At 42.7% G+C, this 72,089-nt stretch overlaps 3 long non-coding RNA genes across 12 annotated transcripts; 2 read left to right on the top strand and 1 right to left on the bottom strand.

Annotated features, from left to right (window-relative positions):
* The first annotated feature begins 16,320 nt into the window (after positions 1-16,320).
* LOC126989101 (uncharacterized) lies at positions 16,321-31,642 on the top strand. Of its 3 annotated transcripts, XR_007742873.1 has the most exons (9): positions 16,321-16,337; positions 21,203-21,453; positions 21,957-22,462; positions 23,398-23,497; positions 24,398-24,498; positions 24,550-24,751; positions 24,825-25,508; positions 27,024-27,123; positions 31,459-31,642. It is a non-coding gene; the product is annotated as an uncharacterized LOC126989101 (long non-coding RNA). The 3 variants fall into 3 exon arrangements; XR_007742875.1 differs by lacking the exons at positions 16,321-16,337; positions 21,203-21,453 and adding an exon at positions 19,156-19,182; XR_007742874.1 differs by lacking the exons at positions 16,321-16,337; positions 21,203-21,453 and adding an exon at positions 21,633-21,650 and having other exon boundaries at positions 21,952-22,462.
* A 13,468-nt stretch (positions 31,643-45,110) lies between these two features.
* On the top strand, positions 45,111-47,081 carry LOC126989102 (uncharacterized). Of its 8 annotated transcripts, none has more exons than XR_007742877.1 (4): positions 45,111-45,980; positions 46,025-46,339; positions 46,383-46,690; positions 46,735-47,081. It is a non-coding gene; the product is annotated as an uncharacterized LOC126989102 (long non-coding RNA). The 8 variants fall into 8 exon arrangements; XR_007742879.1 differs by having other exon boundaries at positions 46,383-46,558; positions 46,603-47,081; XR_007742881.1 differs by having other exon boundaries at positions 46,383-46,514; positions 46,559-47,081.
* Positions 47,082-53,302: 6,221 nt separating this feature from the next.
* On the bottom strand, positions 53,303-63,174 carry LOC126989103 (uncharacterized). The gene is made up of 4 exons (XR_007742884.1): positions 62,707-63,174; positions 62,388-62,473; positions 53,986-54,077; positions 53,303-53,585 (listed from the first exon to the last, which is right to left on the bottom strand). It is a non-coding gene; the product is annotated as an uncharacterized LOC126989103 (long non-coding RNA).
* Positions 63,175-72,089: the final 8,915 nt, after the last annotated feature.

Raw genomic sequence — 72,089 nt, forward strand, 5'->3', positions numbered from 1 at the left:
CACAAACAACATCCAATCCATATTGATGCATATTGATGTAAGGTCTTCACAGATGTAACACCAATCTCTCACATCCCTAATCTTGTGTCCAGCAGCCATCACCAGCACTGCCAATCACGCACGGAGCCCAATCAGCACACACCTTGTCACTGTCACGGCCCGCCTCTGCTGACAAGGGCGTAGGGGATTGTTTACGAGAGTGTAGCCTACTAACTTGGAGATGCTAACTGCTTATTCATGGACAAAATATGATGCTGTTTAATATGGACATGGTATTTTTTTATGGAAATCACTAAATGAATGACTTTTCAATGCCTGTCATGCACTTGCCACTGGGGCGCCCCGTTACCACCGGCCCGCGTAGTGACCCACCCCGCCCCGTCCCGCACTGCATGTTAATGCCAGCAGCCTTGCCAAGTGTGCTGTGCAGCTATACAGACAAAGTGCACACACCATATACAATAAATAAAACTATATTCCTACATTTTTTAGGTTCACAGCTATTATAAGTATTTTTAAATTTCTGCCGCCTGTAATGGACTTTCAAAATCAACGGACTAAGTTACCCACCTTGATTCCTTTATGTCCATGGTTTACTGTACTTGATACAGAATAATATATAGTTAAATTTCAGTATAATTATTATTTAAATATAATTTCATTATATGTTATTTACATGTGGTGATGAATAATTTTTGTTGAGAACCACAAGTGTGACAACAACACATATACAACACCCAGGTGTAAACTAACCCACTGGTGCTGGGGAGACTGTGGCCAAACATGTGCATTTGCTGGTCCACTAATGCTATTTTTTTTTTTTTTTTTTTTTTGCTTGTTAATCAAGTCCCCAAGAGTCTGCTAACTTTTTTTTTTGTTAAATCTGCAAAAACATAATTTCCAATGAATAGTAAAACTAACTTATATACAAAGTTTTAAGTTTTATTTTCATAGAATAAATCAATAGACTAATTATAATGTGTGTGTGTGTGTGTGTGTGTGTGTGTGTGTGTGTGTGAAATATACAGTTGAAAGTACTGAAAGTAGAGGAGAGGAAATGGAAATCATCGATTAGCGGACTTACAATTTTGGCACCCGCTAACACTAATCCGCTAAATTTTTTAATCCGCTAACATTTTTTTTAGCTCACTAATTAGTGGATTAGCGGACCTTCTTAGCGGAATGCCCACCTCTGGTTGTGTTGCCTGTAACATTTAATTAACAATAATTTCAAGGCTTGAAATATAATTGTTGGCATGTCCAGAACCTTGGCCTCCTCCTAGCAGCTGGCCTGTCTGCTGACCCAGCAGCTGGTACAAGGGCGCCAATCAAGGAGTCGCTGTGGTCCATGTGGTCCAGGCTTTGGTTGTCAATAAGAGCCATGACGGAGCCAAGCTCTCCGGCTGCCATTTCTGTCAAGCCATTTTGCCGTCATTAACATTTACGGCCACCATCAAAACGGGATAGTGGGAACCCGGCCTTAGTCAAGTCAGGTTGGGTTGGGATAGATTGTTTGGTTAGATTAAATTGTTGACAGGTTGGGATAGGCTGGATAGCAATATGATAGGCTTCAGGAATAGCTAGGTTAGTTAGTTACATCAAATCAGGATTTTTGTTCTCCTCCCCCCTCTCTAATCAGCCGGTTAATCATTGGGGGGCATACGCTGGGGGTGCGTCGCCTCGCCCACCCCAGGGCTTCCTCCCCCTGCAAGCCTCCTTCCTCCCCACCCCAAGCACCTCACGGCATGGACTCTGTGGGCACCCCCTTCCTTTCCCCTTCTGAAAATAAGTGATTTCTGCGAAACAAATATTACAGATTTGTATGTCTATTATATTCTATTTCATTGACATGTTGTAGTCTACTTGCTTTGTGAGGCTCAAGGGCTTCATTTTCATCTCTGTGTTGTGAGTTTTGGACAAATCAAAACCACCATAAGTTTGAACCTCACAACATACATGGTGACAAGTAATCCCTTGACCCTCACATAACAAACAGAACAGGATGTATGCATAAAATATTATGAAGAGATGGAGAACTAATGAAAGCTCTGACCTCACACTACACAGAAAAGTAAACCCTTGACAAGCCTCACAGAATATATACAGACTAAAATAAGTCAATAAGATGGAGTATATATAACAGAAATATCAAAGTCTGACCTCACACTATGATGCAGACAAGATGAAGAATAAGCTGTTCAACATTGCACAATAAATCAAATGGAATAATCTGAACGGAAATAAAATACAACGGCTCAAAAAACAATGGAAATGAACCATTCTAACCTGACCTAGCATCACCTGACCTGGTCTGACCTCCCCAACTGTCAAAATGGATTCCAGTTTAGTTTTTTTTCCTTCAACTTCAATAACGAGAGTGATGGAAGGATTGGACTTTATTTTGTAATGTTTCTTTTCCTTGTTTTATTGTGTCTTTTCTTCTTCTTTTGTGATGATGTTGTTGATGGTGTGCAGTCACTCACCTCTTGCTATTTTTCCATTTCCTCAACTTGTAACATGTGCACAAAGGGAAGCTGTTTATATTTTTCTACCTCTTCTTCTCTCTCCATGGTTGTGCTAAGTTAACTTCGCTATACAAATGACAATCATAACACGAGATAAATAAACCTTATAATATTTGTCAAACTCCAGCATATCACTTCAGTAGGGTAAGGTGAAGAAATACTATGATATACTCTAGCACTTAATAACCTCTCACTGTATTAATTAAACCTTGCTATATAAATGTCAAACTCTAATCATACACCACAGGATAAAGAAACCTTATAATACTTAGCAAACCCAACACTAGGGTAAGGTGATGTACTCTCCGATGCTAAATCTCCCACAGATATACTAATTGGACTTTGCCACACAGATGCTGGACTTTGTGGACCCTGGCGGCCATGGGGAGGTGTCCGTGGGCACTGGGCAAGGCCGAGGGCGAGGAGTACAGCACACTGGATGAGGGGGACCATGGTAAGGGGTGGAGTGCTTGCCTCAATTCTTTTCCTTAGGCCAAAAGTTCAGGGTACCAAAAAGGATAATATTAGTCAAAATTTGTCCTAAAAAAAGAAATAATTGCTGGAGTGCTATGCTTTTTCTGACGAACATGAATTAGCACACACACACACACACACACACACACACACACACACACATGCAGACTCACCATTCTGATAGCCCAGTGGGAAAAGCTCTGCTGCGTGGATCTTAACCCGGTGGTAGCAGCGGGGATCATGTTTGTTAATGGTCCCTCCAGGCGAGAAAAATGAGAAAAAAATCATCACTCACACAAACCATTTCATAATATATATCAACGCATTTGTGATCAGTTTATGCATCATCTAATTTTTGGGGTTTATATTATGGCAAAAATTTGGCCCGTTGCTGCTACACACGGTAAAGCCACACATTTGGCCCGTCGCTGCTACCGGGCTAAGAAACTACCCTTGGAAATAATCACAACTCCTATGAAAGCCTTGTCATTGTGTGTGTGTGTGTGTGTGTGTGTGTGTGTGTGTGTGTGTGTGTGCACCAAAATGTTTAAGAATCTGGTTCTCCTTCTGTCTCCTCCTTCACCATTACTTATACCCTAATAATTCTCTCCATCAGTCAGTTACCATCTCTTTTACCCCTTCCAGGATGGTGCTGGGCTCTCAGGAGATGGACAAGCAGAAACAGGGGACCAGAACTCACAGGTGTTCTTCATCGAGTGTGCGAGTGCTGTTGTCGCCACCATGAACACCTGCTCGGAGGCACCAAGTGAGTAGATGACGCTACACGAACAAGAGTGGACCCAAAACTGATCCCTGAGGCACGCCACTTATAACTTCTTTCATTTCTGACCTCTCCCCATTCACAATGACCCGTTGTTTCCTACCACACAAAAATGATTTCATCCAGTCAAGTAGTTCTCCAGTAATATTATAACTCCTGAGTTTTTCAAGCAACCGTCTATGGGGGACTGTATCGAAGGCTTTCCTTAAATCACAATAAGCCACATCCACTGCACATCCTTTATCAACAGACTCGGTCCACATATCCAACACTTGAATCAGCTGTAGTACGGTAGACCTCCCTGGTAAGAAGCCATACTGTCTTTTGCTAAATAATTTATTACTCTCCATGTGTTTCATAATGTTTTCCCTCACGATGGTTTCCATAACCTTACTTAATACACTAGTAAGACTCACAGGTCTGTAATTGCTTGGATCACTCTTATCCCCTTTCTTAAATATTGCTGTAATATTAGCAGTTTTCCACTCCCAGGGAACTTGACGCATTTTCATGGAATTTGTGAAGATAATCCATAATGGTTCCACAAGCACGTCAGCAACCTCCAATATAACCCTAGGGTGTAGTCCATCTGGTCCGGGGGATTTATTTCTCTTTAACTTTTTCAATGTTTTTAGTACATCATTCCTTGATATCTCCATAGTTGACAACTGTGGGGTTTGTCTCACTTCCAATTCTGGCACTGCTCCTGGTGGTTCAATTGTAAATACTGATGAAAAAAATTCTCCCAACTCATCGGCTTTCTCCTTGTCACTTTCTGTCTTTTTATTTTGGTCACCTCCCTTATATAATTCTGTAATCCCAGATACTGTCTTTGTCTTGGAGTTAACATACTTCCAGAAAATTTTTGGATTGTGTTTTACATTTTGTGCTATTGTTTGTTCCTTCAATTTAACTCCTTTCCTTGTTTCTTTCCTAACCTGATTATTTAAATGTCTGTACTCACTTAAAACTCTCTGATATTCCTCATTTCCACTGTTATTTCTTTCTGACAATTTCTTCAATCTTTCCCATAGCCTTTGCTTTTTCTTAATCTTCGCCCTAAGTTTTCTGTTCATGGGTAAGTCACTGTTTACGTTTTTCCTTGTTTCCCTTTCTTTAAACACTCTGCATGGTATGCATTCTCTGATAACTTCTTGCATTTTAATTGTAAATCTATTCCACATGTCATCTATACTTCCAGTATTCAAGTATACTTTCCAGTCTATACTTAGCTTCTCCTTCATTCTTAAGTAATTTCCCCTTTCATATAAGTACACATTCTTCTTTGTCTTCCTTATCTGTGGTTCTATATCACAATGAAAAATTATACTACTATGGTCAATTTTGCCGAGTGGGCTGGTTACCTCAATCTCCTCTACTCTGAGGTCATCATCAGTAAACACAAGGTCAAGCACATTCCCTTTGTCGTTTCCTCTACATCTTGTTATGTCTTTTACATGTTGCACCAAGAAACAATCTCTTATTCTTTCTATAAAACTGTGACTATACTGATCTCCATTTGATACTGTGCAAGTTGTCCAGTTTATATTAGGCAAGTTAAAATCCCCTATAACTATTTTATGATTCGTTCGTTGGTCAGCAATTTCGTGTAACAGATCCAATAATCTATTATCGTTCACACTGGTGCTGTTTGGACTCCTGTATACAGCCGTGAGCAATATGTCCTCTTTACCTTTTATATTAATTTTTATATATTCACAAAAATCACCCCCTTCTCAATACTGTAGCACACCCCATGCCTCACATATAACAGCAAACCTCTCCCACAGCTTTCTTCGGATATATTTTCCCCTGACACCTCATATCCCTCAATGTTGAACTCCACAATACTCCTTTCATATCTATAGTTCTTTGGCTTCACCTCAAGTATTACTATCACATGGGGTTTCACTTCCATATCTTCTATTCTTTCCTCAAGTTCATTCACTTTGTCTCTTGTAAATGTATCAACATTACTAAACATCACACATATTTTATTTTGACACTTCATCTTTTCCCCATTCTGCCTCAAGTTTGCTGGATATTTCCTTCTTACTTTCTCCTCACACACAACAGGTACCTTTTCCATGGCTTTCCTCTCACCACATAAAAATTTCCAGTGTCCTTCTCCTCATCACTCTTTTCTTTGGCCTGTTTCCTTAGTTCTTTCTCTCTCTCACGTTCCTCCCTTGTCATATCATGGTACACTACCACATTCCTGAATAAAGGTTCCTTAGCATTTCTTAGTTTATACAAGTTCCTCATGATCCTCATTTTCATTCCTTCCTTTAATGTCACAATCATTGGTCTTGACTTTCTTTCTGGTGCACTGTTCTCACCTCCTTCATTACTTGCGGGCTGAGGCACCATACCTATCCTCCGTAATTCCACAACGTCACTATCAAAACAATTTAGGTCCAACTCTCCACAAAACTCTTTAAACATTAGCTTATCATGTCTCATCTTGTCTTCTCTATCCTCCATATTAAACCCACTTATCATGACTTCCGGCATTCTGTGAAGAATTATATTATTCTCTCTACGGAGAATGTCCTTAACTTGTTCCACTGCCTCCTCTGCAATCCCACTTTTACCTGCTTTTGTAGTACTTTGTGAGTTGTAAGTATTCTGAGTTTCCATCACATAATCCTTGCAAGATTTTACTAAATCATCCTTTACCTCATTGTAAATTTTCTCCTTAGCTTCTTCAATTAGATTACCTTTTATGACATTCATATCCTTATGCACCTCTACAAGCTTATCTGTCTTTCCCATTTCCAACACTCTAAGTTCTTCGATTTTCTCTTTCACTCCATCCATTTCTATACTAAGTCGGCTCTTAACTTCGGCTACTTCACTTTCAACAGCACCAAGCTTAACATATGTCTCCTTCTCAAAATTCTTCATCCTTGTTTCCATTACATCTTGTCTCTTTTCTAACTTTGTAATGTGGTTCAGAACCTTACCAGCAACAATATCACATTTGTTGCAGTACCAGTGGAGTTTGCTAGCATCAGCCCTCCCTAAAAATTTATATACCTCTCTTGATACTCCTTCACACTTAATATGGTGCCAAAATTCACAAAGACCGCACAGTAATGCATCATCATATTCCTGTACCTTCACTTTGCAGTCTGGACAAACCTCCCCCTCTTGAGCCACCACCTTCTCTGTTTGTTTACGTGTGTCACCTTCCGCCATGGCTGATCGGCTGATCCTGGGATGGTAATTTCTTCCTATGTATTTGTCCACTTCTTGCTGGAAACACTTCTCCAGATCCAGTCAATATACTCCTTGGCTTCTTATATTTGATTTAAACAGCTTGCCACTATTCAACTATAATTCAAACTCATAAACAATCGAGCAAATGCAGAGCCAGCCAGAAACACGTCCAACACCAACGACCAATTTATATCAGATGAGAAGTACTGCTGTGAGATGGGGAACAATCCGAAATAATACCAAAATCTATGTATCCTAGAGGATATAAGGTTCCCTATATCTATTTCTATGGAGACTGCAGTGCCAGTTGGCTCACCAGATAATAGCACCAGAATCACATCCATATAATGACGGGCTACTTATTACTTATTGACGTAAGAACATTTAATTCTTTATTTTTCCAAGGCATGAGTGATCCCCAAACCCTCCCTTCCACAGAACCCGTTAAGCCAGTCCGCCCTGCAAGACTGCCTGGTCAAGATGGGGTCCAGCCTTGCACAGAACTGCTTGGCTGGCCAGTGCCACAAGTTGGTGGTGACAAAGTAAAGCCCTCCATGACTGCTACAGCCTGATGGATGGATCTCATGGTAGGGTATGATGGGCTGAGAGAGAAGGATGATGTAGCAAGGTAAGGTTCAGTTTATTTTACCCTGCTGCCAACGAGTGAACTTTTGATATGCAGTTTGGAATGTCTGTCAACTTAAGGTGTCTGGTGCAGTTTAGGGAAGGGTTAACTTTCTTTTTTTCAGCCTATGTTAAGAGCAGGGAAAGTGTAGAGTGACAGGACTTAGAGGAAGAGAAGGAAAAGGAATGTCAGTTAGAGAAGGGAGGGAAGGAGAATATGGATAAGGATGGAGTGAGAGAGAAAGGAAGAGAAGGGAAGGAAAGAAATATAAAGAAAAAACTGGAAATGAAAGGAAAATAAAGAGGAAGGAGAATATGCAAATACCAAGATGGAGACAGAGAGAGAAAGGAAAGAAGGAAGGAAAGAGATATATATAAAGAAAAGATTAGGAACAAGAGGAAAATAAATAAAGGAGGAGGAGGAGGAGGTAGAAAATACAAATAAAGATGGAGACAGAGAGAGAGAAAGGAAGGAAGGAGAATATTCAAATAAAGATTGAGAGGAAGAGAATGGTCATCTGTTTTGTCCCCTGCTAGTTGGGCACTCCTGGTCGCATGTTCCTGAAGTCTCTGCGGGTATGTGGTCCCTGAGTGAAGACGCTCGGCTGTAACTTGGCAGCTAACCACGGGCTGTTCTGGAAAATACTCTCATTGTGATTCCCCCCTCCCAAAATTACCTAAGTAACTCCAACCAAACCTTACCTAACTTTCCCTAACCTAACCTCACCTATCCTGCCCTGCTCAAGAGTACAGACTTGGGGAATATGCCTCCTGGTAACCCCTGTCATGGCCTGCAGGTGTGTGGTGACCCAGGCTGTGGAGGGTGGCTGCCACACTCACTGCTCCAGCCACTCACAGCTGTACCTCAGGAGCCAGACACCATCTGCTTCACTCCTGCCCAGACTTTGCCACTCACACCCAACAGCTGCTTCATCTTAAGGTAGGACTGCTTGATTATTATTACTGTTATTATTATCATTATTATTATTATTATTATTATTATTATTATTATTATTATTATTATTATTATTATTATTAAGTCAAGAAACAGGCCCTGCTGGAAAGAGTCAAAGGCTATAAACCAGAGGGTGAGTGAGATTGTTATGAATATTAAGAACATTTTCTTCAGTAATCTTTGACAGAGTTGCAGTGTTATGATAAATGAAATTATGAAACTTAGGTTGCAAAGCAGCCTGAATCTACGACCTGTTGTTCGTTGTTTTGAGGTCTACAAAAACTTCTTTGCTCTCAATTTTAGGCACTTGATACACTAAAGCAATTAATAAATCACGAACACAGACTTTACTTGTTCATTATGTATTTATACCTTGGAGGAAGATTTATACCACTTGGCATTCCAAACCAAAACAAACCTTCTTCATCTTTTGACCTGTATCGCTTTTCATCGGCTCATCACGGCCATCACTTCTTCTGGTACTAACTCTCCTCTCTGCCTCTCGTAGTTGCTACATTCTACAATTAGGTGTTCCACTGTTTCTTTCTCCCCAGTGTCCTAGACAGCTACAGCCCTTTGTGTTGCTAAGTCTCATACCTGTCAAGCTACTGTGGTGTGTGGTGTGGTGGTGTTGAAAAAACATAAGACTTGACAGGTATGGAACTTCCGACGGACTCAAGCAGGGTGCACGAGGTACCTCCCCCCCACACACCCACACACACACACACACACACACACACACTAACCGTAACAGTAGCCGTTACTCAGCACACTCACATGAATTTAAATATGGCACGTACGATATATTTCAAATTGTTTAAAACAAACATGTTAAAAAAAACATCGCCAGCGGAGAAAAAACTTAAGATTTTCAACTTACATTGTAAGACTTGAAAATCACCGAAATTACGTAAGACTTATGCAAAAAACGTAAGACTTGACAGGTATGAAGTCTTGGTGAGAGTGAGTTCGGCCCCTCAGCGGCTCCTTTCGGTACTGTGCGGGTTTCAGCCTTTTGAATATCTCATTACCACGAGTTCTACTGACTAGATTCTGTTTGGTACTTTCCAGATTGAACATAAGTAAGTCTTCGTGGAATCTATTGGAAAAATGTTTCAAGCTATACATGTGGCAGGAGAATGGTGTAAGCTTGGGTGCGAGTATTTAGCTTGTAATAACTGAATGGTAGAGTGTTTCTCACCACCTCACCTGAAAAATGTTAGCATAAACACTTGGGATCAATGTCTTGTAGACTATAGGCACAGTGCATCATGACTCATCACGTGAGAGATTTTAAAGTGTGCGAGTCTTCATAGCATCAACAGGCCTTGACTCTGTTTTAGTTAAAGTAGCTGGCGATCACTGACAATTTTGGGGGGACAGAACTCCTCTAATTGTCGCTGACTGTATGGCTTGTCCCACTGCCTCATGCAGTGTGTGCGTGTGTGTGTGTGTGTGTGTGTATTCACCTAGTTGTGACATACGGGAAAAGAGTTACGCTCGCGCTGTCCCGTCTCCATATCCTCTCTTATCCAACTTTTTCTTAAAATCATGAATGTTTCTTGCACAAACCACCTCCTCCTTCAGTCCATTCCACAACTCAATGCTTCTGTTTGGGAAGCTAAACTTTTTAACATCTTGCCTACACATGGTTGGCCTCAACTTCTTTCCATGTCCTCTCATTTCCCTCTCGCTCCACACACACTCCAGATTCTCCACCCTGCTCGCCACCCTGTACACCGCTATCAGGTCTCCTCTTTCTCTTCTTCTCTCCAGGGTTGTGAGCCCCATGCTTTTGAGTCTCTCCTCGTAAGTCCGATCCCTAAGTTCCGGTACCATCTTAGTTGCCATTCTCTGTACTCTTTCCAGCTTTTTTATATTCTTCTTTTCGTGAGGAGACCAGACCACTGCTGCATACTCCAACCTTGGCCTTATCATTGTAACTATTAATTTCTTCATCATCTCCTCATCCAAATACACAAATGCCGTCCTTATGTTCCTCAGCAAATTCATAGTTTGTCCCGTTATCCTGTTGATCTGTTTGTCCGGTGACATGTTCTCTGAGACAGTCACTCCCAAATCTTTTTCTTCCACTCCTCTGCATATTATCTCACTTCCCGTCTTATAATCATATTCACATCTACTGCTCCTCCCAAACTATTTTTTTTACATTTCCCAAGGTTGAACTCCATCTGCCATGTACCACTCCACTCCCATATTTTGTCCAGGTCCCTCTGCAATGCCTCACAGTCCTTCACATCATTGACTCGTCTCAATAGCTTTGCATCATCTGCAAACAAACTCACATAGCTGGTCACTCCCTCCACCATATCATTTATATAAACAGCAAACATTATCGATGCCAGCGCCAAACCTTGTGGGACCCCACTCATCACAGGGCACCAGTTGGAAGCCTTGTCCCTGATTATTGTCCTCATTTCCCTGTTAGTTAGGAAGTCCTCCAGCCACTTAATCAGTCCATCACCCACTCCACCCCTATTTTTAATTTTCCAAATTAATCTTCTGTGCAGTACTTTGTCGAATGCCTTTTTCAAATTCAGGTACACTCCATCCCCCAGCCTTCTCTCTCTTGTATTAAATCTGTCACCCTTGAGTAATAACATAACGAGTTGGTGACACAAGATCTCCCTCTCCTGAATCCAAACTGGCAATCCGAGATAATTCTCTCCCTTTCTAAAAAATCCAACCACCTGTTTTTAACCAGCCTCTCACATATCTTCGCAACCACACTAGTGAGTGACACCGCTCTGTAACTTAATGGGTCCTCTCTCTTTCATCCTTTATAAATTGGTACTGTGTTTGCTCTCTTCCAATCTTGTGTGTGTGTGTGTGTGTGTGTGTGTGTGTGTATATATATATATATATATATATATATATATATATATATATATATATATATATATATATATATATATATATATGTATATATATGTATATGCTTTACAAACACAATTAATGCAGTTAACACATAGGCCAAAGACTACCCACATGCTGTCCTGAAGACCACCCATCAACCCAGGCTCTAGAAAAGCCTGTACAGCGCAAGTGAAATCATGAATGGTCTCCGGGGGGCAGCATGAGCCAGTAATAATGGCGCCATTATAAACAATTACCTGCGCCATGATGGGCTCGGGCCAACCATCAGACCCATAGGAATTATCCTACCAGCAATAGGCCACATGTAGAATATATATATATATATATATATATATATATATATATATATATATATATATATATATATATATATATATATAAATATATATATATATATATATATATATATATATATATATATATATATATATATATATATATATATATATATATATATATATATATATATATATATATATATATATATATATATATATATATATATATATATATATATATATATATATATATATATATATATATGTATATATATATATATATATATATATATATATATATATATATATATATATATATATATATATATATATATATATATATATATATATATATATTAAAACCAAAAAACATTAAAACAAAAAAAGAACATGCTTTTTTTATTTTTTTATTTTATTTATTTTTTACCGTGTTTTTTTTCCACCCTGTCTCCAACTGTATATTTCTGAACCATTATTTGCAGGATCAGCGATGTGGAGCATGCTGTACCACCACCACCACCTCCACCACCACCAGGGGAGCCACTCACTGCCACAAGAAGGAGGGAAGCAGGTACGTATTATTATTATTATTATTATTATTATTATTATTATTATTATATTATTATTATTGTTGGGCTGTTAAAGCCCAACCAACAGGTCCTGTTGGCAGTAAGGGCAGGCACCAGTACTGGTATTGGCAGTACTGTGTGACACCATCAGGGCACCAGTCTGCTCATCAGTCTGGTGCTGCCACAGTGTTGTAGAGTCGGTACTTTTAGGACCTGTCCTGTACTGGTACCCGCCCAGCCCAGCCCCACCCCCAGCTGGACCTGTGTGTTCAACCCTTTTGATGCTAAATCCTTGCAGCGAGGACCAGCGTAACTTGCCGGTGGTGCTAAACCCTCGCTGTGATCACCAGTCGCACTCAAATTTCAAGGATATGAGAGTGTTCCAACACTATTTCTCACCCCACAGCACTGCCAATTGAGTGGGTTTTCCACTAAATTTGGTGGAAAATCATATCAGCCTAGAGCGGAAAAGCGCAGAAAATCTACGGACGAGTAACTGGTGGATGTTGTTGTCCAATATTGCAGCATTTTTGCATAGCTTCACCTCACTGATTTTTTGACCATATAGTTGTAAATTTTGCATTTGGCAGTACTGCCCTGCCAGCACCCCATCAAGAGAGCTACTCAGTAATTGCCTTATGGTTGACCGACACGCACGCATAAATGTACGTCTTCACAGGCAACACTCCCTGAACGTGCCTGTACGTTCGCAGGAGAGGCTTACATAACCGAATGTTATAGATCTTGGCCTCTTCTTTCCAAAGGTGTTTTTGTTTTTTAGCTGTGGTGAATTGTTTTTGAGATACAGCGGTTGAAAGAGCGAGCACTAGCGTCACTTGCTGAACGTGCCTGTACATTTGCAGGAGAGGCTTACATAACTGAATCTTATAGATCTTGGCCTCCTCTTTCCAATGTTTTTTTTTTGTTTTTTAGCTGTGATGAATAGTTTTTGAGATGCTGAGGTCAAAAGAGACCCCCCTCCCTCAGTTGGGCTGCCCGAGTGCGCCTGGGGGATAGTCTCGCTGCGAGGGATTAGCAATGAAAGGGTTAACAGCTGCTGGCAGGTGTGATTCAGTGTTCAGAACACTGATCTCTGAATCTAAGGATTGGTTAAGTCTGTGCAAAGCCAGCTTTGGTTCCCTGGGCCCATGTAAGGTTTGGGACATCAGTGAGTGGCAGGCAGTGATGAAACTGCTGCCTTACAAATTTATTGAATATTTTAATGCCCTCACTACCATGTGTTTATGCCAAAACAACACTGGCTGCCTGTTTTGCCTGCCCAAAACAAAGGAAATGTCAGCACCTGCCTGTAACATGCTCTAAGTACTGATGGCTGTGATATTTTGAAAGTGTTACTTGATTGTGTTGGAAATGCTGCAAACCACAGTAATAAAGATGTCTGCAACATTTATTTAATGGCTGACACAACAAAATCAGACATAGCATTGTTGTCTTGCAAGTTTAGAAGCAAAACAATTGCTCTATTGGATGGTGACCAAAGAAAACTGTCACACCTGGTGACTTGTAAACTGTAACATTTGTTCTTCCTCAAGTCAGCCCAGTAATACTTAACACATGCCAGTGTGTACAGCATGATACTACAGCCAAGGAATTATTGTTTTGTGCCAAGTATGGAAACAGATAGTGTTTACTTTTACTTAATGGGATAACAAACCATTAGTTAGGGCACTCAGTACACTTGTAATGGAGTGTGTTAGCACCGACACACTCGGCCAGTGATGAGTCGTGAATGTTTCCCTCAACAGCTGAGGCCCCGGCCTTCAGGACTCCTGCCCGGCCCACTACAGAGAAAGACACCAACAGGTCACTGCTTTGTACACTCTCCACAGTTTTATCTCCTCATCTATATAGAAAGAAGCATTCACTAGTAAATGATGCCCATGGAAGGGAAACTTAAGGACCTGAACTTGAAGATGAAGGAAATGTCTGAGGCTTCATGGTGAGGACTGTTTCAGGGACGAGCTGTTTGTAAGGAATTTTTGTAACTTACAGTACAGTATGTGTGGCCAGTGAGTCATGCTGCCCATCATTCTTCCTGGCATTTCTTGCATGCACACACATCATCCTTTCCTTGGAAATGGCCAAACTGTTCCCATGAAGCTTTGGTGTTGATGAAAAAATTCTCAGGGTCAGCCTTTGTGCATCTTTGGGGAAATGCACCAATATGCCAATCCACAGCTATAAACATTAGCAGGCCTGTGACCATGCCTCCATGCTCCTGTGGTCAGCGGGCCTGGCTTTTACTCCTTGCGCTCAGATTTGAATCCCGGCCCGGGCAGTCAGCGTGAATGTCACCCAGGTGTTCATCTTCCCTTTGGGGCTGGTGGATAACTGTGTGCCTGGTTAACCCTTAAAGCGGTGGCTTGTTTTGCCCTGCAGGCTGTCCTCCCACGCGGGCATATTCGGCAAAAACATGCCTCTCTTCAACCTTTCATATCTTCACTTCTACTTACCTCACGTGACTGAATGAAGTATCATTGTAAAGTACTTACCCTTAACTGTCCTTCGACGTTAAGTTGAAGACTATATAACCATTGCTGGAGCGAGTACGGAATATTGAAGTAGGATCACTGAAAGAACGTTACGTATTATAGACAGTTTTCCATCCCTAGTGGACTTCCCTTCTATGATTTAGTAATAAAGAGCATAACTTTTCTACAGTTTATGTGAAACACACCCAAACAAGCTTAACTTCCAGGCCTTCCCTTGGTGGGTGCTGTGGCCCCCATCTTGTGGATGAAATTCCCTGTAAGGTGAGAAGAGGTGGGTGTACATCTTGTCAAAGCTAACACAAGGCAGCATGGCTGGGTAGTGTTGGAAAGAAAACACATGCTTACTTCACCACAAACAAAGGAAATCTGACGGCGCACCAAGTCAAAAAATGCTTGTTGAATGTTGTCCACACCGCGCCTTGAGCCCAGGCACCAGCTGTGACCCACTGTTGTCCACACCCGCGCTGTTAGGGTTAAACTCAATGTCAGCAGGACTTTGCATTTCAACATCATTATTGAATATTAACCCATAAAGGCCGACGATACCTCCCGCGTCTACCCCCCAAAGCCGCAGCAATCGTCTTAAAATCAACTCCTGCAGAATGACCTGGAAGCAATTTTAGCTGTAGTATTCATTTAAATACATCAGCATGTGAAATATTTTTGGTTAGCTCACCCTGGTTGCTTCAGAATAATCGCTGGTAGTTGAAGATTGTGGTGGCGTGCAACCCTCCGAGCTGGGCTAGACTGCTGAGGTGTCAGACTCGGTCCGTTGTGCGCCCAAGGCCTTTTCCCGGTCTATTATTGGCCTGTTTGTTTGTTTTGGACCCTCTGTGACAGTGGGGCAGTCACAGTGTGATATTTTTCAGGCGCAGGAGGACTGGCCGCCTGCATTGGACCCCTGCATAACTGACCCGCATGCATCATCTCCCGACATCATTGCAGCCTTTTTGGTCCCCTTGGACGTTTAGGGGCACCACGTGCAGAAGCAGCAGCCGTTGCTACAGCTGCCGCAGCACTCGTTGGCGTGGCAGAGGTGGTGGTCACTTTACTGGGGTCGGTCTATGGGACAGAGGTAGGGTGCGTGGGGGAGGTGGTGATGGTCCGGGGCGACAGTGTAGACATAAGCCTACTCCTCAAGCCAAATTAGCAGCGCTACTAATGTTAGCGCAGTTATGATACGCGCGTAAAGTAGCTGTCCCATAAGGGATCTATCGGCCTGCGGTGACGCAGTCCCATATGGGCCCTACCGGCCGGGACGGTTAAGTTGAGGGAGGGAAGTGACGGTGGAGGTTGTTTTGAAATGTATTGTTTGCTGCAGCAGCACTGGACCACGGAAGGGGAAGCTTGTTTTGAAATGTATTGTTTGCTGCAGCACTGGACCACGGAAGGGGAAGCTTGTTTTGAAATGTATTGTTTGCTGCAGCACTGGACCACGGAAGGGTAAGCTTGTTTTGAAATGTATTGTTTGCTGCAGCACTGGACCACGGAAGGGAAGGTTGTTTTGAAATGTATTGTTTGCTGCAGCACTGGACCACGGAAGGGAAGCTTGTTTTGAAATGTATTGTTTGCTGCAGCACTGGACCACGGAAGGGGAAGCTTGTTTTGAAATGTATTGTTTGCTGCAGCACTGGACCACGGAAGGGAAGCTTGTTTTGAAATGTATTGTTTGCTGCAGCACTGGACCACGGACGGGAAGCTTGTTTTGAAATGTATTGTTTGCTGCAGCACTGGACCACGGAAGGGAAGCTTGTTTTGAAATGTATTGTTTGCTGCAGCACTGGACCACGGAAGGGAAGGTTGTTTTGAAATGTATTGTTTGCTGCAGCACTGGACCACGGAAGGGAAGCTTGTTTTGAAATGTATTGTTTGCTGCAGCACTGGACCACGGAAGGGAAGCTTGTTTTGAAATGTATTGTTTGCTGCAGCACTGGACCACGGAAGGAAGCTTGATTTGACATGTATTGTGTGCTGCAGCACTGCACCACGGAAGGGAAGCTTGTTTTGAAATGTATTGTTTGCTGCAGCACTGGACCACGGAAGGGAAGCTTGTTTTGAAATGTATTGTTTGCTGCAGCACTGGACCACGGAAGGGAAGCTTGTTTTGAAATGTATTGTTTGCTGCAGCACTGGACCACGGAAGGGAAGCTTGTTTTGAAATGTATTGTTTGCTGCAGCACTGGACCACGGAAGGGAAGCTTGTTTTGAAATGTATTGTTTGCTGCAGCACTGGACCACGGAAGGGAAGCTTGTTTTGAAATGTATTGTTTGCTGCAGCACTGGACCACGGAAGGGAAGCTTGTTTTGAAATGTATTGTTTGCTGCAGAACTGGACCACGGAAGGAAGCTTGTTTTGAAATGTATTGTTTGCTGCAGCACTGGACCACGGAAGGGAAGGTTGTTTTGAAATGTATTGTTTGCTGCAGCACTGGACCACGGAAGGGAAGCTTGTTTTGAAATGTAGTGTTTGCTGCAGCACTGGACCACGGAAGGGAAGCTTGGTTTGAAATTGAATGTTTGCTGCAGCACTGGAACACGGAAGGGAAGCTAGTTTTGAAATTTATTGTTTGCTGCAGCAATGGACCACGTATGGGAAGCTTGTTTTGAAATGTATTGTTTGCTGCAGCACTGGACCACGGAAGGGAAGCTTGTTTTGAAATGTATTGTTTGCTGCAGCACTGGACCACGGAAGGGAAGCTTGTTTTGAAATGTATTGTTTGCTGCAGCACTGGACCACGGAAGGGAAGCTTGTTTTGAAATGTATTGTTTGCTGCAGCACTGGACCACGGAAGGAAGCTTGTTTTGAAATGTATTGTTTGCTGCAGCACTGGACCACGGAAGGGAAGCTTGTTTTGAAATGTATTGTTTGCTGCATCACTGGCCCACGGAAGGGAAGCTTGTTTTGAAATGTATTGTTTGCTGCAGCACTGGACCACGGAATGGAAGCTTGTTTTGAAATGTATTGTTTGCTGCAGCACTGGACCACGGAAGGGAAGCTTGTTTTGAAATGTATTGTTTGCTGCAGCACTGGACCACGGAAGGGAAGCTTGTTTTGAAATGTATTGTTTGCTGCAGCACTGGACCACGGAAGGGAAGCTTGTTTTGAAATGTATTGTTTGCTGCAGCACTGGACCACGGAAGGGAAGCTTGTTTTGAAATGTATTGTTTGCTGCAGCACTGGACCACGGAAGGGAAGCTTGTTTTGAAATGTATTGTTTGCTGCAGCACTGGACCACGGAAGGGAAGCTTGTTTTGAAATGTATTGTTTGCTGCAGCACTGGACCACGGAAGGAAGCTTGTTTTGAAATGTATTGTTTGCTGCAGCACTGGACCACGGAAGGGAAGCTTGTTTTGAAATGTATTGTTTGCTGCAGCACTGGACCACGGAAGGGAAGCTTGTTTTGAAATGTATTTTTTGATGCAGCACAGGACCACGGAAGGGAAGCTTGTTTTGAAATGTATTGTTTGCTGCAGCACTGGACCACGGAAGGGAAGCTTGTTTTGAAATGTATTGTTTGCTGCAGCACTGGACCACGGAAGGGAAGCTTGTTTTGAAATGTATTGTTTGCTGCAGCACTGGACCACGGAAGGGAAGCTTGTTTTGAAATGTATTGTTTGCTGCAGCACTGGACCACGGAAGGGAAGCTTGTTTTGAAATGTATTGTTTGCTGCAGCACTGGACCACGGAAGGGAAGCTTGTTTTGAAATGTATTGTTTGCTGCAGCACTGGACCACGGAAGGGAAGCTTGTTTTGAAATGTATTGTTTGCTGCAGCACTGGACCACGGAAGGGAAGCTTGTTTTGAAATGTATTGTTTGCTGCAGCACTGGACCACGGAAGGGAAGCTTGTTTTGAAATGTATTGTTTGCTGCAGCACTGGACCACGGAAGGAAGTTTGTTTTGAAATGTATTGTTTGCTGCAGCACTGGACCACGGAAGGGAAGCTTGTTTTGAAATGTATTGTTTGCTGCAGCACTGGACCACGGAAGGGAAGCTTGTTTTGAAATGTATTGTTTGCTGCAGCACTGGACCACGGAAGGGAAGCTTGTTTTGAAATGTATTGTTTGCTGCAGCACTGGACCACGGAAGGGAAGCTTGTTTTGAAATGTATTGTTTGCTGCAGCACTGGACCACGGAAGGGAAGCTTGTTTTGAAATGTATTGTTTGCTGCAGCACTGGACCACGGAAGGAAGCTTGTTTTGAAATGTATTGTTTGCTGCAGCACTGGACCACGGAAGGGAAGCTTGTTTTGAAATGTATTGTTTGCTGCAGCACTGGACCACGGAAGGGAAGCTTGTTTTTTAATGTATTGTTTTCTGCAGCACTGGACCACGGAAGGGAAGGTTGTTTTGAAATGTATTGTTTGCTGCAGCACTGGACCACGGAAGGGGAAGCTTGTTTTGAAATGTATTGTTTGCTGCAGCACTGGACCACGGAAGGGAAGCTTGTTTTGAAATGTATTGTTTGCTGCAGCACTGGACCACGGAAGGGAAGCTTGTTTTTAAATGTATTGTTTGCTGCAGCACTGGACCACGGAAGGGAAGCTTGTTTTGAAATGTATTGTTTGCTGCAGCACTGGACCACTTGCTGCAGCACTGGACCACGGAAGGGAAGCTTGTTTTGAAATGTATTGTTTGCTGCAGCACTGGACCACGGAAGGGAAGCTTGTTTTGAAATGTATTGTTTGCTGCAGCACTGGACCACGGAAGGAAGCTTGTTTTGAAATGTATTGTTTGCTGCAGCACTGGACCACGGAAGGGAAGCTTGTTTTGAAATGTATTGTTTGCTGCAGCACTGGACCACGGAAGGGAAGCTTGTTTTGAAATGTATTGTTTGCTGCAGCACTGGACCACGGAAGGGAAGCTTGTTTTGAAATGTATTGTTTGCTGCAGCACTGGACCACGGAAGGGAAGCTTGTTTTGAAATGTATTGTTTGCTGCAGCACTGGACCACGGAAGGGAAGCTTGTTTTGAAATGTATTGTTTGCTGCAGCACTGGACCACGGAAGGGAAGCTTGTTTTGAAATGTATTGTTTGCTGCAGCACTGGACCACGGAAGGGAAGCTTGTTTTGAAATGTATTGTTTGCTGCAGCACGGGACCACGGAAGGAAGCTTGTTTTGAAATGTATTGTTTGCTGCAGCACTGGACCACGGAAGGGAAGCTTGTTTTGAAATGTATTGTTTGCTGCAGCACTGGACCACGGAAGGAAGCTTGTTTTGAAATGTATTGTTTGCTGCAGCACTGGACCACGGAAGGGAAGCTTGTTTTGAAATGTATTGTTTGCTGCAGCACTGGACCACGGAAGGGAAGGCTTGTTTTGAAATGTATTGTTTGCTGCAGCACTGGACCACGGAAGGGAAGCTTGTTTTGAAATGTATTGTTTGCTGCAGCACTGGACCACGGAAGGAAGCTTGTTTTGAAATGTATTGTTTGCTGCAGCACTGGACCACGGAAGGGAAGCTTGTTTTGAAATGTATTGTTTGCTGCAGCACTGGACCACGGAAGGAAGCTTGTTTTGAAATGTATTGTTTGCTGCAGCACTGGACCACGGAAGGGAAGCTTGTTTTGAAATGTATTATTTGCTGCAGCACTGGACCAAGGAAGGGAAGCTTGTTTTGAAATGTATTGTTTGCTGCAGCACTGGACCACGGAAGGGAAGCTTGTTTTGAAATGTATTGTTTGCTGCAGCACTGGACCACGGAAGGAAGCTTGTTTTGAAATGTATTGTTTGCTGCAGCACTGGACCACGGAAGGGAAGCTTGTTTTGACATGTATTGTTTGCTGCTGCACTGGACCACGGAAGGGAAGCTTGTTTTGAAATGTATTGTTTGCTGCAGCACTGGACCACGGAAGGGAAGGTTGTTTTGAAATGTATTGTTTGCTGCAGCACTGGACCACGGAAGACCACGGAAGGGAAGCTTGTTTTGAAATGTATTGTTTGCTGCAGCACTGGACCACGGAAGGAAGCTTGTTTTGAAATGTATTTTTTGCTGCAGCACTGGACCACGGAAGGGAAGCTTGTTTTGAAATGTATTGTTTGCTGCAGCACTGGACCACGGAAGGAAGCTTGTTTGAAATGTATTGTTTGCTGCAGCACTGGACCACGGAAGGAAGCTTGTTTTGAAATGTATTGTTTGCTGCAGCACTGGACCACGGAAGGGAAGCTTGTTTTGAAATGTATTGTTTGCTGCAGCACTGGACCACGGAAGGAAGCTTGTTTTGAAATGTATTGTTTGCTGCAGCACTGGACCACGGAAGGGGAAGCTTGTTTTGAAATGTATTGTTTGCTGCAGCACTGGACCACGGAAGGAAGCTTGTTTTGAAATGTATTGTTTGCTGCAGCACTGGACCACGGAAGGAAGGTTGTTTTGAAATGTATTGTTTGCTGCAGCACTGGACCACGGAAGGGAAGCTTGTTTTGAAATGTATTGTTTGCTGCAGCACTGGACCACGGAAGGGAAGGTTGTTTTGAAATGTATTGTTTGCTGCAGCACTGGACCACGGAAGGGGAAGCTTGTTTTGAAATGTATTGTTTGCTGCAGCACTGGACCACGGAAGGGAAGCTTGTTTTGAAATGTATTGTTTGCTGCAGCACTGGACCACGGAAGGGAAGGTTGTTTTGAAATGTATTGTTTGCTGCAGCACTGGACCACGGAAGGGAAGCTTGTTTTGAAATGTATTGTTTGCTGCAGCACTGGACCACGGAAGGGAAGCTTGTTTTGAAATGTATTGTTTGCTGCAGCACTGGACCACGGAAGTGTAATCTTGTATTGAAATGTATTGTTTGCTGCAGCACTGGACCACGGAAGGGTAAGCTTGTTTTGAAATGTATTGTTTGCTGCAGCACTGGACCACGGAAGGGAAGCTTGTTTTGAAATGTATTGTTTGCTGCAGCACTGGACCACGGAAGGGGAAGCTTGTTTTGAAATGTATTGTTTGCTGCAGCACTGGACCACGGAAGTTGAACATTGTTTTGTAATGTATTGTTTGCTGCAGCACTGGACCACGGAAGGAAGGCTTGTTTTGAAATGTATTGTTTGCTGCAGCACTGGACCACGGAAGGAAGCTTGTTTTGAAATGTATTGTTTGCTGCCGCACCGGACCACGGAAGGTAAGCTTGTTTTGAAATGTATTGTTTGCTGCAGCACTGGACCACGGAAGGGGAAGCTTGTTTTGAAATGTATTGTTTGCTGCAGCACTGGACCACGGAAGGGGAAGCTTGTTTTGAAATGTATTGTTTGCTGCAGCACTGGACCACGGAAGGGGAAGCTTGTTTTGAAATGTATTGTTTGCTGCAGCACTGGACCACGGAAGGGAAGCTTGTTTTGAAATGTATTGTTTGCTGCAGCACTGGACCACGGAAGGGGAAGCTTGTTTTGAAATGTATTGTTTGCTGCAGCACTGGACCACGGAAGGGAAGGTTGTTTTGAAATGTATTGTTTGCTGCAGCACTGGACCACGGAAGGGGAAGCTTGTTTTGAAATGTATTGTTTGCTGCAGCACTGGACCACGGAAGGGGAAGCTTGTTTTGAAATGTATTGTTTGCTGCAGCACTGGACCACGGAAGGGAAGGTTGTTTTGAAATGTATTGTTTGCTGCAGCACTGGACCACGGAAGGGAAGGTTGTTTGTAAAGGTATTGTTTGATGCAGAACTGCACCACGGAAGGGAAGCTTGTTTTGAAATGTATTGTTTGCTGCAGCACTGGACCACGGAATTTGAAATGTATTTTTTGGTGAAGCACTGGACCAGGGATGGGAAGCTTGTTTTGAAATGTATTGTTTGCTGCAGCACTGGACCACGGAAGGGAAGCTTGTTTTGAAATGTATTGTTTGCTGCAGCACTGGACCACGGAAGGAAGGTTGTTTTGAAATGTATTGTTTGCTGCAGCACTGGACCACGGAAGGAAGCTTGTTTGAAATGTATTGTTTGCTGCAGCACTGGACCACGGAAGGGAAGCTTGTTTTGAAATGTATTGTTTGCTGCAGCACTGGACCACGGAAGGGCACGGTGGTTTGAAATGTATTGTTTTCTGCAGCACTGGACCACGGAAGGGCAGGATTTTTTGAAATGTCAAGTTTGCTGCAGCACTGGACCACGGAAGGGAAGCTTGTTTTGAAATGTATTGTTTGCTGCAGCACTGGACCACGGAAGGGGAAGCTTGTTTTGAAATGTATTGTTTGCTGCAGCACTGGACCACGGAAGGGAAGGTTGTTTTGAAATGTATTGTTTGCTGCAGCACTGGACCACGGACGGGAAGCTTGTTTGGATTGTTAGTGTTTGCAGCTGCACGGGACCACGGAAGGGAAGCTTGTTTTGAAATGTATTGTTTGCTGCAGCACTGGACCACGGAAGGGAAGCTTGTTTGAAATGTATTGTTTGCTGCAGCACTGGACGAAGTAATTGGAAGCTTGTTTTGAAATGTATTGTTTGCTGCAGCACTGGACCACGGAAGGGAAGGTTGTTTTGAAATGTATTGTTTGCTGCAGCACTGGACCACGGAAGGAAGGTTGTTGGAAATGTATTGTTTGCTGCAGCACTGGACCACGGAAGGGAAGGTTGTTTTGAAATGTATTGTTTGCTGCAGCACTGGACCACGGAAGGGAAGGTTGTTTTGAAATGTATTGTTTGCTGCAGCACTGGACCACGGAAGGGAAGGTTGTTTTGAAATGTATTGTTTGCTGCAGCACTGGACCACGGAAGGGAAGCTTGTTTTGAAATGTATTGTTTGCTGCAGCACTGGACCACGGATTGGATTTTTGTTTTGAAATGTATTGTTTGCTGCAGCACTGGACCACGGAAGGGAAGGTTGTTTTGAAATGTATTGTTTGCTGCAGCACTGGACCACGGAAGGGAAGCTTGTTTTGAAATGTATTGTTTGCTGCAGCACTGGACCACGGAAGGGGAAGCTTGTTTTGAAATGTATTGTTTGCTGCAGCACTGGACCACGGAATGGGAAGCTTGTTTTGAAATGTATTGTTTGCTGCAGCACTGGCCCACGGCAGGGGAAGCTTGTTTTGAAATGTATTGTTTGCTGCAGCACTGGACCACGGAAGGGGAAGCTTGTTTTGAAATGTATTGTTTGCTGCAGCACTGGACCACGGAAGGGGAAGCTTGTTTTGAAATGTATTGTTTGCTGCAGCACTGGACCACGGAAGGAAGCTTGTTTTGAAATGTATTGTTTGCTGCAGCACTGGACCACGGAAGGGAAGCTTGTTTGAAATGTATTGTTTGCTGCAGCACTGGACCACGGAAGGAAGCTTGTTTTGAAATGTATTGTTTGCTGCAGCACTGGACCACGGAAGGAAGCTTGTTTTGAAATGTATTGTTTGCTGCAGCACTGGACCACGGAAGGAAGCTTGTTTTGAAATGTATTGTTTGCTGCAGCACTGGACCACGGAAGGGAAGCTTGTTTTGAAAAGTATTTTTTGCTTCAGCACTGGACCACGGAAATCGAAGCATGTTATGAAATGTATTGTTTGATGAAGCACTGGACCACGGAAGGAAGCTTGTTTTGAAATGTATTGTTTGCTGCAGCACTGGACCACGGAAGGGAAGCTTGTTTTGAAATGTATTGTTTGCTGCAGCACTGGACCACGGAAGGGGAAGCTTGTTTTGAAATGTATTGTTTGCTGCAGCACTGGACCACGGAAGGGAAGGTTGTTTTGAAATGTATTGTTTGCTGCAGCACTGGACCACGGAATGGGAAGCTTGTTTTGAAATGTATTGTTTGCTGCAGCACTGGACCACGGAAGGGGAAGCTTGTTTTGAAATGTATTGTTTGCTGCAGCACTGGACCACGGAAGGGAAGGTTGTTTTGAAATGTATTGTTTGCTGCAGCACTGGACCACGGAAGGGGAAGCTTGTTTTGAAATGTATTGTTTGCTGCAGCACTGGACCACGGAAGGGAAGGTTGTTTTGAAATGTATTGTTTGCTGTTTTGAAATGTATTGTTTGCTGCAGCACTGGACCACGGAAGGGGAAGCTTGTTTTGAAATGTATTGTTTGCTGCAGCACTGGACCACGGAAGGGGAAGCTTGTTTTGAAATGTATTGTTTGCTGCAGCACTGGACCACGGAAGGGGAAGCTTGTTTTGAAATGTATTGTTTGCTGCAGCACTGGACCACGGAAGGGGAAGCTTGTTTTGAAATGTATTGTTTGCTGCAGCACTGGACCACGGAAGGGGAAGCTTGTTCAGCGCTGGGAATGTGTCTTCAATGAATCAATTTGTTTACGCTTAAGTTTGGTGCCATTCTCTCTCTCTCTCTCTCTCTCTCTCTCTCTCTCTCTCTCTCTCTCTCTCTCTCTCTCTCTCTCTCTCTCTCAAGCTTGACTCTGAATAAGAAAAAAAGTAAACAAATTGAATTAAATAAAAAAAAATCCCTCTTGTGTTGCTTGTGCTTCCCAACAAACAAACAAACAAACAAACACAAAAATACATAAATAAAATAAATAAAAATAAATCCATAAAGGTGTTCATCTGATTTTTCTTCTTTCAATATAATTTTTTCTCCTTTTTTATTTGCTATTTTTTTTCTTTTCATGAATTTATTGCTATCTCAATTGTTTACACAGGCAGAAGAAGAAGAAGAAGAAGAAAACACACAGAGAGAGAAGAGGAGGAAGAAGAAGAGGAAGGACTTGTAATATGGCAGACATCAAACCAATGGTGAGTGTTAAATATTTTGTCTTTTCTTCCCTCCTTCCTTCCTTCCTTCCTTCCTTCCTTCCTTCCTTCCCTCCTTCCATCCTTCCTTCCTTCCTTCCTTCCTTCCTTCCTGGCTCTTGTATGGATGGGTAGATGCTTACAGGTATGGGTGAGAGGGGCCTGGGGGTTAATAAGGATAAATCTGGGTGTAATTAAAGAGAGGAAGAGGAGGGGGGCTGTCTGTCTTCCCTGTCCTTTGATAGCATAGATGGATGAGCAAGTTCTGAGGTTAACCATTCCACAGCCTTCAGTCCAGGGTCTTGTAGTGCCTATAGGGAGGGTCTGGGGTCTGCTAAAACATGCTGAGTAATGCACAGTGGAGGCATTAGCAGAGGCTCTGGTGGTTAGGACAGTTTTTTTGGGAAGAAAGATCATTAACGAACAACAGAGAGAGTGGGGGATAGAACAGAGGGACACCACTGTGGACAGGTTTAGGGGCAGAGCAGTGACCGTCTTCCACAGCGGAGATAGAACAACAGGAAAGGAAACTGGAGAGAGAGAGAGAGAGAGAGAGAGAGAGAGAGAGAGAGAGAGAGAGAGAGAGAGAGAGAGGCCGAAGAACTGGGAAGGAAAAATAAATGTAAAGAAAAAAAAAGATTGAGATGAAATATGAATAAAATGTCATGAATATATGTGGAGTGTCTTGCTGGAATACACCACTCAAATATTACCCCGGTGTGCCCCAGTAATACCCCAATATTACCTGAAGGATGATGCCTCAGTGGACCCAAATATTACCCCAGTGTGCCCCAGTAATACCCCAATATTACCTGAAGGATGATGCCTCAGTGGACCCAAATATTACCCCAGTGTGCCCCAGTAATACCCCAATATTACCTGAAGGATGATGCCTCAGTGGACCCAAATATTACCCCAGTGTGCCCCAGTAATACCCCAATATTACCTCTAGGATGCCTGTTACCCCATTTTCATCCCAATATTACCTCTGATACCAAAGTGCACCCAGTATTACCCTCAAAATTACCTCAAGGTGTCCCAGTATTACCTCAGTGATGCTCTAGTGAATGCAATATTACAGCAGTGTAGCTCAGTAGTACCCCCAAGGTGACCAAATATTACTTCAATATTGCTCCAAAATTACCCTGAAATACCACAATATTACCTCACCAATATCCTAGTGGAGCAAGTATTACACCAGAGTATTCCAGTATTGCTCTGATATTACCCTAGTGTGCCCCAATATTACCTCTTATTCCCAAATTTATCCCAATATTACCCAAATACACTTCAGTATTACCTCAACAACATCTCAATGAACCCAGCATAACACCAGAGTATTCCAGTATTGCTCTGATATTACCCTAGTGTGCCCCAATATTACCTCTTATTCCCAAATTTATCCCAATATTACCCAAATACACCCCAGTATAACCTCAACAACATCTCAATGAACCACCAGAGTATTCCAGTATTGCTCTGATACCACTACCACTACTAACTTCCTCTGACTTGCAGGATGTGTGAAGAAGAAAAAGAAGAGGAAGAAGAAGAAGAAGAAGAAGACTCTGCTCACAAGTAAGAAATTCTGTGTCCCCGCTGTACCTCATTGGAGAAGGTAAGCCTGATTCATTTTTCTTTGAATTATATATTTCCTGATTCCTTCCACAGCTTTAAGGAAAGGCACGCGGGGGGCAGACACTTGTACTCACCTCACGTGACTGAAGGAAGTACATCTCTGGAGAACTGGAGAACCATCCTTGAAAACCCGATACATTTAATAATATTGGCCTCTACCGTACATACTAATTAAATGTCATCCATTCCGTACCAACTGTCATGTCAATCTCAATGCAGCCTGAACCAGTCAGGGCAGTTGTATAGATGTATAGCATAGTCTCAGTTCACCTTCCCAGTGGTGCCTCCTTGCTCCTTGGCGCCTTTCTGAGCATACTTTGGTTACATGTGCCTTTGTTCCCTCTAAATCTAGTCTCCTTACATAGCCCTGCCTTCCTAACACTGCTGTCAACACGTTGCTGCTCTATGATAAAACAACTGCCTGGCTTGATTTTCTGGTTAAGGTCTATATTCTTATACATGTCTGGCTCCCATTACAACTATTTTTCAAGGCCTTTTTTACCTCTGGATGTAGTCTCCTTACATGAACTTGCCTTGCTAAAACTGATGTTAAGACTTTAGCATTACTGCTATAAATAAAAAAAACTGCTGCGTGCGTATTTATTTTTGGATCAAGGTCCAGATTTTTATGTATCAGGCTCCCATTACGACCATTTCCCAAGGCCACAGAGAAGGTTAGCTGGGTTCCCGTGGGTGGTTTTCCAGCTCAATCACCAGGGTTACAATACCGTCGGGGGCTTCGTGGTGCAGTGGTTAGCACACTCGGCTCACAACCAAGAGAGCCACGGCTCAATTCCCAGGCAACTCCTACTACAAGAGGCTTTTTAAATAGGTGTACTTTGGTTCTAATTTGTTTAAAAATACTGGCCTAACCCCTAAAGGGCGGGGATGTACCATGAAATCACCACTTTCAAGGCTTAAAAAAATCACTTTCAGCCCTCTCTCAATTGTGCCCACACTGAAAGCTGTTTTGGGAGGAGGATGAGGCTTATGAGGAGTCGAGGTCACTGGCCGTGGACACTCGGGTGCAGAATCAGATGAGGAAGGTACAAAAACCTCTCCTCCTGCCATTGTTACAGTCACAGCATCACTGAGAGTCACGAAGGAGTTGTGTGGCAGCCCGGGAGTCACGCTGACCCTTAAATTCCCACGCAGACTGCAGAATTACGTAGGATTAGGCAGACTGCAACAACACATCACTCGCCCTTCACCTGGCAGCCAGAAAATACCATTCATCCACCCTTTAGGGAGTCCCCTGGCACACACCTTTAACAGGGCTTTCGTAGGAGTTTTTGGACATTTCCAGGGGTAGTTTAATGACTGGTGGTAGTTTAACCCTTCCCATGTATCCTGAATCTAAAAGAAACAGTCATTAGAACCTGATTAAACTTCTTTTTGGTCTTTGAAAGTAGTTGTAATGAGAGGCCGAACTGTTTGAGGGCCATAGGGTAGGCGGTGGCTGAGTGATTAGTGTGCTGGGCCAGCATTCACCACGCCATGGACAACGTTGATTTGAATCCCACGCTACTACCTGGGATTTTCAGTCACCGCTGAGTGGCCTAAGACTACCCACGTGCTGTCCTGAAGACAACCCATCAACCCTGACTCTAGAAGAAACCGTCCAAGTGAATCAAGAATGAGTTCCGGGGGGCAGCATGAGCCAAGCATAACTGCCGGCACTGTAAAAAAAAAGTTGCCTGCGCCATGACAGGCTTGGGCCAACCACCAGCTAGGCGCCTACCCTGAAGAAAGCCTACTGGCGCTAGGCTGAGATGTCAAAAAAAAAAAAAAAAAAAAATAGATAAAACCTTTAAAAAGCCGTCCCAAAGACATTAATTTAACAGGGCCCTGGTGGTAGTTTAACCCTTGCACTGTACCATGAACAGAAAAAACACTCATTAGAACCTGACTGATCTTCGTTTCGGCCTTTGCAAGTAGTTGACGTGAGGGACCAAAGTGTCCGAGGGCCATATTTTTAAACATTTTGTCGCCAAAGCACACATATTTAGCAAGGCTTTCTTAGTTGTGGGCATTCCAGGGGTAGTTTTATGACTGGTGGTAGTGTGACCCTTCTAATGTACCACAAACCCTAGGAAAACGCTCATTAGAATAGATTAATCTCCTTTACGGCCTTTGAAAGTAGTTAACGTGAGGCGGAACCGTCCGAGAACACTGACCAAATATCAGTTGTACCGTGCCTTTCTATCTGTTCTTATCCATTCATTTAAGTCTTCTCTCTTAGGAAGGAAAGCTCAAATACGTACCATGAACCAGCACTTGACACTGGTAGACTCTCCTCTATGACGTTCCTTCTTCCTCCTCCTCTCGTCTTCCTCCAGGTCTCTCCTCTCTTGATGATTGTAGATTTTTCTCCTTCCTCCTCCTCCCTCCTCGTCTTCCTCTTCTATCTCAGTGTCTGCATTTATCTCTCATTTTAATTTTTCCTCCTCCCAGATGTCCATCTCTCCACCTCATCGTCTCCTCCATATTACCTCTCTCTACCTACCTTTGTTCCTTTTGTATGTAAATCTTTAATTTTTCCTTCTCTCATAGCCTTCCTCCCTCCACACATTCTCTCTCCACCTCTTGTCTCCTCCATTTTACCTCCCTCTACCTGTCTTTCTTCCTCTCGTACGTAAATCCCTCTCGTGTAAATCCTTTTTCTCTGTATTTATATTATCCCAGTTATTTCTCTGATTTCATTTCTCCACAGCTTTTAATATATATATACGAGGCTTCCGGAAGAGAAACTGTAAGGCACAGTGACCTATTGTTACATAGATTAGTTTGTTAACATTCCCAGGACAGTTTATGGGACTTCCAGCCCTCCGTACACCCCATATAAGGGTGCTTTTCCCTTGCATTCATTCCTTGTTCTTTTTGTGGGAGGTTTTGTCTCCCTTTCCCAATGCAAACTAGAACATAATAGCTCTGTTAAGATGTAAAGTGCAAGGGAAAAGAGACTCCGTACACTATACACAAGGGTCTATGTTTCTTACGACACTTCTCTGCCGGATGCCTCAAATATTAATCTCTGTATACATATTCTTTTATTTTATCTTCCTATTATGTCTGCAAGCGCTCTCGTTTTTCCTGCTTGTAATGTTGTCTGTTCATCTTACTGTCTAAGGTGTATATATCTCATAGTAATCTTAAATATTCTTCAACATAATTGTTTTTATTTTCTCATATGTCTGCAAGCTCTCGTCTTTCCGCCCTCTCGTGCTGACCTTATTTCTCTCTCTTGTCTAAGGTGTATATATATCTCACAGTAATCTCTCATATATTCATCTCTGTACCATGTTCCTTTATGACTCCCTTGTTGCTATCATTGTGTCGCTCCCTCCCTGCTGAAGTGAGGTAAGCGCCATGAGGGTTCATCTTGAGGTATCACTTGCCTGGCATAGACCAACTATTTAGGCCTCATCAGACTAAAATTCAAAGATGTTGAGTCGTTATGGTGGATTTAAGTTCATTCTAATGCCTGGGAAAAGCGCAGAAACAGGGGAATCAGTTTCTTGTGCATATGGCTTGTCTCACATGAGCAGGGAGTGACACATTTGTAGGGGTCTGTTGTTCCTCCTCTCTCTCTCTCGTAACCTTTCTTCTCGTTTCTGTGATTTTCTCTGATTTTGAGTTGTCTTTTTCTAGATGTCTGTCTGTTGTGTTATGGCTTTGTCTTGTAAGGTAATGATTTCCCTTCATTTCTACGGCTTTTTCTTGAACTTTTTTGACCTCGTTATGTATATGCAATCTTTCATGTCTTTCTCTGCTCTCGAGTACTCTTATTTTTATAGATGTCTGATTTACGTCTTGTTTAATGTTCTTGTGTTCCCTTCATTTCCGTTGCTTAACTATTTTGACCTGTGTATGCAATCTCTCCTCTTAATAAGTTCCCTTCATCTTCCTCTCTCATAAGCTTATATTTCTAATGTTTCTTTCCTTGTATTAGTTAGTTATACTTATTTTATATAATAAGTTGATTTTTGTGGTTTAAATTAGTTTCTCCTTGCTTAAATTTTAAAATTATCAAAACAAAAAAAAATTCAGTTTATAGCCAAAAAATACATGAAAAATGGCTTTAAAATGAACAAAATTTGCCATAACTAGCAGTAAAAATAGCTTGAAAATCTGTACTAAGTCCATTATACTTCTTCGGGCGTCCGGAGATTTAGCACAATGGTTATTTGTAAAATAAAACACAAGATTCGTCCCTGAACTTTATTTTCACGAGATAGAAAGTTCACATCTCGCTAGCTAATACATAAGAATCCGTGGCAGTCTTCAGAGTTGAACGATTCTTTTCTCTCGGCAGAATCGAGCGGTTGAGTGGACTCCATCTCTCGAGGGGCGGCTTCGTATCCCAGCGTGATCTCCTGCAAGGCATCCCAGCACACACCACATGCTCTGGAGGGGGAGAGAACGTCAAGATGAATCGGCCTTGTCTTGGAGGAAATGTACTCTGTTTTGATTTTGCTCTCAATAAACATAGACCCTAAGATTTTTTTAATTATAAAACACCAGAACAGTTTGCAGTCTTTCTCCGGAGAGGCTTTGAAGTATAATTGACATAGGGACAAATTTAAGGTTAAAATTTCTCATTTTTTGCTTATTTCTGGCCAAAAGAGGCATATTTTAGATGAATTTCTGGATTATTCAAGCTATGTAACAGAAAATATATTAAGCATATAAAACAATCAATATAAATAAATAAAGACAGGGCAAGATTAGCAGAGAATTCAAAAGCCAAGATGAAGGGATGGTCTAAGTGAGCACAAAAGCCGAGAGGAACAGGAGTCAAACCGAGGCTAAAAGTAGAGATAATGAGGACAGAATAATTAATGAAACTGAACTGAAAACATCCATGTATACAAAAACGAAGGAGAAATCTAACAAAAGACGTCAAAATCTGAGACCAAAGCCAATATTACAAAACTACCCAGCGTCCAGCCGAGAGGGGCATAAGGGACCTTGTATATATTATAAGCAAGGTTCGGAAGTCTTGAAATGTGTTCTGGGAGGGAAACTTAACCCCTAGTTTACTGAATAACTGGTCATTTAATCCCTCTTATCAGGACACACTGAGGAGGAATGGATTGATGGTTATAACATGGAACGATTATATGTATAGAGAGGAGAGAAAGTGAGGAGGAGGAGGAGAATATGAAATGAAGAGAAGTAAAAGGGAAGAGACAAAGATATAGAGGAAGACGAGAGAAGGAATATCTATCAGGGAGGAGGAAAAAATAAGATACGAGGGAGAGGAAGGGGCAGAAACGGCGGTAGAAGGTAGGAAGGATGAACAGCAGGAGGGAAGAGTCACCACAGCCTGGCCGACCCCATAAGGTACAGTATAAAGACCCTTGTTAACGAGAGGAAAAAAATCAATGAAATTACGAGAAAATTAGTGATGAGAACATAATACAGAAAGATTATTGTTATGTGGATTATTATGACCTCTGCTGTGACGTGCAGGCCTATGTAATTATTAATCACAGCACTGCCTCCACACACACTCGCACCTATATATAACTAACTAATGAATGAACTAATTGATTAACTACGTGTGATGACTGCTTACTAACTAATGACTCAATAAACTAATTAACTAATGAATGAACTAATAAACTAACTAATAAATTAACTTATTGATTAACTACATGCTATGACTGCTTACTAACTAATGACTCAATAAACTAATTAACTAATGGATGAACTAATTAACTAGCTAACTGACTAACAGGGGGCTACCGTAACTCAATACAAGCCTAGGTCAGTATTTATAGATGTTTCCGCCCCTCTCATCAACTGTTTCCAAAGGCCGAGAAGATGAGTGAAGTTCTACTGAGTGTTATTGTAAGTTCATGGTAGAGAAAAACGGTCACACTACCACCAGGGTCGTTAAGTTAGCCCTGGAAATGCCCTAAACTCCTACGAAAACCATGTCAAATGTGTGTTTCTGAGGTTCACGGTTCAGAAGAAGGGTCACACTATCACCAAGGTCATTAAATTAGCCCTGGAAATGCCCTAAACTCCTACGAAAACCATGTCAAATGTTTGTTACTTAGGTTCATGGTACAGAAGAAGGGTCAAACTACCACCAGGGTCATAAAACTACCACTGAAAGTAACCAGAAATCTTATGAAAGCCGTGTCAAATGCTTGTTTTTTGAGTAAACTGCCCTGGCCAAAAAATTTCCACTTATCCCCAGACTGAAATGAACGTGGAGCCTCCGAGCCTTTGACCTAAACCTTTTTGGTGTGACCAGCGATAGTCTCAGTATCCTCGGTGTTGTTCGTTTAGGCAAAAACACTTGCATCATACGTTTGGAGTTTTATGTGTTCACTGCCGTCTGAGTCCTTTAGGATTGGTCCAACCTGCCATACAATAAGGTGGTTACAAGGGAGATCTTTTAAGGCCATGGATAAACCTGTGCGCCTTGATTCTCCCCTGGGCAAAAGCTCTTTCCATGGTATCTGTGTCTGCCAGCGACACCACACCATTCCAAGATAACACAATGAAGCAAATTCAGGTTTACAGGGGAGGGAAAAGTGTCGGTGTGATAGTAGGGAGTCACGAAAACCCTCAGTGAACCACAATGCACAGTCCCATACACATAGCTGGGCGTTATCAAGATGAGTTATCGCGATACTTTATCGCTGATAACAAAATCGGGTTATCGACCTTCCGCTACTTATTTAAATATATATCGGTATCTTCGTTACTTTTGTAACCAAACTAGCGATAATCGCTACTTTTTCCGCCTCTCAGAAAAAAAATCATGTCTTCCTACTGCGCATGCGTGACCCGGTGTTGTATGAAAAATCTTCGGGGTATGAAATATCTTCGGTGAAGATATTTCATACTTAGATCATCAACATTAAAATACTCGGTTATTTTTTTGTTACTCAAAAATCAATATATCAAAGACAAAAATAATTTAGCTTTGCCCAAATAATGATTATTCACTGCCTCAAATTTGATATTCCATATTCGTTTGTGAGCATGCCATGGTATTGAAGGCACCTTGTGTTGTGTTATTTGGTGTCCCATCGTCAAAAGCTGGTGCTTTTGTTTACAAACACTGGTCTCTCATGAACCGCACATGCTCTGACCAGTAAGCGTAGAACTGTACAGTCTCACAAAGCTTTTTAACACATTAAGAGTTGCTGGAAAGCAGAATCAGACATACAGTACCACCATCCTCGCTGTTTCTAAAACGACACTCTGTACATCTAAATACAACTTGTACAGAGTGTCGTTCTAGAAACAGCGAGGATGGTGGTAGTGGTTCTGTATGTCCAATTCAGCCTTCCAGCAACTTTTAATTACGGTTAAAAAGCTTTGTGAGACTGTACAGGCTTGCTGGTCTGAGCATGCGCAGTTCACGAGAGACCAGTGTTTGTAAACAAAAGCGCCAGCTTTTGACGGTGGGGACGCCAAATAACAACACCGGTTCAGGCGTTTCTAGTATTACCGTCCGTGTCAACGTGTGGTTTTCAGGTTTTGTCAGTTTTCAAAAATACAGATAATGAAATTTTGAATTCATCTATGTTTTTCTATCTGAAATACCAATATAGTATCATTTTCACCTATCGGACTTATCGCTAGCTAGTATCGGAATTGTGGATTTATATCGGGTATCAGTTATCGGTTATCGCTTATATTTGTGTCTCCAGTTAACGAATATCGATTATCACCGATAAGGTTTTTCATTATCAGTTATCGGTTATCGGGAATAAGGTTTTATGTTATCGTGCCCAGCTATGCCCATACATATCAGTCCCTAATGCCACCGTGGGTTGCGACGTCTGCCTGGAAGGGCCTACAGTCAAACCATTTCAAATAGTTCATTTGGGCATTGACTTCCTTGGGTTCTTTCCTCCCTCTGCTCTGCCACACAGTCCCAACACCTATTTTTCCCTCTCATATGTTACCTATAGATAACATAGGAGAGGAAGGGAATCTGAATCAAACGCCCAAAAGGACTATTTGAAATGGTTATACTATAGTTGCTTCATCCTTATTCTCTACCATGAACTAAAAACACACATTTGGCAAGGCTTTCATGGGGGTTTTGTTTATTTCCAGGGGTAGTTGTGTGACCCTGGTGGTAGTCTGATCCTTCCTCTGTATCATGAACCTAAAAACACAGATTTACTAAGGCTTTCGTGGGAGTTTTGAACATTTCCAGGGGTAGTTTTATGACCCTGGTGCTAGTTTGACCCTTCTTCAGTAGCATGAACCTAAAGAACACTCCCCACCTAATATCGCTGTCCATGAATTTATCTAGTCTATTTTTGAATGTGACAATTGTATTGGCACTCACCACATGACTGCTAAGCCTATTCCACTCCACCACCCTGTTAGTAAACCAATTTTGCCTATGTCCCTGTTGAATCTGAATTTATCCAGTTTAAACCCATTACTTCGTGTCCTACCCGTTTCTCTTACCAACAAAACCCTATGAATGTCTCCCTATAAGCCCTTCATCCATTTATCTTCGCCTTTCTAGAGATTTAACCAACCCCTGAATCATCTTAGTCATCCTCCTCTGCACCGATTCTAACATTTTGATATCCATTCTATAGTAGGGTGACCAGAACTGAACCTGGACTGGAACCTGACTGATTCCCTCTTTGACCTTTAGAAATAGCTGATGTGAGAAGCAAAAGAGTATACCAGCCTAATTCATGAAGAAGTTAGTGGCAATGCAGACCCCACAAGACTGGCGCAAAGTCATCATTATCTTTAATGGTGAAGGCCTCAGTTATCGCCAAATAGCACAGCCAATTCGTGTGTCCATCTCTAACGTAGCACGATGAATGGGTCTGCAGATGTGGCCACAGGCTCCACTAGTGACAGGCCTCAAAGCAGACTTAACAGTGTAATTACCATAGGGGTGCATACCCTCATTACCAAATAAATACTTCCCATCCTCATAATATATTGTATATATGTAACCATAATGATGCAGTATGTGGTTTACGTATTAATTTTGGCATATAATTCTGTATACTTTTACTGGCAATTATGCTTCTAAACTACCACCTGGCACTATCATTCCCTCAACTGAATAAGAATGAGGTCAGCCACAGCATTTAAACTGCCTGACAATGGTCCCCAAGCACACACACATTCATCATGGCTTTAGTAGGAGTTGTGGGCTTTTCCATGGGTGGTGTCTTGACCCTGGTGGGAGTCTGACAAGACTCTGTACCATTAACTCAAGAAATACTCCTGAGAACACATTTTGCCTTTCTTTTGGCATTTAAGAATAACTGATGTGAGAGTTGGAAGAGTCCAAGAATAGCGATCAATGTCCTGAGTGGAGTGGCTTACATAATAATTGTATCCACACCACATTCTCATAATGATTGTCAATAATTTATGTAATGCATTGATGACCTAATGTCAGTGACTCAGAGCTGAGTTAGTTAGCACCAGAATGGCATCTTGCATATGAACAACCACCCTTGTGGTGAAGAATTATCACCCCAACCAATTATTATAGTACGCTTACGTCAACGATATATTTCCAGCACAGAATATGAGCAATGCATTATCTAGATCAAGCGTCAAGGCTCATCAGTGCACATGTGATCCTGAGTCACTGGCACCTCACTCCTTCATTGAGTATGAGTACACAGGGCTAACACGTTCTACACAGGGAGAAGTGTCTCACAATTGTTGGTCTGTGTATCTCAGAATGGCTGGGATGCTTACAGTGTTGGAGAAGGTTTTGGTGAGTGTATCTAAGGGAGCTTCACCCTGCCTGCCTGTTTGAGGTGGCCATGTCTACCTGGTGGTCCCAGTGTGGCGTTGAGTCTCGCCCCTGATTTGGTTTGTCCCATCCTGATCTGCACATGGCAGAAGCCAAATTTTAACTATGACTGAGTAACTAAGTGTGAAGAAGTACCAAGGAGGACCTAAAATGCGATGCAAAGTGGAACAAATCAAAAGAATAAGCGGAGGTATTGTTGACATTCTAGTTATATACATACATACATACGTCATCACTTACTTTAATAAAAATATAAATAACATTGTAAACAAAGCCTGGACAAACCAAATCAGGTGGATGAGGCTTAACACCATACCAGGGCACAGCTACATGGCCAGCAGCTGTGCCTTTGCTATCTATTAGCCCGGTAGCAGCAACGGGACAAATTTGTGGCTCTACCACGTACCAGCGATGGGCCAAATTTTTGCCATGATATAAATCCCCCTAAATAGATGATGCGTAAACTGATCACAAATGCATTGACACATATTATGAAATGGTTTGTGTGAGTGATTATTTTTTCTCATTATTCTCGCTTAGAGGGAGCGGCCTTTAGGAACCATGATCCCCGCAGCTACCACCGGGTTAATGCCCTAGCCACACCACACCACCCATCAGATCCAGCCATGCTAAACACCACACCCCACATCAGACCTGCCACACCCAGCCACACCACACCCCATATCTACACCACCCAGCCAAGCCACACCACACCCCATATCAGACCGTGATAAAACACACCACACTGCATATCACACCCAGCCACTCCACACCCCAAATCTACACCACCCAGCCAAGCCACACCACACCCCATATCAGACCTGCCACACCCAGCCACACCACACCCCATATCTACACCACCCAGCCAAGCCACACCACACCCCATATCAGACCTGCCACACCCAGCCACACCACACCCCATATCTACACCACCCAGCCAAGCCACACCACACCCCATATCAGACCGTGATAAACCACACCACACTGCATATCACGCCCGGTCACACTACACCCCTATCTACACCACCCAGTCAAGCCACACCACACTGCATATCACACCCAGCCACACCACACCCCATATCTACACCACCCAGTCAAGCCACACCACACCCCATATCAGACCGTGATAAATCACACCCAGCCACACTTTTAGACCCCCTTCTTTTCTTGTATTAAATCAACTCTTTTATCACTCATTAATTACTCCATAAATGATCTCACCGTCTCGTATCCCTGGTAGCGTGATCCGGCTTAAGTTGTTATTGGAGACTGGTGTTCGGGGATAAACAAGGGAAAAAGTAAATATACATTTATTTAAAATTAAATGAAAGTAATTGCCTTACACAATATTCTATGCTCAGACGATCATAACACTGGCATATTCAGCAATGGATGCAACATATGACAAACGACATGTCTTAAACATAATACTACAATATGTGCTCAGTTGTTGCCAATAATAATAACACTCATCGTTCCACAAGCAGTGGTTTGTATCTCTCTGCTTACATCACAATCATTATGTACTCTCTTCACAAAATCCTAATAACACATTCCTATAGTATAATCTACTACAAGTCATGGAAACACATTATTTTACCACACCCAGTGGTTTTACCTTTGCTTTACATCGCAAACAAATAATCACAATCCTGTCCCACTCACAATCCTACTTCACATCTCCTACATTATAATCTCCAGGACAATACAGTCGGTTTCCCTTAGATTCTCGAATTTCTACTCACGATTAAGATCAAAACAGCCATCCTCGGCTGAGTGAGTAGCAGGTCTGCTTGAGGCGAGAACCAAGCTCGGTCTACTCATACTACTGATTTCTAGGCCACATTTTTCTTTGCTTTAGGCGGACTTACATCCTTGACACGCCCTTAATTTTCTACATAACCAATGGCCAATACTTCCTGTCACACCCATCTGCTCGCTCATTATGTTGTATTGTTTTACTTCTCCTGCTATTCGTGAGTCAGTCTTAAGACAGTCTTAAGACACTCCCTCAGTGATATTTCTGTTAAATTATTGGCTCATAACATGTCGCCACGACTGACGTCACGGGTCAGAGTCTTTTTCAATGGTTGTTCACACTTTCTGACCACGCCCACTGGGCATCTGTTTTCTGTACCTGAGTCTGGGTATCTGTTTTCCTTTACCCTCGTTGTTTCCCCTCTTGGTACTTGAGATGCTTACACTGTTATATATGTCACTTTTTTGTTAGTGTTTGTCCTGTCAGATGTCTACACAGTTGTATACCTGCCTTTCCTCTCTGGGTATCTGTTTTCCTTTACCCTCGTTGTTTCCCCTCTTTTGTATTTGAGATGTTTACACTTATATATATGTCACCCTTTTTGTTAGTGTTTGTCCTGTCAGGTGTTTACACAGTTGTATATCTCACTCCTCTGTTTCCTCGTTTTCTGGGTCCTGACATTACTTCCCCTTCCGGAAGATCTCGCCCCTGAGATCTCACAGGTGTTGGTGGAGAAGATACGCCTTGCAATGTCTGCAGTTGGTTCGAGTCTGGAATTAGGCGGCGTCGTGCGTAGCGTAGGACATAGGAATACCCCACGGCAGACGTCACCAGCAGAAGAACCAGGATCACGACAATGGCGAAGACAATCCACCAATGGATTGCGGGTTGAAAGGGCTGATCCGGCTCGACCACAGAATTGAGGCGCTGCAAGCCAGCTGTTAGCTCCTGTAGGGGGATGGACTCAGCACTGCGAAGAGAACCTTGCCGAAGCATCAATATCCCATTATCCGTCAGGCTGACAGTATGTCTGTTTTCAGGATGGGTAGGGCATGTGAGTGTCAGAGTGATGGGGGAGGCAAGTGAACAGGTCCAGTAGCCAGGACCTTTTATAAACATAGGGGGAAATGTTTTCAAGACTATTGTGTGGCAGAGGTTGATCACTGACTCATGTTTCAAGAAAGCAGCCGATTTACAAGAGGCTGCGTTACTAGCCTCATAGACGGGGCCTGTGGGAGGACAAACTAACATATGGTTATTCTTGTTACAGTGTTTTATACTAGAAAGCATAAAATATATTTTCCTATTCTCACTGAAGGCAATACATCTTGAATCAACACTATACATAAGAAAGTAAGTGCTATTCTGCACAGAATGGAAGGAGTCGATCTGAAAGACATCAAAGGTGTCAATCGGATCTCCTCGCAAAGGTTTGGTGAAATAGAAATTACGAGAATCGTGCAAAGCCGTTGTCCTGGAGGACAGTTATTACATCCCTATATAGAGCTAAAAAATCAAGAACTGCAAGGCACAAAAGACCTGGAGGCCGAGCCTAGGCTTCCTTTAATGTACTGAACAACTGTTTGTTTCACATAATGGTTGGAGTTATGTATGTTTGCAGGGGAGCCTGCAGACTCAAAATATAAATCTTGTATACCTGGTCTTATGTGTCTCAATGCTAAGTCAAAATATAACAATTCTTGTAGGAGCTTTTTTCTCTTCCTAATGCCATAGTCTATAGTAAAATGGCGCACAACTTGGTTCAATACATCTACAGCTGAATATAGCCTGTTAAAGGCAGATTGCATGGCATGCATATTACTTAATGATGTTGAGTTTTCCATAATAAACATTTAACTATATAAAATCTTTCTCAGTTAATGACTCTAGTCCTCTATTTTTTTCATGAATAGCATCAACTTGAGCCTGGGTCGCGGTACCAAATAGGTTATTAGACAAGGATCCTCAAAAAAATTATTTCCCGTTTTTTTCTTCTCTCTATAATTCATAGAAGCATGCAGCTTGTTTTGAATAGTAGTCATCACATAGCCTAAAACTTTTTTTAGATGATGCAACAATAAACTGAATTCGTTTTCAAAATTAAAGAGTGTGTATTTTTTTGCTTTTACAGCTGGATACTCAGGTGACATTTGAATAACATTTCAAGTAACGAAGCAGTTAAAATTCGTGCTTTATATAATGCAGCTAAAATATCTTCTGTGAGGCTAAACGGTACTATAGTCTCTGTCTGTGAGGACTATAATATAGATAGTATGTTGGTGTGAAACTTTGGCCAGCACGTGTTGGGGACTCCTGTTGTGTTATTGAGTCGTACACCGAAAGAGTCAAATCAATCTGTGGTTTATTTCGTCATATTTCCGCTCAATTATTGCATTTTCATCCTTATGCATTATTCTGTTCTATATCGTATTAGTTTTGACATTACATTAGGCAACTCTTGTACCATCGAAGAGCGAAGGCTTTATCTATGCCGAGGTGGCTCTGAAAGTTTGGGAGTAACCTGAGAAGGTAGGGCCTGTGCATCAGCTGTTTATTGCTGTTGTTGAACGAACATTATTTAATGTGTCATGAGTAGCAGTCACCTCTCCGCTACGAGTTATCATTTTCGGTAGAATTTTTCTCAGCGATTTCACGGTTGAGCAATGCAAAGAATAGATCAGTGTCTGTCTCTGGATTTAAAGGGTATGCTCGCCTAATCGTTGGACATTGCTGCACGTCGATGCAATCTTCATGAAGAACTTTTACTATATCTGTGGGGGCCGTTGAAACCTTACTAGTCCTGAGGTTCCTAATTTTTATCATTATATCACTGATCTTCTCTATTACCCTGTAGGGTCCATCAAAAATAGGTCACAATTTTTTTTTTTTTACTTTTCTTTGTGGTCTCATTTGAGGAACACTGTCTCCAACGTTGATAGTTTTGATAGTTTTGTATTACTTTTCTATTTCTTCTCTACCTTTTCCAATGTAAACCTGGCATCTATCATAAACTTTCTTTGCAACTGCAGCCATTTCCTCTTCATAGGAGTCAATATCATAAACTTTCCTTGCAATTGCAGCCATTTCCTCTTTATAGGAGTCAATATCATAAACTTTCCTAGCAATTGCAGCCATTTCCTCTTTATAGGAGTCAATATCATAAACTTTCCTTGCAATTGCAGCCATTTCCTCTTTATAGGAGTCAATATCATAAACTTTCCTTGCAATTGCAACCATTTCCTCTTTATAGGAGTAAATATCATAAACTTTCCTTGCAATTGCAGCCATTTCCTCTTTATAGGAGTCAATATCATAAACTTTCCTTGCAATTGCAACCATTTCCTCTTTATAGGAGTCAATATCATAAACTTTCCTTGCAATTGCAACCATTTCCTCTTTATAGGAGTAATTATCATAAACTTTCCTTGCAATTACAACCATTTCCTCTTTATAGGAGTAAATATCATAAACTTTCCTTGCAATTGCAACCATTTCCTCTTTATAGGAGTAATTATCATAAACTTTCCTTGCAATTACAACCATTTCCTCTTTATAGGAATAAATATCATAAACGTTCCTTGCAAATACAGCCATTTCCTCTTTATAGGAGTAAATATCATACCAGGGCTGCTGAATTTTTTTCTAACATAGTGTAGGGTACAGGAGGATCTCTAAAAATTCTCTCTCTGTCTCTCTCGATAAAATGGGGACTCCTTTATGGTGCGATAATACGCAGCTTATAGGCCAAGATGTCTATAAGTAGCATTATATCCCAAACGGACACATTTCCTAGAACATTCTCCTCAAAATGTTAACAACAGTATAATTTGCGCGCTTTATTATTCCATTCCCATTTGTATGGTAAGCCGTTATTCGCGTGTCGCACAGGTAGCTTCTAATTTATCTCCTGCATCACGGAATTAACGAACTCTGAACCTTGACCTGTAACAACTGTCTGAGGAACACCGTGTACACAAACAACATCCACGTACAACGCCCTTGCCATTTCGCGGGCTTCCTTACTCCGTAAGGGTACTATAATCAAATACCTTTTAAAAACATCAACTATGGGCATTACGTATCGAACCCCATTGTCCGATACACCCATGGGACCCACAAGGTCCATGTGTATTCGTCCAAACGGAGCGGTGACGTCTGGATATTGCCGCCAAGGAGCAGGGTGCAAGTTCCCAACTCACTTTTAAAACGACTACCATGACGCACTTCCTTACATAATTTTCTACATCCCGTTTCATTCCAGGCCAGAAAGCGAACTTTCTACACCGACATAACGTAACTTTGGTTCCTCCGTGCCCTGCAGTGGCGACGAATGAGCCAGAGTTATCGCCTTGGAAATACTTGGGGGGTAGAATCACCACCTTAGTGGCTTCTCCGTACGGACTCACTAAAACACATCATTTATTTCCACCTGTAACTCTGACAGGGGCGGCATCTCACATTATGCCCATCTTCAACACAATATAACACATTTTCCACCTGTACCTCTAACAGGGGCGGCATCTCACATTATGCCCATCTTCAACACAATATAACGCATTTTCCACCTGTACCTCTAACAGGGGCGGCATCTCACATTATGCCTTTTTTCTCTGAGTCTTTGCTCAATTTTCATTTTTGGGGCTTCCTTCTTTTAGCATACTTATATGCTGGCTGCTCATCATGCAGCTCACTAATCTCCTGAATACTCCAGTCAAGTGTGTGGCCAATACACTCACTATTCAGGTCCATACATATCATGTATTTTATTTTCTAATTTTTCGGCGCCTGTTTCTTTTTCTGCACTAGTGCAATACCTTGCCCCTCATTATCCACGTGTTCCACGGTTTTTGTTGTTCCCCATCCACAAACATTATCGCGCGTGTCCTTATAATTCAATCTCAGTGTCCTGTGAGCCTTCATCCTTGATAAAAAAAAATCTGCTACTATATTTTCCTTGCCAGGCAAATGATTGATTGTGAAACCATACTCACTCATGAGAGTCTGCCATCTAGCTATCCTGCCGTTGGGACTAGCTACCTGTAACAACCAGACTAAAGGTCTGTGATCCGTGTGGATCTCAACAGGGTAACCCAGTATTAATGGGTGGTTTACGTGTAACACATAAATTACAGTTAAAGCCTCTCGTTCAACTATATTGTTCCGCTGTTCTGCCGTATTCAATTTCTCACAAAAAAAGATACAGGTCTTAGTTTATCATCATTATCCTGTTATTGCAATACTCCACCAGTATTGTAGTAGGACGCGTAGAGTGACTGTACCAAGCATTCTATCCTTAAGGGTTGAGAACGCAATTTTTGTTTCATCCGTCCATATGAGTGGAGTTTTAATTATTTATTTATTTATTTATTTATTTATTTATTTATTTATTTATTTTTTTTTTTTTTACCTTTCTTCCCTTTGTAAATCTTTAGAAAAGGAGCAACAATTTGTGAATAATTTGCAATAAATTTGCGATAATAATTAGTCAATCCAAGAAATGACTGTAAATCATGAACAGTTTGGGGGGCCAGGACGTTTTGTATGGCCTCCAGCTTGCTAGACTGAGGTCTTATTCCCTCTGAGCGGATGGCATGGCCCAGGTAATCTACTTTGTCCTTAAAAAAGTTACACTTCTCCATCTTAAGAGTCAGTTTGGCTTCCTTTAAGCGATCCAGAATTTGTTCTAAGTTATCTGCGTGATTAGAAAATATATCGCCCAGGATAATTATGTCATCAAGGTACACCTGAACCTTGTTGCTTAATAGTCCTGTAAGGACAGTGTTTATTATTTTCTTGCAGCAGGACGGGGCTGTTTTAAGGCCAAAGGGGAGGGAAGTAAATTCCCAATGTCCTGCTGGAGAAGAAAATGCCATCTTCTCTCTGCTGATTTCATCTTGGGGGATTTGATGGTAACCCTGTTTCAAGTCTAGGCATGAAAAAAAACTTACTATCTCCCAATTGATTGAGTATGGTAATTATATTAGGGAGTGGGTACCGGTCGTCCCGTAGTGTTTTATTAAGTGCCCGGAAGTCCAGACAAAGTCGTAGTACTCCATGTTTTTTTGCACTGGGATAAGTGGGGCATTATAGGGTGATCGCGAAGGGCGAATCACACCCTGTTGCTGGAGCGATATAAGTTGTTTATTTACTCTGTCATGATAACTGATAGGAATGTTATATGAACGCCTGTACACTACTTCATCAGTGTTTTGCTTGATGGTGCTTAAAAAAATAGAGCGTTGCTGTTAATGGTTCTTGTTCTGTGGAAAACACTGTTATATATTTATCTATTAAGGACTTTAAAATCTAATTCTCTCTTTTCACTTGGGAATTTAGCGTCAACAATTTGATAGAGGCTTTTCTTCCTTGCTTCAAGCTCTGCGGGCTTCAAGTCTGTTTTAGCTGTGTCAGCGGTCTATACACTAGATACTTGTGGCAGATCAGCGTATAGCTCATGAGTGACAGGCTTCACAGATCCTAACGTTGTATTATCATCTATCTTTACACTCACTTTCAATATTCAAATACGGCACAGTGACATAAGATCTTTGATTGTCAGATGAAGGGGTTAACTTAACTATCCCTGAGCACAAGACTCTAGCCTGAGGAGTACTAACACAAGGCTCAAATAAAGCTTCACTTGCCTGTAGTTGCGTCACTAGCGTTATGTAACCTGCAACAGATGCATGCAGTTGCAAAGGTTCCGCTGCTTGGCAACGTACGGCCTTATTTTCAGTGAGACCTTCTTCCTTTCCATCTACATTTAGCTAAGATCCTTCACCTCTAGATATAAGACATATTTTTCCTGGCATAATTGTATGGTTTCCCCTTCTATTATCAGTTTTAAGCTTCGTTCTTTTGTTCCTCATTTAGTTGCAATGTTTTCAAAATAATCTCGTGCTACACGACAAATCAGTACTCAACATAATATGAGTTGGCAAATCTACATCGCGTGTTATCAATAAGTCTTGGAAACTACTTTTTCCTTCCATATTAACTTGTCTTTTACCGTCATTTTCAATATGGTATCTTTGCACAGAGACAATATTCACGGGTTTCGCTTCACAGTTATTTACTGCGAGCCCTAATTCTTTAATAAATTCATCCGTTAAAAACTCACACACGCTCCTGTTTCTAGGAGTGCTGCCACTTTTGCATATGTGTTATCATGAGTAGTGCGATCTGCCTAACAAAGTTACTCTTGAGTCATGTTGATTATAGCCTTCTTTTCATTATTTTTAAGGTCACTCCCTTGTTCGTTATAGCCTTCTTTTCCTTATATTTATGTGAGGCGGTTACTCCCTTGTTCGTTATAGCCTTCATCTTATTATATTAAAGGTTACTCCCTTGTTCGTTATAGCCTTCTTTTCCTTATATTTATGTGAGGCGGTTACTCCCTTGTTCGTTATAGCCTTCATCTTATTATATTAAAGGTTACTCCCTTGTTCGTTATAGCCTTCATCTTATTATATTAAAGGTTACTCCCTTGTTCGTTATAGCCTTCATCTTATTATATTAAAGGTTACTCCCTTGTTCGTTATAGCCTTCATCTTATTATATTAAAGGTTACTCCCTTGTTCGTTATAGCCTTCATCTTATTATATTAAAGGTTACTCCCTTGTTCGTTATAGCCTTCATCTTATTATATTAAAGGTTACTCCCTGTTCGTTATAGCCTTCATCTTATTATATTAAAGGTTACTCCCTTGTTCGTTATAGCCTTCATCTTATTATATTAAAGGTTACTCCCTTGTTCGTTATAGCCTTCATCTTATTATATTAAAGGTTACTCCCTTCTTCGTTATAGCCTTCATCTTATTATATTAAAGGTTACTCCCTTGTTCGTTATAGCCTTCATCTTATTATATTAAAGGTTACTCCCTTATTCGTTATAGCCTTCATCTTATTATATTAAAGGTTACTCCCTTGTTCGTTATAGCCTTCATCTTATTATATTAAAGGTTACTCCCTTGTTCGTTATAGCCTTCATCTTATTATATTAAAGGTTACTCCCTTCTTCGTTATAGCCTTCATCTTATTATATTAAAGGTTACTCCCTGTTTTGTTCTTCGCTCATTTTCCGTTTTTTCCACTGCAAGTGTGCATATTTATTTATTTATTTATTATTCATTTATTTATTTAATGTTATTTGTAGTAGATAACTGAGGGGGGCACTACCCTGGCCTCCTCTTCCTCTGATTCTCTTTCTTCACACATTTATCTTAATACTTCACACTATTGTCTATATGCTTCATTTTTTTATTTTTTTATTCATGACTTTTTATCCATACCTCACACTTTTCTTAGTATTTCACATTTTTTCTAGATCATACTCTACACTTCCTACCTGGGGGACGCGGGTTAGGCCTTTATAAAGTCACTCTATGGCTGCATGCCCGCCGCGGAACACCACCACCCTGTGAGGCGTAGAGCCCCGTGCTCCCCTCCATCCTGGGGTAACAATCCTAATACAAACAAACCTGAGAGGCAGGACTCTGCCGCTGCCTGTCACCTGACACCCTCTCACTGATGAATGGATCGCGGCGCGGGTGGAGAGAGACTGCCCATCCCTCTCCACTCCGCCCGGGAAGGAACTCATGAATTCTCGGTTGAGTCGCGTGTGCTACCCATTGCACTACAGAACAACAGTGGTTGGCCAGAGTTTCCATTACCATATCGTCAAAGTCCATGTCCTCCGGAAGAAGCATTAATTATATAATTAAATCGTCACTATTATTTCCGCCACTTAAAACGAGCAAAGCTTAATGAGAATAAGAGGCGTTTTCTCGTCAGAGTAAATTAAACAAAAGCACTGTAAGCACATGTCCCTATTTATCCCTATACCGCTGCCGCCAGTTTTAGACCCTTCTTTTCTTGTATTAAATCAACTCTTTTATCACTCATTAATTACTCCATAAATGATCTCACCGTCTCGTATCCCTGGTAGCGTGATCCGGCTTAAGTTGTTATTGGAGACTGGTGTTCGGGGATAAACAAGGGAAAAAGTAAATATACATTTATTTAAAATTAAATGAAAGTAATTGCCTTACGCAATATTCTATGCTCAGACGATCATAACACTGGCATATTCAGCAATGGATGCAACATATGACAAACGACATGTCTTAAACATAATACTACAATATGTGCTCAGTTGTTGCCAATAATAATAACACTCGTCGTTCCACAAGCAGTGGTTTGTATCTCTCTGCTTACATCACAATCATTATGTACTCTCTTCACAAAATCCTAATAACACATTCCTATAGTATAATCTACTACAAGTCATGGAAACACATTATTTTACCACACCCAGTGGTTTTACCTTTGCTTTACATCGCAAACAAATAATCACAATCCTGTCCCACTCACAATCCTACTTCACATCTCCTACATTATAATCTCCAGGACAATACAGTCGGTTTCCCTTAGATTCTCGAATTTCTACTCACGCTTAAGATCAAAACAGCCATCCTCGGCTGAGTGAGTAGCAGGTCTGCTTGAGGCGAGAACCAAGCTCGGTCTACTCATACTACTGATTTCTAGGCCACATTTTTCTTTGCTTTAGGCGGACTTACATCCTTGACACGCCCTTAATTTTCTACATAACCAATGGCCAATACTTCCTGTCACACCCATCTGCTCGCTCATTATGTTGTATTGTTTTACTTCTCCTGCTATTCGTGAGTCAGTCTTAAGACAGTCTTAAGACACTCCCTCAGTGATATTTCTGTTAAATTATTGGCTCATAACATGTCGCCACGACTGACGTCACGGGTCAGAGTCTTTTTCAATGGTTGTTCACACTTTCTGACCACGCCCACTGGGCATCTGTTTTCTGTACCTGAGTCTGGGTATCTGTTTTCCTTTACCCTCGTTGTTTCCCCTCTTTGGTACTTGAGATGCTTACACTGTTATATATGTCACTTTTTTTGTTAGTGTTTGTCCTGTCAGATGTCTACACAGTTGTATACCTGCCTTTCCTCTCTGGGTATCTGTTTTCCTTTACCCTCGTTGTTTCCCCTCTTTTGTATTTGAGATGTTTACACTTATATATATGTCACCCTTTTTGTTAGTGTTTGTCCTGTCAGGTGTTTACACAGTTGTATATCTCACTCCTCTGTTTCCTCGTTTTCTGGGTCCTGACAACACCACACCCCATATCAGACCGTGATAAACCACAATACACTGCATCACACCCAGCCACACCACACCCCATATCTACACCACCCAGTCAAGCCACACCACACCCCATATCTACACCACCCAGTCAAGCCACACCACACCCCATATCTACACCACCCAGTCAAGCCACACCACACCCCATATCTACACCACCCAGTCAAGCCACACCACACCCCATATCAGACCGTAATAAATCACACCCAGTCACACCACACCCCATATCTACACCACCCAGTCAAGCCACACCACACCCCATATCAGACCGTGATAAATCACACCCAGCCACACCACACCCCATATCTACACCACCCAGTCAAGCCACACCACACCCCATATCAGACCGTGATAAACCACACCCAGCCACACCACACCCCATATCAGACCATGATAAACTACAATACACTGCATCACACCCAGCCACACCACACCCCATATCTACACCACCCAGTCAAGCCACACCACACCCCATATCAGATCATGATAAACCACACCACACTGCATATCACACCCAGCCACACCACACCCCATATCTACACCACCCAGTCAAGCCACACCACACCCCATATCAGACCATGATAAACCACACCACACTGCATCACACCCAGCCACACCACACCCCATATCTACACCACCCAGTCAAGCCACACCACACCCCATATCAGATCATGATAAGCCACACCAGCAACATCACACCACACCTCATAATAGATCCTAGCACACCACACATCACACCACATCCCCCATCACAGCCAAGAACATCAAACCACATAGCGCACCCAGCCACACCAGAGCCCACATACCGTCCAGCCACACCCTTCACACCATGTTACACTAAACGTCACAGCTATATTAATACCCTACATCACTTGGCACTTACATATAGCAGTCAGTGACACTCTATTGCATTAGTCTTCCATTATGAACCATCTTGGTTGAGTAGATTATCTCACTATATACAAAAACTATGGTTAGTCTACTCCTGAAAACTCTCTCTCTCTCTCTCTCTCTCTCTCTCTCTCACACACACACACACACACACACACACACACACACACACACACACAATCCTCTAGGGCAGGGGTCGGCAAGCTTCACAGTGCCAGGCAGGGGCAGAGACAACAGCTAGGTGCACTGGAGTGCCAAGGAGAACCCAAAAGTGACTGTACAAAAACTTTATAGATAATTATCAGGCACACAGTGGCTAGATTACAAGAAATTTATTGAAAACCATGCACATCAGAGTGCAGACAACAGTTTTATCATATTAGTGGGATGGTTGGTGCCACGGAGAAGTGACTCAATGTCTGGATTGATTGATGAGGTGGTCACTCAGCTGGGAGTGTATGTGAGACTTTGTATATTCCATTTTTGAAAAGAGTTGTTCACAACATTACCAAACATGGCAACGATGCGTTTTACATGCTTAATGTATTTGAGAGAAGGGAGTACAAGTTCACGGAAGAAGAGGTGCGGTACCTTGCCTTCTGCTCCTCATCACACAAAGTTGCGGGCCAGATTGTTATACACATATCAAGCAGGGTGACGGACCATGAGTTCCGTCTCTGGCCCGTGGGTTGGAGGTTGCCGACCCCTGCTCTAGGGCACAAGCTTTCCATAGTTTTGATCACCCAACAACACTTACATATCTTTTTCTCTTTAAAATATTTCAACATGGGAAATGGTGTGTGTACAGAAAGCAGATGACAGTAAAAGTAATGAACAGTGTGTGTGTGTGTGTGTGTGTGTGTGTGTGTGCATGTGTGTGTGTGTGTGTGTGTGTGTGGTGTGTGTGCATGTGTGTGTGTGGTGTGTGTGTGTGTGTGGGCAAAAAAAAAGGAAACAATAGTGAAAGAAAGCCTGCAAGTCACTGCTCCTATAGAAAAGCATTCAGAGGAGTGGCCAAGATAGGTCAATTTTGGGAGGAGAGGTGTCCTGATACCCTCCTCTTGAAAGAGTTCAAGTCATAGGCAGGAGGAAATACAGATGAAGGAAGATTGTTCCAGAGTTTACCAGCGTGAGGGATGAAAGAATGAAGATGCTGGTTTGGACAGTAAACGGATGAGCTAGAATAGAAAGTCGAGTGGAGTGGGGCCATAGGATGGGGGGAGGCATGCAGTTAGCAAGTTCAGAAGAGCAGTCAGCATGAAAATATTGATAGAAGATAGAAAAGCAACATGACGGCAGAATTTAAGAGGTAGAAGACTATCAGTGAGAGGGGAGTAGATGAGACGAAGAGCCTTAGACTCCACTCTGTCCAAGAGAGCTGTGTGAGTGGAGCCTCCCCACACATGAGATCCATACTCCATATGAGGGCGGACAAGGCCCCTGTATATGGATAGCAACTGTGTAAGGGAGTGGAACTGGCGGAGACGATACAGAACACCCATCCTCGAGGAAGCTGATTTAGTGAAAGAGATGTGAAGTTTCCAGTTAAGGATGTTTAGTGTTGAAGAAGGTGACAGCTGAGTGTTGTCAAAGATTAGGGGATGTCATTTCAGGATAATTTTAGCCGAGGCTCAACTTTTGGTCTCACCTGTAGTTTGTTCTTCACATCCTGGGTGACTGAAGATGATGGAGCAGTCAGGCTCCCCAGGGATGATCAGGCTGACTGGAGGTGGACTGCAGAGGAGAGGAGGGAGGGATGGGTTGTTGGGATGGGACGGGAGGCTTTGGGAGGGGAGAATGTGCTGGCACTGAGGGGAGGGAGGGAGGGAGGGAGGGATGGGACGGGAAACTCTGGGAGGGGAGAATGTGGCTGGCACTGAGGGGAGGAGGGAGGGATGGGTTGTTGGGATGGGACGGGAAACTCTGGGAGGGGAGAATGTGGCTGGCACTGAGGGGAGGAGGGAGGGATGGGTTGTTGGGATGGGACGGGAGACTCTGGGGGGGGAATATGTGGCTGACTGCTCTTCTGAACTTGCTTACTGCATGCCTCCCCCTCCCGCGCCCTCACCACACTCGACTTTCTACTCAAGCTCATCCTTTTACTGTCCAAACCCCTTACGCACGAGTTAACCAGCATCGTCACTCTTTCATCCCTCACACTGGTAATCTCTGGGACAATCTTCCTTCATCTGTATTTCCTCCTGCCTATGACTTGAACTCTTTCAAGAGGAGGTTATCGGGACACCTCTCCTCCCGAAATTGACCTCTCTTTTGGCCACCCCTCTCAACGCTTTTCTATAGGGGCAGTGAGTTGTGGACTTTCTTTCATTACTATCTCCTTTTTTTGCCCTTGAGCCGTTTCCTTTGCTGTAGAAAAAAAAATCCCAAAGCGGATTTCTTCCCCTTCAGGACTCGTTTGAAGGGAGGAGAACATACAGCAACAAGACACAAGGAGCAGGTTCACAGGAAACAAAGAAGTTCAGCCGCAGCTCTCACACTTGGAGCTGAAGAAGAGAAAGATCTTGCGGATTGGCATAAGGAGAATGAATTCTTATACAACAGTGAGAAGGCTGACTTCAAAAACCAAAATAAAAAGCAAGAGCCTTTCAAGTAAAGGCTGAACAGCTGTGCATCTGCAAACCAAGATCAACTCTGAGAGATAGAGTCGGGAGGAAAAAAAACAAGCCCTCTGGTGGTCTCACACACAGGGAAATGTGTATCATGAAGAACTATGGCTTCATTGCCAAGTACGTACATGAGGAAGGTCACAGAAGGCAAGTGGCCAAGCACTGCCCACCAAGTGAAGAATATGGCTGCTGAAACATGGCTCATGAAACAGCAGCCATCAAGAGTGACTCTGAACTCGTGTTTCATGAGGGGAAACAAATGGACCCAGCCACTTGGAAGAGATTCAAGGTAATTGATAAACATGCATATATCTATCTATCTATCTATCTATCTATCTATCTATCTATCTATCTATCTATCTATCTATCTATATATATATATATATATATATATATAATATATAATAATGTATGGATTTGAAGAGTCTCAGCAGGAGGGCCAGCTGCACGTCATCTCATCCTTCCTCCGCACCAAGCTAAGTATACCGTGTATTGTTAGTGTAGCCAGGTCAGATTAGGTTCTGTAGGTGCACGGAGACGCGCTAGGTCAGTTTGCGTGTGTGTGGTGGAGTTTTCTGTTCTTTGGTTGTAATAAAGTTGTGCATAGTTGTACACACCTTATCAGTTAACCTTTGTGTACACTGAGGGTCCTTGCCAGACCCATAAGGAGATATAATTAAGAACCCTACAGATGATTTGAGGTCCTTTGTGTGTGTCGTGGTCACCACGAGGCTTCCTACAGAGATCAAGCTCCATGTTGGGAGGCCTGTACGAACACAGAGGAAGCCAGGTAAGTCGTGCTTACTACACTTTTGCCAGTAGTACACCTCTTCGTGTCTCTTGACGCACCACAGGGATCATCCCTTGCTGGCTAGTTTCACCTTTTGAGCTCACGCACTGTTTAATCAAAATTTTCTCCCTTAACACTACGGCTATATTGCCAAGTACATGAGGAAGGTCTCAGAAGGCAAGCAGCCAAGCATTGCCCACCAAGTGAAGAATATGGATGGGTTGTTGGGATGGGACGGGAGACTTTGGGAGGGGAGAATGTGCCTGGCACTGAGGGGAGGAGGGAGGGATGGGTTGTTGGGTGGGGAGGGAGTCTCTTGGAGGGAGGTTAGGGTGCCATGAGGAAAGGTCCCCGAGGAAGAGGGTGTCTCCAGGCTCTGTTTCTCAGCTGGCCTGTCGTGGTGTTTGGGGAACCTGCGGAGATAAATAAACTATGATGGTCTCCATGGTCACATTAGTTTTGCAAGAGCCCATCAACCCTTTGACTGTGGATTTCCTCCAAGAAGACCTCACCAAGCTACAGGAATGGAGCAAAAAGTGTCTGCTACAATTCAATGAAGAAAAATGTAGAGTTCTGCACCTTGGGAGTGGATGTCCAGCACACCAATACCACATGGGAAACACTCCACTATCCACCACAGAGCCAGAGAAAAACGTGGGAGTATAGGTTATCAGGCTATCAGTGAAGGCAAAATCCCTGACAATCGCAGTGGAGGGGTTAAAACATCAAGTGTATGACAAGAGCAGTGGTTTCAATAGATATTTCCTCCTACAACTAAGACCCTTAGGAATAATGATAAGCCAGAACAAATACCTTTGGGAAGCACTGTGGAGGCGGAGGCAGAAAAATGTGAAGACAACCACCCGGGAGCAAGGAGACCACCACCGTCAGGGGAAAGCAGGGACCTGAAAAATAAAAAATATTAGGGAAAGAAATAAAACCAAAGGAAAGGACAGCAGAAAAAGAGAAAGGAAGGAAACTGGTTGGCATTATAAGACACTTCGGCTAATCACATCAGCTATTTCTAAAGGTCAAAGAGTGGGTCAGTCAGGATCCAATGAGTGTTTCTTTAGATTCATGGAAGGGTCAAACTACCACCAGGGTTATAAAACTACCCCTGGAAATGCCCACAACTCCTAGGAAAGCCTTTTCAAATCTGTGTTTCTCCAGGTTCATGATACAGAAGAAGGGTCACACTCCCACCAGGGTCACAAAACTACCCCTGGAAATTCCCATAACTCCTAGGAAAGCCTTTTCAAATCTGTGTTTCTTCAGGTTCATGGTACAGAAGAAGGGTCACACTCCCACCAGGGTAACAAAACTACCCCTGGAAATGCCCACAACTCCTAGGAAAGCCTTTTCAAATCTGTGTTTCTTCAGGTTCATGATACAGAAGAAGAGTCACACTACCACCAGGGTCACAAAACTACCCCTGGAAATGCCCACAACTCCTAGGAAAGCCTTTTCAAATCTGTGTTTCTTCAGGTTCATGGTACAAAAGAAGGGTCAAACTACCACCAGGGTCATAAAACTACCCCTGGAAATGCCCACAACTCCTAGGAAAGCCTTTTCAAATCTGTGTTTCTTCAGGTTCATGGTACAGAAGAAGGGTCACACTCCCACCAGGGTAACAAAACTACCCCTGGAAATGCCCACAACTCCTAGGAAAGCCTTTTCAAATCTGTGTTTCTTCAGGTTCATGATACAGATGAAGGGTCACACTCCCACCAGGGTCACAAAACTACCCCTGGAAATTCCCATAACTCCTAGGAAAGCCTTTTCAAATCTGTGTTTCTTCAGGTTCATGGTACAGAAGAAGGGTCACACTCCCACCAGGGTAACAAAACTACCCCTGGAAATGCCCACAACTCCTAGGAAAGCCTTTTCAAATCTGTGTTTCTTCAGGTTCATGATACAGAAGAAGAGTCACACTACCACCAGGGTCACAAAACTACCCCTGGAAATGCCCACAACTCCTAGGAAAGCCTTTTCAAATCTGTGTTTCTTCAGGTTCATGGTACAAAAGAAGGGTCAAACTACCACCAGGGTCATAAAACTACCCCTGGAAATGCCCACAACTCCTAGGAAAGCCTTTTCAAATCTGTGTTTCTTCAGGTTCATGATACAGATGAAGGGTCACACTCCCACCAGGGTCACAAAACTACCCCTGGAAATGCCAAGGACTCCTAGGAAAGTCTTGTCAAGTATGTGTTCTTGGGCGGGGAAATGTCTTATACTACGAGCCTTTATCCCGAACAAGTTGTTGAGACTCAGGGCAATATCCAGACATTTATATTACTGATTTAATGTTTAATTAGACACTGGAAACAAGTTGCAGTAATAACCCAAAGCTTGTAATTAGTTCCTCCCCATTAAAAAGACTCATTTAGCAGCAACTTTTCCCCCACTACTAGTTCTGAATTTATTGTGTCGGTAGAATAGGTATTATGGTGACATCTTTTAGCTGGCGGCTTTGGTGGAGTGAACACTGCTGCCACGTTTCCTAAGCCTGCAATACTGCCTCTCTCTGTGTGTGTGTGTGTGTGTGTGTGTGTGTGTGTGTGTGTGTGTGTGTGTGTGTGTGTGTGTGTGTGTGTGTGTGTGTGTGTTGCTTTGCTTCACTGGATGTATCCTACTATAATACAGAGGCTGAGCTGCCGTGGTGTCTGGGCCAGGGATGCAAAGTGGCACGCTGCACATGTGATGGGTTCAGGCCGGGTAGACGCTCACGATCAAGTGATTTAATGTATTATATTTTCTTATGAAGAACTGGCTCATTTTTACTGTCATTCCTTCACATTATATTCTATTTATAGTTGTCTATAAATGTGAATGGTTTAGGTGGTGAGGAAAAGAGGAGAGTGATGATTGAAAATTTTGTAAATGGTAGAGTGGATGTGTTGGGAGTGAGTGAAACACATATTCGAGGAACTGGTGTGAGTGATGGTAGAGAGGGTACGTGGGAGGGTGTGCCTGGGGGGGTTGTATGGACGGGGATAGATGAGAAGTATAGAGGCAGGCGTAAGGAAGGATGTGCTATTGTGATGTCTGAAAGAGTGTGGAATGGTGTGACTGATTATGGTTGGAAGGGATCAGGAATTGTGTGGCTGAAAGGAAAAGTAGGTTTAGAAAAGTATGCATGGGTGTGTATTTATGCACCAGTAAATGTGAAAAGTAAAAAAGGACTGAGAGAAAGGGAAGCTTTTTGGGAGGAAGTGAATGCATGTTTGAAGAGTTTTGAGAAAGAAAGGAAACTTATTATGATGGGAGATATGAATGCTAAAGTGGGTGATGAATGTGTGATGGATATGGTGCAAAGACTTACAGAAGAGAAAATCAGTGAAGAAAAAGGAGGCTTCAGGAAGGGGATGTGTGGATCAGATATTTGCCTTCAGGATGGTAGTAGAAAAAATAATAGCAAAAGGAAAGAAACTATACGCTGCCTTCATGGATTTGGAAAAAGCTTATGACAGAGTCGATTGGATTGCATTGTGGGATGTTTTAAAGATTTATGGTGTGGGAGGAGAACTGCTTAGTGCAATAAAGTCTTTCTATGAGGATGCATCTGCATGTGTCAAAATTACTGGAGAAACAAGTGAACATTTTGAGATAAAAGTGGGCTTAAGACAAGGGTGCGTCATGTCACCATGGTTATTCAATATTTATATGGATGGTGTCATTAGAGAAATTAAGGCCAAAGTTGGAGAAGTTGGAGTAAGACTGTTCGATGAGGGAAGGAAGTGGGTGCTGAATTCGATACTGTTTGCTGATGACACGGTGCTCATTGCAGAAAATGAAAGTGACCTACAAAATTTGGTCAGTGTTTTTGATAGTGTCTGTAACAGGAGAAAGCTGAAAGTAAATGTCAACAAAAGTAAAGTGATGGTTTGTGAGCGAAGTAGAAGTGAGGTTGTAGATTTTGTATGCCCACATAGAGTGGGAATTGAATGTGAAAAAGAATGCAAAATAATTCTGAATGGTGAAGAAATGGAGGAGGTCAATGAGTTTAAGTACCTTGGATCAGTTATGTGTAAGCATGGTGGTATGGTGGGAGAGATAAGAGAAACGGCATTGCAAGGAAGAAGGGTGGTAGGGTCTTTGGGACGAATCATGAATGGCAGAAGTGTGAGCATGGAGGTAAAGAGGGATTTGAGAAATACAGTAATAGTACCAACCCTCACATATGCAAGTGAAATGTGGGCCTGGAATGAAAGTCAGAGGTCTAGAGTGCAGGCAGTGGAAATGAGTTATTTGAGGAGTGCTTGTGGTGTGAGTAGAATGGAGGGAATGAGTAATGAAAGTGTGTATGAACATTTTGGAATGTGTCACAGGGGTGAAGGGAAGAAGTGTGGAATGGTGGAAGAAGTGAAGCGACAGACCTTAAAGTGATTTGGCCACATGGAGCGAATGGAGGAGAGTAAGATGACCAGAAGGGTGTATGTGAGTGAGATAGAGGGAGGGAATGCTAGAGGACGACCTCCAGTGAAATGGAGGGATAGGGTGCAAGAGTACGTTAGGGAGAGGGGGGAAAGATCTTTGAGAAACTTTGAGCAGGCAAGGAGGGAGTGTCTGGATAGAGAAAGATGGAAGCTCTTCTGGCGTGTACATCCCCTGGTGGGAGCTCCTAGGAGCAGGCGTCCATGAAATGAATGAATGAATGAATGTTGATACCGAGTCCAGATGATAGAGTACACAAGATAATGTGCAAGTTCTTCAGTAATTCGACTTTGAGTCCGAGGATTCCACTTGATATTTCAACAAGTTGGAAAATCTTCTTGCAGTATTTCCATCATTTGATGTACCAGAGCCAGATTGTTTTGGCATGTCGACAACTAATCCTGTTTGACAACGAAAGGCTTTCTGTATTTTAGATTTCTGCTTTTGAACTGCTTCCTTTTCTTCTTGTGTTCTTCCTTGCCATTTCTTTACAGGTAACTTGTAGGATAGATGTAAGCAGCATTCCATAGTTCTTATCCAGGCATGTAAAGTTGATAATCCATGTCATTCCATCCTTGAACATAGACCACTCTGAGACATTTTCTATGCCATTCATTTGCTTTGGAGATGCCCCGCACAGAGGACAACATTGCACTGAGTTGGCGAGTGATAAAGAGGATGCCACTTTTCCATCAATCATTGTCAAGTTCACCTCATGAATGACACTTGCGCCATTATTTATTTGTGTTGGTCTAAGTTGACATATTGCTTCTCTTAGGTATTTCTCTTCCTCAACTAAAACTTCTGAGGTTTCCTTGACAAACTTGAATCGTGTAGGTCTACAATAAAATGGTGATGAAGGTTTATTATTCTTCCATACAAGGACTTTCTCATTGGCTTCTGTTTCTCCACTAAGTTGTAGAGGCACCAAACAAGTGACAAAGAAACAGGATTCAGACACAACATTTTGTTCTTGGTTATCACTCCGTGTCTGCTTGTAAATGCTCAGGCCAGTTGTGCCATCAAGTCCCATCTTGCAAATTAACCTATATTCATTAACCTCGTGATTGACCCCAACTCGCTCAAATATTCTCCTTGTTGTATGGTCCAAAAGGTCTTGCAAGGTAACTTCAGCAGAACCGTCAGTAACTAGCCATTCTTCGGGAGGAGAAGGTAAGCAGTCTTCTTTGGCCAATCGAACATTGTTGTAGGAGGGAAAGATTTTTTATTTCTTTTCCAGTGCACTGTTTCTCAGATTTTGGTAGCTTCTCTTTGAAAGACCACGGTCTAAGATCAATGACAATGCTTCACTTGGAGAAAAGGACCATTCAGTGTTATATGATGAAGTTGATGGGCTTTCAAAGTTAACTTGGGCTAACGACTTCGCCAACTGTGGCTGTCCATTCATTCTGAGAACTCTGGATGTTGAAAATACAAGCCTCTGGGGAGTTGTGTTTGTGAGCTCTTCAGTTTTTCTTCTCTTTGTTTTTTTCTGACGAGTCTTGAAAACTTTCAGGCCTGGGTCTTCCTCGGCATTTTGCACGTGTTTCATCAGGTGTGCTTTGATACACTTTGGTGGCCAGCCAGTCTTTGTTCCTACTCAACATATAATTTAGGTTTCTGCTAGCTCGTTTACACCTGATTTTCAAATCCTTAAGAAAGTTAGTCACAACATTTTCTGCTATAGTGTTATCACTTACAATGTCTTTGATCTTTCCAAGTAAGAAACCATGTAATTTTCCATCACTGAAACTATGTGTATACCCAGTCTTTATTTATTCATTAAATAGATATTCATTATCAATACTCATTTCTGTTCTAGAAAATATTGGATATCTGAAAAAGAAAATATCATATTAATGCTTTTAAACGTAACATTTAGTTTTTTTTAGCGTGTAACAGAAAAATAAAGGTAAAGGGTGACTTTTTTTTTACTTGGCGCAGCGCCCGCGTGGCACGGCATGAAACACAGACGTCACCAACTGTTCTCTATGTACTATGTAAAAGTCACAGCCAGTAGCAAAAAATATCTTGTGATATTATTTACGACAGAACTGCCTAACATTTGACACCAGTGCCAATCTTTGCAAAGCTTTGCAATTTTTTGTCCCCTCTAAAGAACCTTTACATACATGACAGTATTTTAACTTCTCAATATTTTTTTCTCAGAATATTTATAACCCACTTATAGAACCCACTTATATTAAACAAGCACCTCAGCATATGTAAATGTGCACATAAAAGAAGTGTTAAAGAATGGATAATGCCAACAACACCCTGTCACGAACAGTAGCTAAAGAAACAATGACTAGTCTTTGCTGGCGAAAGCCGTCCCCTTTCCACAGCACACGTTGGATCATGTTTCAACCTGTATATGAGTTGAATGGCATGCTACCTGTAACATAGCATTCCATTGTCTCTGACATGTGTATTTTTTATTTTTATGACTTTTAGAGTGATTGGGAAAAGTCAAAATTAGAATTTTGTCCACATGCTGGCCCACTGTGCAATGGCATCATTTTTTGGTTGAGTGTAAGTTTCCTCACTCTCCCAAATTAGGTAATTAGCAGCCCTCTCCACCTGCGCGGCGAGGCATAAAGAAAGGCAGTTTTTGTCTCCCTCACTCATGAGTCAGATGGAGCGTCTGGCTGCTGTGGGCTGTAAACCTTTGTGGTGCTGGTCGCGGCCACACGGCCGACCACACAATAGTGATAACAGTGTTATACAGTGCAATACACTGACTGGATGGAGAGTAATTCTTATTTTATTCTCTTTACTGTCAGTATCATATATTTTTTTAAGTACATAATGGCACGGAGGCCTTTCAATATCGCACAAATGATTCATGGTGCTAATTGTGGTACTGGAAATGTGAAGGAAGCATAAGGATCCTGATGAGATTCTGCTGTTATAAATGCTTCTGCTGCCTTGAAAAGTTGGCTTACAAAATGTTTATTTATGGAGGCAGGAACATAAGTTGAGTAAAAAATTGTTTATGCACACTTTATTCCATGTCCATAGATGCTCCGAGGCATTAATATTATTTATTAATGATTCATAAAAACTACAACAAATAACAAAGTCATTGCTATACTATGCATAATGATAAATGCAAGGTTTAGGGAGGAAAATACCTAAGAAACAAAATATTTTGGCGTGATAAAAATCTGACTCAAGCCAGCGAGACACGACTTTACAAATGAGCACAGAAACGAAAACTTATTAGGGCTAAGTTAGGTGTCCAGTTTGGCTCCACAATTTCATCTCTGAGGCCACATTAGTTAGTTACAAGTGTCATATTCTCACAGCCAACATGTCAAAAACCCAGTCATGAGAAATGATTTAAGAAGATCAACAAAACCAAGTCAGCGCACCTTCAAAAAACAGCCCACAATAGACACATCACCCACGGCAGTGTTGATCAAGACTAAATGTGTTGAAAGCATTTAGTGTATTATGATAGCAAGGGTTTCAACAGCTATTTCCTCCTACAATTAACCTGGTAGCAGCGACGGGCCAAATAGGTGGCTTTACCGCGTACCAGCGACGGGCAAAATTCTTCCCATGACATAAACCCCCATAATATATACGTATGCGTTTGATCACCAATGCATTGATACATATAATATAATGGTTTGTGTGCGTGATGATTTTTTGTCATTAATTCACTGAGAGGGGTCTTTAAGAAACATGATCGCCACAGCTGCTGGGTTAACACTGCTTAAAAATAATGGTAAGCCAGAACAAATACCGGGGAATATTCACGAGAGGGAAGCCTATCTATTAGTTTTGAGATGCTGACTGTTTATTTCTGGACAAAATATGCTGCTGTTTATCATGGAGACTATTTTTCTCTGGAAATGACTAAATGACTGACTTTTCAATGCCTTTTGTGCACCTGCTGCTGCAGCCACATGCTTGCTTGCAGAGGTTCAACTTGGGGGACGAGTGGGATATCAGGGGTTTTGGGTGGGGGAGCAGATTTAAACTATTACAACACAACTTTACATAACCTAACCTCTAACAGGGGCCTGCGCCACAGAGTTATATACTAGAGGGTTCAGCTCCATTCTCTTGCCACGGTGAGAGGTGAGGCCACTGTTCCTGCCTGTTACTCTGTGGTCGGCCGCCATAGGGTGACGGACTGGCGACCTTTCCATGGTTCCACATGTTCACACTTAACCACTATTAGCGAGCCACCATTATGATATTTTGGAAAACTGAGCCAATCATTGTGTTGATGAGACATTGCTGCATATCATGGTCACAAATGTATGGCACTCAGGTAAACACCCACAATAAAATAATGAGAAAAATAGTGTATAAACATTTTTGTTCGCCTTTTTTGCTTCAACTCCTTGTCATCATTATACTTTTTATTGCATTAGTTTCATTTACGGTTTCAAATTCAGCACATCTATTCGATTCTGATGGTGTATGACATGTACCAATGTAACAATAATCAGGGGTAAAAAATGGACAAGAAAATAACAAGTCTATCTGACAGAGGATCGCCGAGGCGCTGCTAACCTGATAATAGCAGACATAACTATGTCATGTTAGATTTCTGTCTCGCCATCCGTCACCTTAAGATGGCCGCCAATTGCTTCAAAGTCCAGGCTCTGGGAGCCCTCTATGTATATAACTCTGTGGGCTGCGCTTCCCCTGGACCCCCAAAAGTACATGCGACATTTCTGCAAGGAGGTATTTCTTGCAGCAGCGGCTGGACTGCCAGGCAGGAGGCTACGCTTTGTGAGTATTATCCCAAGAATTAGTACCTTTGAGAAGACATGTGGAGGCAGGAGGTGAGAGGAGGACAGCCACCAGCCAGGAGTCTGCCCCCAGGCATCAGGGAGGCAGGGACCTGAAATACAGTAAACAATATTAAGGAAAGAAAGACAAAAAGGAAAACAGTAACACAAAGGAAAGATATCTTATTTTGTCCTGGTAGCCTTCAGCCCTCACAGATACCAACGGCAGAGTGTGGCAGCGGCCATTACAACTGTGTGAAAATACTACCCGTGTGTGTGTGGGGGCATACATCAGGGGACGTGTCACCTCACCCACCCCACACAATAATAACACTTGCCCACACACACACAGCCTTGATCGCCTTCCCCGTATGTCCAGCAGGGTTCCCGGCGGCTGCTTGTGGTGTCGAAAGGCTGAGAGAACGATTGTCACTTCCTAACAGACCTCACACCCTCCACAAGGCTTGGAATGGCGAAAAAGTGTGGACTGGCTCGGCTGGGGCAGAGGTCGGCGGCCATCTTGTCTTCCTCTTCTTCTTCTTTGACCTGCATAGTGTTATTTCCTTATTTATTTTTTTGATTGTGTTTTAATGGCGGAGAATACTTGATGAAAATGTGGTTACTGTTTTTACGGGTTTGAATTGTCTTACAAAAGTGTTTTCATGTGTTTTAAGGGGATATTGGATTTCCCGGCATTCGCTCTAATGGCGCAAAATTATGAATAAAACGTCATTAGTGTTTTTTGGGGGCTAGTTTGTGTTTCATTTTATTTATTTTGATAAGTATTGCTCGTCTCTTGACTTTCATCAACTTGTAAACATCAACTTGAGGGAAACACTTTGTCCCAGCGTCCTCTATACTCTCTCCTTCCCGAAACAAACAAGAGTCGTCTTCAATATATTATTATAGCCAATTGATATGACCTTGTCTAACCTTGACTAATACAACTACACACTTATTTTGAGAGAGAGAGAGAGAGAGAGAGAGAGAGAGAGAGAGAGAGAGAGAGAGAGAGAGAGAGAGAGAGAGAGAGAGAGAGAGAGAGAGAGAGAGAGAGAGAGAGAGAGAGAGAGAGAGAGAGAGAGAGAGAGAGAGAGAGAGAGAGAGAGAGATTGATTGATTGATGGTTTATTGTGTGTGAGAGAGAGAGAGAGAGAGAGAGAGAGAGAGAGAGAGAGAGAGAGAGAGAGAGAGAGAGAGAGAGAGAGAGAGAGAGAGAGAGAGAGAGATTTACATAGATTTACATAGAAAATCAGACCACACAGACCCCATGGTCCAGACTTGGTGGTCTGTCCTTAAACCTAAGTGATTTTACATTAATCAGAAGACTCCAAAACGTTGCATTTCTACTCTAGTTGATATTAAGTTGAAGGAAGTGACGGTCGAGCTTATTTTTGAAGGAGTCAATCGTGTTACACTGGACCACTGACGGTGGAAGCTTATTCCATTCTCGCACTACAACGTTGGTGAAGAAAAATTTGGTGCAGTCTGAATTTACTTGTCTACATCTGAGTTTTACGCCATTGTTCCTCGTTCGCAAAGTGTCATCGATCATAAACAATTTTGTTCTGTCTACATTCGTGGAACCATTAAGTATTTTAAAACATTCGATCAGTTTTCCTCGGAGGCGACGTTTCTCAAGAGAGAACATGTTAAGGGTAGAAAGCCTTTCTTCGTAGGATTTGTTGCGCAAGGAAGGGATCATTTTCGTTGCCCGACGCTGAACACCTTCTAATTTAGCAATATCCTTTGCATGGTGGGGAGACCAAAACTGTACCGCATATTCCAAGTGGGGTCTGACTAAACTGTTGTAGAGCGGGAGTATTACATCTTTATTCTTGAATACAAAGTTTCTTTTAATGAAGCCCATCATTCTGTTCGCTTTATTTGCTGCATCGATGCATTGCTGTGAGAATTTGAGGTTTGACGCGATTTTGACCCCCAAGTCTTTGACGCATTGAACGCTTTTGAGTTTAACGCCGCGCATTTCGTATTCGAACTTCTTATTCCTCGTTCCAACTTGAAGGACCTGGCACTTGTCTACGTTAAAGGGCATCTCCCATCTATCCGACCAAGCTGAAATTTTGTGCAAATCCTCTTGGAGGCTTTACCTGTTTTCGTCAGTGAGAACCGAGTCTGCAAATTTACTAATGCGGTTATTGAGTCCAACATCCACGTCGTTGATGTAAATAATGAAGAGCACTGGGCCAAGGACCGAGCCCTGAGGGACGCCACTAGTGACAGGCGCCCACTCTGAGTTAAATCCGTCAATCACTACTCTTTGTTGTCTGTTGCTCAACCAATTCGCGATCCATTGGTTTACTTGACCGTCAATACCTATTTGCTTTAATTTGTAAAGTAATTTATGATGCGGGACTTTATCAAACGCTTTCTGGAAATCAAGATAGACTACGTCCAGTGATTTGGTTACGTCATAAACAGTGAAGAGGTCGTTATAAAAGGTTAATAGGTTTGATAGGCAGGATCTTTTGTTTCGGAAGCCATGTTGTGAGTCCCCAATCAATGAGTGGCTTTCAAGGTAATTCACAATTTTGTCTCTAATTATGCCCTCAAGTAGCTTACCTACAACCGAAGTTAGACTAATGGGCCTGTAATTACCTGGTACTTTTTTGTCTCCTTTCTTGAAAATCGGTGTCACGTTAGCCTTTTTCCAATCTGAAGGGACGATGCCTTGTCGCAAGGACATATTGAATACGGTTGTGAGGGAGGAGAGTATTTCGCTCTTTGTTTCTTTCAGCAGAGTTGGATATACTTTGTCAGGTCCAGGACTTTTATTTGTTTTAAGTGAATGGAGAGCTTTAAGGACTTCATCGGTTGTTATTTCAAAATTAGGCAATGCATGCTCGAGATTTACAATAGTACTAGTGTTGGTGGTAGCGAGAGGATGACTGTTAGTATTAAACACCGAGGAAAAGTAATTGTTTAAGAGGTTTGCAATGTGTTGGCTGTCAGTCACTAGTGCACCGTCGGTGTTTGTTAAAGGTCCAATACCACTTTTGATCGCCTTTCTGTTGTTTATGTAACTGAAGAAAGATTTCGGATTATTTTTACAGTTGGCTGCAATATTTTCTTCGTATCTACGCTTTGCCTGACCTACTAGTCTTTTTACTCGTCGCCTGGCATCATTATAAAGTCTAATGTTTTCGGGCGTGCTTTGTTCTTTCTTTAACCTGTAAAACAATTTTCTCTCATTGACTGATTGTTTAATTTCGCTATTAAACCACGGTGGGCTTTTATTAGTGTTAATTCGCTTCTCGCACAAGGGGACGAATGTGTTCTGCTGAGTGAGTAAGTGATTTTTAAGGCTTAGCCAGGCTTCCTCTACGTTGCCGTCATCTGATAGTTGTATTTCTGTTAGTTTTTGTCGGATTTCTACGAAGTTAGCTCTTTTGAAATTGGGCACCTTTACTTTATTTTCAGTCACTGATGATTGAGCTTTAATGTCGACGCGCACTAATTTATGATCGCAAGAACCGAGGTGTTCTCCTACCGTGACATTATTGATTAGGTTATCTTGGGTCGTTATAACAAGGTCGAGTATATTATTTTGTCGAGTTGGCTCAGAAACCATTTGGCTTAGATAATTTTCTTCTAGAAATTCGATCATTCTATGTGACTCGCCTTCTGTACCTGACAGTGTCGCCCAGTCGATATGGGGGAGGTTAAAGTCTCCTAATATCAGTGAGTCGCTGTTATTAAGTGACTGCCTTAAGACGCTGTACATGTTCAACGTTACTGTTTCCCGGTGTTTTGTCAGTGGGTTGCAAATAGCTTTTGACATAAAGGGCGACGCCACCACCTCTACGGTTTACACGATCTTTGTTGAAGAGTCTGTAGCCATCTATGTTGTATTCGGAACTTAAATCAATATTTGTGGTGTCGATAAATGTTTCGGTTATAGCAATTATGTCAAAATTTTCTGTTAAAGCAAGACATCTCAGTTCATCAAATTTGTTTCTTAGGCTACGCGCATTGAAACTAAGGATTTTTAAGTTATCTAGAGGCTTAGTAATAGAGGTGGTGGTACTTGCGGGATCACGGTTACGGGTTTGTTGCGATGCACGGCGTCTATTTACACGGGCGGGGTGGAGGGACGTGGCCGTGACTCGTTTTTTGCTCGGATGACACGCACTGCTTCGTTGAGGAGCCTTCCGAGTCTGGCTGCCCCGATGGGAGAAAGGTGCAATCCGTCCCTGTGGAAGAGCTCATTTTTTCCATAGAAATTGTCCCATGCGTTTAGGAACTCCACGTCAAGCTCCCTACAAAGAGTCTGTAAGCGGTTGTTTAGGCTGAAGGCCTTACTGAAAAAGTCGCTCTCCGCCCAAGTCCGTGGTAGAACTCCTGAAATCAAAATGTTAGGGGATTTAGTTTTATACTGCTGGATGAGCCTACGGTACTTCTCCAGGAGTTCCTCAGACCGTGTCGTGGTGACGTCGTTCGTACCTGTGTGAATAACAAACAGTGAATCATTAGTAGCCTGGGGGGAGATCTCCTTAAGAGCAGCAGTTATGTCGTCGATCCCAGCACCAGGATAGCAATAGTTCCGTCTTCGACGAGGAACTCTGCCGCAGAACTCAACGACCTGCTGGCGAATCATGGAGTCACCCACCAGGAAGGTGCTCTCCTGCTCGTCCTCCTCCTCCAGAATGGCAAACCTGTTGAAGCAATGAACAGGATAAATCGCTTGTCTGGCTGGTTTGGCTCCTCCATTCACGACGGTGAAGCCATCATGGGCGGTGCCACTAGCATCCTCCCGTTGCGTGGTGTTGTCCGCTGGTGTCGACGGTACCGCTGAGGGCAAGGGGGCGGTTGGAGAAGGGTTTGGCACCACAGCAACGTTAGCCTGGATGAATTCCTGCAAGGAGGCAACAGTGCGAGAAAGCTCTATTATTTTATTCTGACCTGCTTCCATCTTCTCTTCTTGCTCTTGTAGTCTGATCTCGAGATGCTGCCTGGTGAGAGAAAGCTCTATTATTTTATTCTGGCCTTCTTCCATCTTCTCTTCCTGCTCCTGCAGTCTTGTCTCGAGATGCTGCCTGGACAGACACAGTCGACAGACAGCAGAACGCCCTGTAAAAAAGTGAGCTGAGAAGCTACCGTTACAAGTACTGCACTTCTTAGGCGCCATCTTAGCTGAAATGAAAGAGATAAAAACACAGAGTGAAGGGGATTAGGAAAGGGGGTGAGGTGTGTGAGAGGTAGTTTAGTAATGGAGGAAAAGTGAGAGAGAGGAGGAGTAGTAAGGGATGTGAGATGAGTAAAGAGGGGGAAAGAGAGGTGTGTGAGATCAAGGAGGGTTAGGAAATAGGTGAGGTGGGAGAGAGGAGGAGTAGGAAGGGATGTGAGGTGAGTAAAGAGGGGGAAAGGGAGGCGGTGAGGAGGTGTGTGTGATCTTGGAGGGTTTGGAATTAGGTGAGGTGGGAGAGAGGAGGTGTAGGATGTGATGTGAGGTGAGTAAAGAGGGGGAAAGAGACGCGGTGAGTGAGGTGTGTGAGATCAAGGAGGGTTAGGAAATAGGTGAGGTGGGAGAGAGGAGGAGTAGGAAGGGATGTGAGGTGAGTAAAGAGGGGGAAAGGGAGGCGGTGAGTGAGGTGTGAGATCAAGGAGGGTTAGGAAATAGGTGAGATGAGTGAGAGGGAGTTTGGGGAAAGGAGGTAAGGGAGAGAGGAGGAGAAGGAATGTGAGGTGAGTGAGGTGTGTGAGAACAAGAAAGGTTAAGAAAGAGGCGAGGTAAGGTGGGTGAAGGGATGGGTAAATAGGATGTGAGGTAAGGTGAGTGAGGGGGAGAGGGCTTAGAAATATGTGGAGGTGAGGGAGAAGTAGGAAGGGCTAATCCTCTAAGGGATGAGGAGGAGCAAAAGGGATGTGAGGTGAGCGAGGGTGGGGGGGGCTTAGGTGAGGTGAGGGAAAGGGGTGTAGGAAGTGTTAATCCTCTAGGGGATTTGAAGAGGGTGTAGTGAGGAGGAGCAGATTGAATCCTCAAGGAATTCTAAGAGTGGGTTGTCGACACACCCAAATCACGCGTGAGACACTCGGGAACACAAAGTCACACTCGGGACATACGAAACACTCAGAAACCCAAGCACAAGCACGACTAAACACCCTCAAGTCACTCGCAAAAACACCGGAAGTACAACAGCACACTCAAAACACTCTGAAACCCACGCAGAGCACTATAAACATCCAAATCACACGTAAAAGCACTGGAAACACAACACACTCGAAACGCAGAACACTCGAAAACAGCCAAATCACACGCAAAAACACCGGAAACAAAACAGCACACTCAAAACGCTCTGAAACCCACGCAGTACACTTAGAAGCAGCCAAATCACACGCAAAAACACCGGAAACACAACACACTTGAATCACTCTGAAACCCACGCAGAACACCCGGAAACAGCCAGATCACACGCAAAAACACCGGAAACACAACACACTTGAATTACTCTGAAACCCACGCAGAACACCCGGAAACTGCCAGATCACACGCAAAAACACCGGAAACACAACACACTTGAATCACTCTGAAACCCACGCAGAACACCCGGAAACAGCCAGATCACACGCAAAAACACCGGAAACACAACACACTTGAATCACTCTGAAACCCACGCAGAACACCGAAACTGCCAGATCACACGCAAAACACGGAAACACAACACACTTGAATCACTCTGAAACCCACGCAGAACACCCGGAAACAGCCAGATCACACGCAAAAACACCGGAAACACAACACACTTGAATCACTCTGAAACCGCAGAACACCTGGAAACAGCCAGATCACACGCAAAACACCGGAAACACAACACACTTGAATCACTCTGAAACCCACGCAGAACACCCGGAAACAGCCAGATCACACGCAAAACACCGGAAACACAACACATTAGAATCACTCTGAAACCCACGCAGAACACCCGGAAACAGCCAGATCACACGCAAAAACACCGGAAACACAAATCACAGAGGCAACCACAGGCAGAAACCACAAGCGAACACACACCAAACACGTGTCGGGAAATCACAGGCAATCCACAAGCGAGAACACACAAACGCCCAAGAGCACGACGAAAACACAGGGCAAGCGATGTTGTGGGGCGGAAGTGGGGTGAGGTCACGACCTTCTCTCCTAACGTTAGGACATTAGTGACCCACGGTAGAGATCAAAGAAAGAACCTGAGTAAAAAACGTAACGAGGAGGAAGTTGCATGTTGTGATAAGGATGAGAGGAAAGGAGGAGTCAAGACCTTTCTCAGCAGAGAGCATAACTGAGCGCCACTATAAAAAGTTGCCTGCGCCATGACCCAGGCCTGGGCCGACCACAAGCTGATAGGCTGAGATGGAAAAAAAAAAAGAGAGAGAGGAAAAAAAGAGAGAGAAGAGAGAGGGTGGAATATGAGAGAGAGAAGAGAGAGGAGGGAGGAGGAGGAGGAGGAGGTGATGCTAGTAGAGAGAAAAACAGAAATGGAGAGAAACGAAGAGAGAGAGAAGAGAGAAGAAGCAACAACAAGAACTACGTGAAAAATATTTTTTTTTTTACAGCTAAGGAGACAATTCAAGGGCGTGAATAATAAAAAAAAAAAAAAACTCATGAGAGAGGTCAAGAGAGTGTCCAAAGAGAGAAGTCATTTTTCAGGAGGAAAAGAGATATCAGAGATACCTCCTCTTGAAAGAGAGTTGAAGTCGTAGAGAGAGGAAATACAGAGATGAGAGAGAGAAGACTGTTCAGGAATTTAATGGATTTTAAGAGGAAAAGAGGGAGCAAAAGAAGATGCATGGTTGACTCTTTTATAAGTAACATTTGGACAGTATAGACAATGATGAGCATGAGCCAGAGTGTCCCCAAAATATTAATGATCCCCATAAGAGTCATTCTCTACGGGAATTTTGAGGCATGTCAACTTTTAGCGATACACTACACTGCATTTCTTTTACTTTATTTTTCACACATTTCTTTAATCTCTTACCTTTCATGATAGCACTGAGATAGATAGAGAGAGATGAGTGTGCCTTGGGCATGTTATATAGTTCCTCCTTGAGCTCACTAGGGAAGAGAGAGAGTGAGGGAGAGTCGAGAGTTACGAAACAGAATTATTACTTGGGGGAACCACTCTGGTAACGTTAAATACACACCGATAACTTGAGCTGCAAAAAAAAAATGGACGCAAACTTGAAAACACCCACACACACACACATCGTGCTTTTCTTTTCTCTGTTTCCTGTATGTCTGTTTTTTTTTTTCTTTTTTTTTTACAGAAGAGGACGACAGTCTGAGGGCGTGACACACACACACGGACAAGGCACCCTGTAAATGATGGATAACAAAGGCTACTTACTGCAGGGGTATGAAAAGAGTATGGAGAGACTATAGTAAGAGTTTGACACCCATTATGTGTGTCTGTTTTTTTGTATGCTTGAAAAGTAAGCAGAAGAACTGAAATTGTGAGTAAAAAGGGGAAATAAAAGAGTTGAATGCTGGAAAGAAGAAGAAGGAGTAAAGGAGTAAGGTAAAGAGAGAAATAGCTGAATTGGTAGCAGGACACCAGGGATAAGAACTCCTCTTGCCCCCTTGTGGCAAATTGTATTGTAGGGTCTACTGTTCAGTCTGGCCTCTCGTGCTGTCTGCCTGCTTTCATACCTTGAATCGTTAGAGCTTCCTGTCTGTCGGGTCCTGCATCTTTACCCTATTTCAAGTTCCCTTGCTACAACAAAGTGGAGGTCACTTCACTACCCAGCGTAACATGCCACAAACAGTTGCTTTTGGACCCGCCACCATCAGCCACCATCATCAATGAAAACACGTATACTGCGGTTTGTGGGAGACTCCCTGCCACCACCACTACTCACCACTCCTCCCTCCCCAAGGCTCACTGCATTTCCACACTCAGGTTAGAGAACAGTGATCATGGCTGTGGCACCACAGCAATACTTGGCACGCTCCCCCTAACCTACTTACTAGAACGCCAGACCACTACTGCAGATAAAGGTGTGTAAATGAATGAAGAGATGGAGAGAGAGAGAGAGAGAGAGTAAGCAGAGAGAGTAGAGAGACAGATAGAGAAAGAGAGAGAGAGTTTACGAGAAGAGGAGAGAAGAGAGAGAAATAAGAGAGACAAAAAGAGATGAGAAGAAAATGGAGATGAAAGCGAAGAGACAGTTAGAGAGAAAAACCCAAAGAGAGACTAGAGAAGAGAGAAGTCAGACGGCAATAAAGAGAGAGAGCGAGAAAGACTCGAGAGAGAACGCAGGCAGTAAGAAGTGTTTAAATGAAAAAAGGAACACTTGATATAGTACTTGTGACCCTCTCATGTTACCCCTTATGCTTCTCTCTCTCTCTGAGTCTCTCTCTCTCTCTCGCCAATAAGAACTGAGCTTCCTCCAAAGATAATTTACCTGTTTGTCCTTTCTTACCACCACCAATTATCCAAGTGCTGCTCTCTCTCTCTCTCTCTCTCGATCCTAACTCACCACCACTCTCACCACCTCCGTCTCTCTCTCTAACCTCTCTCTCTCTCTCTCTCCATCAACCACTCTCTCTACCTCAGCATCTCCATCTACTCTCTCAATCTCTAGACCCACAAATACAGCTCTCATTAGCATCCATCTCTCTCTTCTCTCTCTCTCTCTCTCTCTCACCACGACCAACACTCTCTCTCTTCTTTTCCTCTCAACCGTTTCTGCTTTTCTCTCTCTGTTCTCTCT

This window comes from Eriocheir sinensis, unplaced genomic scaffold (genome assembly GCF_024679095.1).
Source record: "Eriocheir sinensis breed Jianghai 21 unplaced genomic scaffold, ASM2467909v1 Scaffold1050, whole genome shotgun sequence".
Lineage (NCBI taxonomy): Eukaryota > Metazoa > Arthropoda > Malacostraca > Decapoda > Varunidae > Eriocheir > Eriocheir sinensis.